Source organism: Cervus elaphus, chromosome 5, assembly GCF_910594005.1.
Source record: "Cervus elaphus chromosome 5, mCerEla1.1, whole genome shotgun sequence".
Lineage (NCBI taxonomy): Eukaryota > Metazoa > Chordata > Mammalia > Artiodactyla > Cervidae > Cervus > Cervus elaphus.
This window is the reverse complement of record NC_057819.1, coordinates 87769225-87838083: the sequence shown is the minus strand read 5'-3', so window position 1 is coordinate 87838083 and position 68859 is coordinate 87769225. Positions and strand designations below refer to the sequence as shown.

General features: G+C 50.9%; 4 protein-coding genes across 6 annotated transcripts in view; 2 read left to right on the top strand and 2 right to left on the bottom strand.

Moving 5' to 3' along the window:
- RAD51D (RAD51 paralog D) overlaps window positions 1-6964 on the bottom strand; it is a 14052-nt gene extending 7088 nt beyond the window's left edge. The window contains exons 1-6 of one of the 2 annotated variants that reach the window (XM_043903044.1): window positions 6675-6964; window positions 6345-6406; window positions 6038-6156; window positions 1428-1509; window positions 1037-1171; window positions 423-518 (exon numbers count right to left, since the gene is read on the bottom strand). In XM_043903044.1, coding sequence (XP_043758979.1) covers window positions 423-518; window positions 1037-1171; window positions 1428-1509; window positions 6038-6156; window positions 6345-6406; window positions 6675-6756 — 576 coding nt within the window. In that variant the 5' untranslated portion in view covers window positions 6757-6964. The remainder of the gene's footprint in view (window positions 1-422; window positions 519-1036; window positions 1172-1427; window positions 1510-6037; window positions 6157-6344; window positions 6407-6674) is intronic. The other variant, XM_043903043.1, reaches the window with a different exon arrangement.
- A 1484-nt stretch (window positions 6965-8448) lies between these two features.
- On the top strand, window positions 8449-20098 carry FNDC8 (fibronectin type III domain containing 8). The gene is made up of 4 exons (XM_043903045.1): window positions 8449-8719; window positions 16519-16885; window positions 18891-19127; window positions 19679-20098. The coding sequence occupies exons 1-4, from the start codon at window positions 8511-8513 to the stop codon at window positions 19829-19831; spliced, it is 966 nt and encodes a 321-aa protein (XP_043758980.1). The 5' UTR covers window positions 8449-8510; the 3' UTR covers window positions 19832-20098.
- A 1612-nt stretch (window positions 20099-21710) lies between these two features.
- Window positions 21711-30308, bottom strand: NLE1 (notchless homolog 1). Its single transcript, XM_043903036.1, has 13 exons — window positions 30230-30308; window positions 29956-30099; window positions 28262-28479; window positions 27579-27658; window positions 26663-26739; window positions 26392-26489; window positions 25882-26074; window positions 25187-25322; window positions 24974-25020; window positions 24067-24269; window positions 22431-22590; window positions 22248-22318; window positions 21711-22052 (listed from the first exon to the last, which is right to left on the bottom strand). The coding sequence occupies exons 1-13, from the start codon at window positions 30257-30259 to the stop codon at window positions 22040-22042; spliced, it is 1470 nt and encodes a 489-aa protein (XP_043758971.1). The 5' UTR covers window positions 30260-30308; the 3' UTR covers window positions 21711-22039.
- Window positions 30309-36810: 6502 nt separating this feature from the next.
- On the top strand, window positions 36811-68452 carry UNC45B (unc-45 myosin chaperone B). 2 transcript variants are annotated; one of them, XM_043903030.1, is made up of 20 exons: window positions 36811-36962; window positions 37643-37810; window positions 38509-38545; window positions 40608-40783; window positions 42211-42300; window positions 45987-46154; window positions 46984-47152; window positions 48965-49135; window positions 51599-51770; window positions 54696-54996; window positions 56247-56341; window positions 56494-56635; window positions 57357-57497; window positions 58970-59097; window positions 60151-60217; window positions 61036-61149; window positions 61483-61598; window positions 62708-62825; window positions 65837-65992; window positions 67650-68452. In XM_043903030.1, exons 2-20 carry the CDS (start codon window positions 37643-37645, stop codon window positions 67908-67910), a joined length of 2790 nt encoding a protein of 929 aa, XP_043758965.1. In that variant the 5' UTR covers window positions 36811-36962; the 3' UTR covers window positions 67911-68452. The 2 variants fall into 2 exon arrangements, with proteins under 2 accessions (XP_043758965.1, XP_043758966.1); XM_043903031.1 differs by having other exon boundaries at window positions 36875-36962; window positions 37567-37810.
- The last annotated feature ends 407 nt before the right edge of the window (window positions 68453-68859 follow it).

Below are 68859 nucleotides of genomic sequence, written 5' to 3'. Positions count from 1 at the left end.
GCTCGGAGCCATGGCAGCCACTCTGCAATCATGAGGGGAAAGAGCCAGAGAATCAGGCACACCAACCTAGAGCCCTGATTTTATGGGTGTACCAACCTCCAGACTCATGTGAGATAATTACATGTCTTCAAGGTTCAAGTGTCTGTCAGACAGACTCTATTATTTGCAGCTGAATGGACCCAGTTGGAATGCAGAGATGAACAGGACTGATCCTTGCACTCAAGAAAGGGGCTTACCCTTTAGTGGGGAAGATGGGCATGTGAACAAGGAGGCAGAGAATTGAGGAGGGAAAGGACTGAGCACCCAGAAATCCCATCCTGGGAATGGCAGGCACAGCTAGAGTCACCCGATTGCACACCTGCCCACACGCAGACAGCATGGGTGAGCTGCGGGGAGCAGGGAGGGCAGAAGATCAGGCTCACCTGCTGGGACACAGCGCCTCGCAGGTCCTGCAGCACGTCCAGCATCTGGAAGATGTCAAACGCACGCACCACCTGGATCCTCTGGAGAGCTCCTGCCTGAAGGGGCAGGAGAGAGAAGGGAGGGCCTTGGAGAAGAGGAGCCGGGGGTCACAAGAGAGGAAGAGGAATTCTGTGGTTGAGAGAGAAGAGGCACTTAAGACACAAGGACTCAGGTAGAGATGGCGATGGGCTTTGTCTGATGGGCCGGTTCTCAGCATGCTGGCTGCCTGGGTGCTAAGCTGCAAAGCCAAGTCAGAGCTCTGTGGGAAGGAGTGGCAGTGATCGGCGTGTCTGCCCTGGGCAAGATACGGGGGAGAAACACAGAGGCTGGATGTGTGTCTGCCCTGAATGAGGGGATGCCAGGGGCTGGGTTTCTAGGAAGGATCCTTGCGGGTAGCATCCAACTGGGATGATGTCATAAAGGGGAGGCTTTACAATACAGGAAGCATTGGCTGAACGGCAAGTTTCAAAACCAGAAATGACTAGTCACCCAAATGTTCCAAATTCTTGCCATGTTAGATAATGGAGTCTTATGGTGTCAGAACCTCAAAAGAACCCAACCTTCCTGCCTTTACCTGCTCCTCCTCATCCGGGGTCCTAGCCTGAAGCAGCTGGAGGATGCGGGAGGCTGTGAGCCCTCCATTGGAATCAATGTAGAGGACGTTCTGCTGCAGGCCATAGGCCACGTTTGCTGCCACACAAAGACATACCTGAGTAGAGACAGGCCATTGGGTGAACCTGAGCCCTCAAGAAGGGCCCAGAATGGGAACCCCCCCGCCACCAAATCTCATCCAGATCCCAGAGGCGTGAATGGGCCCCAAGACGCAAGTTCAAGTCCCGCTCCTCACCAACCAGCTTCTCTCTTCCAAGCTCTGAAATCACAGGATGCTGGCAGAAGCTTCCCCAGAGATCCAGGACTATGCATCCCCCTCCCCCAGCCCTCCTGGCTGCTGGCCGCAGGTGTACCTGAGTTTTGCCGCTACCCGGGGCGCCTACAATTTCAGTCACTTCTCCAGTGTAGAGACCAGCATCTAGCAGTTTGTCCAGGCTGATGGCAGAAGAGGAGGGCAGAGCATCAACCGAAGGGCTTGGAGGGGAGGGAGGAGAGGAGGGGAGGAGGAATAGCAAGACATTCCTTCCAAGCACTGTTCTGTCCAGAGACCTTCTGACATCTCTGGCCAGGAGGCTTCTCCTTGTGGAGTCTCCTTTGGGGAAAGCCGGCACGGCCGAGTGTTCCCCCTCTGGCCCCTCATCCTTTCACTCTCGCCTTAAAGACCACCTCTGGGTAATCACTCCTCTGCGGAGGTCTCTTCGCTGCCCCATTCAATGGTTCTCCTCTCAATCTCCATCACAGCCCCTGCTGGGTTTCCTCAATAGCACGGCCCATAATTTGTCATGTTTTAAAACTCTGAAATAATTATAGATTCACAGGAAGTTGCAAAAACAAACAACGTGTAGTGAGGTCCCGTGTACCCTTCAGCTGGTTTCCACTAAGGTAGCATCTTTTACGCTAAGATGTATTGTACTACATCTTAGTGCAACATCGAAAAACAACACCGGTGCGGTCCAGAGCTGCACCTGCTTTCCTTCCACGTGTCTTCACATGTACAGTTCTGTCGTTTCATCCCACATGTGGGTTTATGGAACCACTGCAATCAAGACAGAGCATTTCCATAGCCGCAGGGCTCCCTGGGCCACCCTTTTATAACCACACCCCCACCCATTCACCCCTAAATCCCTAGCCAGCCCCTGGCAACTGCTTAATCTGTTCTCCATTATTATCATGTTATTTCAAAAATGTTGACTTCCCTGGTGGTCTAGGGGTTAAGACTCTGCGCTCCCAATGCAGGGGGCACAGGTTCCGTACCTGGTCAGGGAACTAAGATCTCACATGGCGTGGCGGGAAAACAAAGAATTTCTAAAGAGACCCAAGCATGAATATTTCTTAAGCTTCCCAAATGATTCTAATGAGCAGCCTGGGCTAAACCACAGGTCTGGACTCTACAGTCAAGAATCAATCACATTCCTGGCCATGAGGATCTCCATAAGGAATTCCCAAATCCACCTTGACATGGATAGACCCCACCACCACCTGCCTTGTGGAACAGAAGTACAACTGAGCCTAACCTCCTGTTTTGAACACAAGTGCTGTCTGGAATTTATCCTTCACCTTCCCCCCCGACTGGCTTTCATTCATTCTTTCAGTCACTCACTCAAACATCGTCTGACTGTCTCACATTTCCTAAAGGCCTTTTTCTAAAACAAGGGGGAGGCAGAGATGAACAAGACACAGTTCTGGCCTTCAAGGAACCACCTATCTCCCCCAGTCAATACAGCTGCTTCCGAGGCTTGCTGCCTGCTCTCCCACTTGTAAGATGCCCCCAGCACTACAGGCAGTGAGAAGATCTACAGCAGAGGGACATCCCTGGCAGTCCAGGGGTTAAGACTCCTTGCTTCCAAGGCAGGAGGCTCAGGTTCAGCCCCTGGTTGGGGAACTAAGATCCCACATGATAAATGGCATGTCCAAAAAAAAAAAAAAGAAGCCCAATAAAAAAACAGAGAAACCTGCTTCATTTGGGTTAACCAGCATTTTGTGAGCTGTTGACTACAGAACTCCCCTCCCCTCCCATGTCAGAGTAATACCCATCAGGTGTCCAAAGACCACTGTGACAAAGGCTAGAAACCTAGAGGTCATCTTTGATTTGCCACTTTTGTATCCCCCCAGCAGGAAGGCTTACAGCGTTTCTTCAATATGCCTCCTGCTGTCACCTGCCCCAGATCTGCTCACAACACCCTCCCCTGCTGTATCCTCCTGGGCCTCTCCTGCCAGCCTCCCCTGCCCCATCCACCCCGCCCACCTCCACCGTGCCTGTAACTCTACTTTCATGACATAGCCTCCTGCCTGGAGGGAGCAACAGGGCAGATGCCTTAGAGCTGAGTTCTTAGGCTTAGCAGTGTGACAGGTGTGACCTCAAGGGCCTGGTCTGCCACTTACTCACTGCGGGATCTTTTTTTTTTCCCCTTTGGCTGTGCCACCGGGCTTGTGGGATCTTAGTTTCCAAAAAGTGAAGTCGTAAAGTGAAGTCGCTCAGTCGTGTCCGACTCTTGGCGACCCCATGGATTGTAGCCTACCAGGCTCCTCCGTCCATGGGATTTTCCAGGCAAGAGTACTGGAGTGGGTTGCCATTTCCTTCTCCAGGGGATCTTCCTGACCTAGGGATCAAACCCAGGTCTCCCGAATCATAGGCAGATGCTTTACCGTCTGAGCCACCAGGGAAGTCACCTTAGTTTCCGAACCAGGGATCAAACTGCAGTGGAAGCACAGGAGTCGTAACCACGGGACCACCTGGGAAATCCCTAGCTGGGGGATCTTGAGCAAGTCTCTTAACCTGAGTCCCAGTTTCCTTATCTACAGGATGATGGCTTTCATTTCTTTTTAAAGAATTTTTGATGTGAATGAGCCATTTTTAAAGCCTCTACTGAATTTGCTACAATATTGCTTCTGCTTTATGTTTTGGTTTCTTGGCCGCAAGGCATGTGGGGTCTTAGCTGCCCGACCAGGGATCAAACCTGCACCCCCTGCATTGGAAGGTGCAGTCTTAACCACTGGACCGCCAGCGAGGTCCCAGGGTGGTGATTTTCATAGGCACAGGCTCACTGTAGTTGTGAAAGTGTTAGTCGCTCAGTTGTGTCTGCCTCTTTGTGACCCCATGGACTGCAGCCCACCAGGCTCCGCTGTCCATGGGATTCTCCAGGCAAAAATACTGGAGTAGGTTGCCATTTTCTTCTCCAGGGGCTCTTCCTGACCCAGGGATCGAACCCTGCAAGAGACACTGTGTCTCTTGCACTGCAGGCAGATTCTTTATCCACCGAGCCATCGGGGAAGTAGATGTGAAGATAAATAATGTACCTAGAGTAACAGTGCCTGCTTCCTGATGAGCACTCCGAGAAGGCCCATCCATTCCTCACTGCACAGAGCGGTCCTGAACCTCTCTGATCTCCTCTGTAGTGACCCATGGTGGCTGCCATCCTGCCAGTTTACCACCTGACCGCTCTCTCTGTATTTTATAAACTCTGGTTTTATAAACTCCCAAAGGCCAAGCCTGCTTCCTTTTAATTACCCACTCCTTAGCTGCTTGCAGGCATGCTCACACCTCTCTCGTGTCCACCTGCTCTTCTCCACCCAGTGGACCCCAGCCTCCTTAAGGGCAGGGGCCTCACCCATACCCATACCATCTGCACATCTCTGGTACCCATGCTTAACACTGGCTAGTGCCTGATGAATGACAGACCTGAACCCTCAACCCAGGGAAAGCAAGCACTGTGTTATGTGAACCCTGCCAAGAGAACGTGTTATGGAAACAGCGAGGGCCAAACCGATCCAAAGACCTTTGTGGTGGCAGAGTTCTTTATCAAATTCCACACAAGCAGGCCAGGGAAGAGGTCAGACTCCCTTGGCCAGAAGCCGCCTGTTTTCTTCCAACTCTTTCTCTCTCCAAACATGGCAGAAGGAAACTACTCTCACCCCTTCCTGCTACAGTCTACGAGGAATGAACCAAGTTCAGGAATAAGTACCCCAGGGCTGGAGCCCCACCACTGCCCCTAGCTCCTCCTGTGCTAAACTCAAGTGGGGTTAATAATCACGAACTCACAGGGTCACGAAGAGATCATACAATCTATTGTATAGCCTTGTTGTTGTTGTTCGGTTGCCCAGTTGTGTCTGACTCTTTGCGGCCCAGTGGACTGCAGCATGCCAGGCCTTCCTGTCCTTCATTGTCTCCGGAAGTTTGCCCAAGTTCATGTTCATTGCATCAGTGATGTCATCTAACCATCTCATCCTCTGATGCCCTCTTTTCCTTCTGCCTTCAATCTTTCCCAGAATCAGGGGGTTTGCATCAGATGACCAAAATACTGGAATTTCAGCTTCAGCATCGGTCCTTCCAACAAATATTCAGGGTTGATTTCCCTTAAGATTGACTGGTTCGATCTCCTTGCTGTCCAAGGGACTCTCAGAAGTCTTCTCCAGCACCAGAGTTTGAAGGCAGCAATTCTTCACTGCTCCATTGTATAACCTACTACGCTGTCAATGGCTGGTACTTAACCTAGTCCTGCCACACTCTCTTGCCCCATCCATCCTTAAATGGATGGGGAGGTAGGGCCAGAGAAGAGCTGCCCTGATTTGCTGAATAATAATGAAATACTGACATCTTGTGTTTCAGTGGTTCTCAACCAGCTGCAATTTTGCCCCCAACCCACCCAGAGGTCACAGCTGGAAACATTTTTGACTATCAGACAAGGGGAGAAGGGAGGTGCTACTGGAACCTAGCAGGCAGAGGCCAGGGAAGCTGTCAAACAACCTACTCTACACGCAGGACAGGTCCCCCCCCCAATAATTCTGCATCCCCAAAAGTTAGGAGTTACGAGAAACCTTATAAGGTAAGAGCAGTCAGAAGTCCTGACTGTCCTCAGCACTGCCTGAAAGAGCCTGCTGGCTCCAGACTCCAGCATCCAAAGCCCAGCTAGAGGCAGTCAGGTCGCCCTGCCTCTGACCTGGTCCCGCACGTACACACACAAACCTTCCAACGCCGGTGGACAGGATGGCCGTGGAGGTCTTCAGTTCCTCGTAGAGATCAGCGCCATTGAAGGGGAAAGCCGAGAACTGAGCCAACAGCACCCGTCTCAGGGCGACCAGGGCCTGCGGAAGGGGCGGGGCGGCTCAGGATCCGGGCTGCAGCAGCCCAAAAGTATTCGGCAACGATACGTCAAAAGAGCGGGCCTCCCGGGGTCTCAGACCCCCGCAGCTATCAATCTTCAGGAACCCCTCTGCTCGGGGATGGGCATTTAGAGACACCCAGGTGTGGAGCGTGGAGACGGTCAGCTCACCTTGTAAGACAGGCCACATTTCTGGGCGACCTCCTCCAGGTCTGCAGAAACCAGGTCCACCACTGAAAACGAAACACGTGGGGCTGGTGGGCAGGGAGGGAGACCCGGGACGTCCCGCACTTGACTTTCCCGCGCCCGCGCGGACTGGCGGAGCCGTGGGACCCGGCGCGGGGCCGGGCACACTGTGGGGGGCGTTCTACCCTCCCAGGGGCGTGGCTCGCCCACGCCCACGTTTCCGGGCTCCCCGGGGGCGCAGGAGGGAGGGGAAGGGCCCCCCCGGGTGTGCCGGGGCCAGCCGTGTGGCCCGCACTGGCGCGCGCCCGCGGTCACCTGTCTTGATCCCGCGGCTCCGCAAGATCTGGACCATGTCCTGGGTGAGGCCCGGGCACAGTCCCGCCCGGAGCACGCCCATGTTCCCTGGGGGCCTGGGGCCGCTGGTCCTGGGGGCACCCGCGGAGCTCTCTCCAGTCGCCTCCCCGTCCCCCCGCCCCCCGGCGCCCCTTTCCGGACGGGCGAGGAATGCAGGAGGCAGCGACCGCGCGGAGAAGGCGGGCCCTTCGGGAGCTCGGACGCCCAGGGCCAGCCCGCCCCAGCCGCGCCGCCGCTTCCGGCTTCCAGGCGCCAGGACCCGGCCTGCGGCGCCACCTGCCGGCTGCAGCGCGGACGCGCGGGCCGGGAGGTCGTGGCGGAGACGGTGCGGGCGGCACGGAGCTGGGCTCCAAGCGCGGAGGTCACCGCGTCCGGCTCGGCGGCTCAGCGCCCGCGTGCGCCTCCGCCTTCTCCCGGGCCACGCCCCCCCAGTGCAGCTTTCGGTTCTGAACGCTGAGCCAGAACGTTCGATCGGATCGACCATCCCTACGCCCAGGGACCTACCTGTTAGCGAAGGAAGGCAGTAAAGAGCAAATCAAATAAATCAGATAATTACCGAGATTATGATGGCTGCTAAAAAGCAGCAGAGCACAAAGAGGGCATCTGCTTCTCTAGTTTGCAAATAAAAGAATTTTTACACATACGACGATAAAACCCCTGAGTGTATAGAACACACACACACGCGGATTTTAAGCGTCCTTGGCTGGACCTCATCCTCTGGAAGAAAGAAAACAACTTTACAAGGTTACCTCCGCACAGTCTAGTGAGGTGATGGTGGTGGTGGTTTGGTCGCTAAGTCGGGTCCGACTCTTGCGACCCCACGGACTTGCGAGCCCGCCAGGCTCTTCTGTCCATGGGATTCTCCAGGCCAGAACACTGGAGTGGGTTGCCATTTCCTTCTCCATCTAGTGAGGTAGGTGCTATGTTTATCCCTGTTTTACAGATGAGCGAACTGAGGCTCGGAGGTGAAATCATTTGCCAAAGGCTTCACAGCCTCTGAAGCTGTGGGCAGAGCTGGACTTAAGAGCTGACGAATCCCCACCCAGGTGCAAAGCCATCGCTCTTTTAACAGCTGCCGGCTTCCTCACCCCACAAAGCTGTGTGTGTGTTTTCCTCCCGGTGACATGGTTTCCTTGAGAACAGAAACAACCTCTGGCCCATTTCTGTATGCCTCTGCACCACCCACCATGTCTTCATACCTGAAGGCACTTGAAGTGGGGGTGGGACAGAATTTAGAATTCCAGCAGTAAAACCTGGGTATGTGGGTGCTCTGAACCCCATGAGCCATCCCAGCTTTCCCGGCTGTGCCCACACAGCTGGGCACGGGGTTTGCTGCCTCCCATGTCTGGATATGAAGTCTCAGAATTCCATCGGCGAGGTGTCCCACTCCCAGGGACCCAGTCCATCCAGTACTGCCTGCCTCCCTCCACGCCCAGGTACCACTGTTTCACCATCCACCTCCTCCTTCCCAGGGCAGATCGGAAGGGCACAGGTGGTGAGCATTTTGAGATCTTCAGAGAAAAGCAGGGCCGCTGTAACCACAGAGCTTTAGCCCAAGGGGCGTCGTCGACTATTCTGGGGCTCTGCGATCTCCTGGCGTTGGCCCTGGGCTGCAGCAGCCCCCAGTCAGGGGGGAGGGTAGCTCCTAATTGTTACACTCTGTGATAATTATGAAGTCAGCTCATCGCACCCCCATCCCACCGCAACTAAGGGTGTGTCTGCTGCCTGCAGTTTCTCTCTGCTTCCTGTCAGCTTGGTTGTCCTGCATGGTGCCGGCTGCGGTCCCAAACAAACTCGATGGCATCACAGACATTCTACAAAGTGGGAGATGGGGAGGAGGCCCTGCTGAAGAAGGAAACCCTCAATGTCTTGAATGCACTCAATCAAATGTCGAAGCCCTTTCCAAACCCCAAGTCAATGAACAGGACCGTCACGACCAAAGGCCTCCCGCTTTCCTCAAGGGGCAGTTTGGTGAACTTCTTAGAGGAGGATGCCATCAATCTACCGTAAGACCTGAGTCTGGTCCTTTTCTGTTTTCTAAGGCCAGAGCTGGGTGGGCGGAGGAGCGGGGGCAAGGAAGAGGGTGTTGAAGAGGCGCCACTTCCTTGACTTATCACAGTCGAGACTCCCAGGGAAAAGCACGTAAGCAGGTTGCCTATGGATTCCTGACCCCAAATCAATTCTTGGAGGCATGCCGGCCTCCAGCTCCGGGAGACCTTCTGGGATTAGCTGGAGATGGGTTGGCAGTGCTCGTCATCCTGTTTGGTCCTCACCATGAAGCCCCCTCTCCTCTCCCCATGATTCCTTTGCTCATCCTCCCTATTGTGCGTTTACCTGCCTGGTTATGTCCTCCCCCCAGCCCCCAGAAACCTGCCTGCCTTCAGACTGAGGTCTGTGTTCCTCCTCAGTGATCACAGGTTTCCTTCACTTCATTTCACAAAACTCTTTGGGCACCTACAAGGTACCTGGTCCAAGGTTAAGTTCTGGGAATGCAGAGCTGGAATGCAGTCTCTACCTTTAAGGGGTTCCCAGCCTGGGGTGTGTGTGTGTGTGTGTGTGGTGGTTGGGCATGGGGGGCTGTCAGACAAGAATTGAGACTGTTACAGCATGGTCTGGGCTATGACGGGACAACTGGAGGAAACAGAGGGAATTCAGTATAGTTTGGGAGGGGGTGAAGTTAAGGGAGGCTTCGTGGAGGAGGTGACTCTCAGAGGAAGGGAAGGAGTTAGCCAGTGGAGGGACAGAGGAGTGGGTTGACATGGGCTGAGGGAACTGTCTGTCGGGAAGTTTCACGGGTATGTGACCTGTGCAGTTAAACACAGCCCGACACTTGGAAGGACCCTGTTTAGTTTAATGCTTGGATGTTACTGTTTTGAAGGTCTTAATAATTTCTGAAGAAGGGACCCCACAAGTTATGTAGCTGGTCCTGATGACGTGAAAGGGGCTGCAGTGGTCACTCCCTTAGGTACCTGTCAGTAAGCAGGTATGGCTAAAGTGGCGGGGGCAGGTAGGAAACTTCCTGGTATGGGGAGAAAGTCTTAGACTGGGAACCAAGTTTCAATCCAGATTCTACCACTTAGATATATGACCATAGACAAGTTCATTAAGATCAGCGACCCTTGGTCCCCCATATGTAAAGCGAGACCAGCCCCATCCAGCAGGGCTGCCGTGAAGATCACGAGGAGTTGTTGTCCAGCATATAGCCCAGTGTCTGGCTGCCCCTTCAGCACTGGTGTTTCCAACAAGTAAATCTTCAATAGAGATTCCTTGGGGCTTCCCGGGTGTTCCAGCAGCTAAGACTCCATCCTCCCAATGCAGAGGGGCTCAGGTGTGATCCCTGGTTAGGAAACTAGATTCCCACATGCCACAATAAGAGTCTGCAAGGTGCAATTAAAGATCCCACGTGCTGCAACTAAGACCTGGTGCTGCCAAATAAATACTTTTTTAAAAAAAATAATAAAAAAGTAAAATAGAGATTCCTAAGGACAGTTTATGGACTTCCCAAGTGGCGCCAGGGGTAAAGGGCCCACTTGCTAATGCAGAAGACATAAAAGACTCGTGTTCAGTCTCTGGGTCGGGAAGATCCCCTGGAGAAGGACATGGCAACCCACTCCGGTATTCTTGACCAGAGAATCCTATGGAGAGAGGAGCCTGGCGGGCTACAGTCCTTAGAGTCACAAAGAGGCGGACACGAGTGAGGCAACTTAGCACATAATATAGGACAATCTATAGCGTAACTGACATCCATACCCAGACTCTTCGGCCTACAAAGGGCCTTGGAGGGAGAATCACCTATTCCAAGTGTCCACCAAGGGCTAGCATAGGAGGTTTGGGTTGATCAGAATTTCGCAGGAGGAGGTTGATGGGGCTGGGGCTCAGGGTGGAAAACTTTGGCCTCAATCAATCAACCTCGAAGCTGGAGGCTGGCCTGGTGTGAGGGGTCTAGGGGTATGTGTGGGTCACTGGATCTGGCTAGAGCAGCCGGGGGAGGTGGGGAAGGAAGCAGGGGAGGGGAGCCAGAAAACAGGGGCAGACAGGAGCTGTGTAACATGGGGCCCGGGAGATCCGGCTTCTGTTCCAGCTCTGCCATCTACTACCAAGGTGACCTCCGTCAAGGTGCTTGGTGTCCATAGGCCCTATGGCTGCTTTCTCTAGACAGGGCTCTTCCCACTGAGGGCTGTGACCGATGAATGTGTCAGGAACTCATCCTAGTTGATGGAGACTAGTATTATAAAAATGAACTAAATAGAATTTAAATTCCAGAGAACATCACACACAGAGTAAGTACTGGTTTGTGAAACCAGTTAGTACTGGATTGTGAAACATTTTAGTTATATGTGTGTGTGTGTGTGTGTATGCATATACTGGGGTTTCCCAGGTGGCGCTAGTGGTAAAGAACCCGCCTGCCAATGCAGAAGACATAAGAGACTCAGGTTCAATCTCTGGGTCAGGAAGATCCCCTGGAGGGGGCATGGTGATCCAATCCAGTATTCTTGCCTAGAGAATCCCATGGACAGAGGATCCTGGCAGGCTACAGTCCATGGGGTCACAGGCATGCGTGTACTAGCTTGTTAAGAAATATATATTTCTTACTTTCAGTTCAGTTCAGTTCTGTTGCTCAGTCGTGTCTGACTCTTTGCAACCCTGTGGACTGCAGCATGCCAGGCCTCCCTGTCCATCACCAACTCCTGGAGTTTCCTCAAACTCATGTCCATAGAGTCAGTGATGCCATTCAACCATCTCATCCTCTGTTGTCCCCTTCTCTTCCTACCCTCAATCTTTCCCAGCATCAGGGTCTTTTCAAATGAGTCAGCTCTTTGCATCAGGTGGCCAAAGTATTGGAGTTTTCAGCTTCAACATCAGTCCTTCCAGTGAACACTCAGGACTGATCTCCTTTAGGATGGACTGGTTGGATCTCCTTGCTGTCCAAGCGACTCTCAAGAGTCTTCTCCAACACCACAGTTCAAAAGCATCAATTCTTCAGTGCTCAGCTTTCTTTACAGTCCAACTCTCACATCCATACATGACCACTGGAAAAATCATAGCCTTGACTAGATGGACCTTTGTTGGCAAAGTAATGTCTCTGATTTTTAATATGCTGTCTAGGTTGGTCGTAACTTTCCTTCTAAGGAGTAAGTGTCTTTTAATTTCATGGCTGCAATCACCATCTGCAGTGATTTTGAAGCCCAAAAAATAGTCAGCCACTGTTTCCACTGTTTCCCCATCTATTTGCCATGAAGTGATGGGACCAAATGCCATAATCTTAGTTTTCTGAATGTTGAGCTTTAAGCAAAATTTTTCACTCTCCTCTTTCACTTTCATCAAGAGGCTTTTTAGTTCCTCTTCACTTTCTGCCATAAGGGTGGTGTCATCTGCATATCTGAGGTTATTGATATTTCTCCCAGCAATCTTGATTCCAGCTTGTGCTTCCTCCAGCCCAGCGTTTCTCATGATGTACTCTGCATAGAAGTTAAATAAGCAGGGTGACAATATACAGCCTTGACATACTCCTTTCCCTATTTGGAACCAGTCAGTTGTTCCATGTCCAGTTCTAACTGTTGCTTCCTGACCTGCGTACAGATTTCTCAAGAGGCAGGTCAGGTGGTCTGACATTTCCCATCTCTTGAAGAATTTTCCACAGTTTGTTGTGATCCACACAGTCAAAGGCTTTGGCATAGTCAATAAAACAGAAATAGATGTTTTTCTGGAACTCTACTGCTTTTTTGATGATTCAGTGGATGTTGGCAATTTGATCTCTGGTTCTTCTGCCTTTTCTAAAACCAGCTTGAACTTATGGAAGCTCACGGTTCACGTATTGCTGAAGCCTGGCTTGGAGAATTTTGAGGATTACTTTGCTAGCTTGTGAGATGAGTGAAATCGTGTGGTAGTCTGAGCATTGTTTGGCATTGCCTTTGTTTGGAATTGGAATGAAAACTAACCTTTTCCAGTCCCTGGGCCACTGCTGAGTTTTCCAAATTTGCTGGCATATTGAGTGCAGCACTTTCACGGCATCATCTTTCAGGATTTGAAATAGCTCAACTGGAATTCCATCACCTCCACTAGCTTTGTTCATAGTGATGCTTCCTAAGGCCCATTTGACTTAACGTTCCAGGATGTCTGGCTCTAGGTGAGTGATCACACCATCGTGATTATCTGGGTCATGAAGATCTTTTTTGTATAGTTCTTCTGTGTATTCTTGCCACCTCTTCTTAATATCTTCTGCTTCTGTTAGGTCCATACCATTTCCGTCCTTTATTGAGCCCATCTTTGCATGAAATGTTCCCTTGTATCTCTAATTTTCTTGAAGAGATCTCTAGTCTTTGCCATTCTATTGTTTTCCTCTATTTCTTTGCACTGATCACTGAGGAAGGCTTTCTCATCTCTCCTTGGTATTCTTTGGAACTCTGCATTCAAATGGGTATCTTTCCTTTTCTCCTTTGCCTTTCACTTGTCTTCTTTTCTTTTCTTTTTTTTTTTTTCACTTCTCTTCTTTTCATAGCTATTTGTAAGGCCTCTTCAGACAGCCATTTTGCTTTTTTGCATTTTTTTTTTCCTTGGGAATGGTCTTGTTCCCTGTCTCTTGTACAATGTCATGAACCTCCATCCATAATTCACCAGGCATTCTGTCTATCAGATCTAGTCCCTTAAAACTGTTTCTCACTTCCACTGTATAATCATAAGGGATTTGATTTAGGTCATATCTGAATAGTCTAGTGGTTTTCCCTACTTTCTTCAATTTAAGTCTGAATTTGGCAATAAGGAGTTCATGATCTGAGCCACAGTCAGCTCCCGGTCTTGTTTTTGCTGACTGTATAGAGCTTCTCCATCTTTGGCTGCAAAGAGTATAACCAGATGGTGTTGACCATCTGGTGATGTCCATGTGTAGAGTCTTCTCTTGTGTTGTTGGAAGAGTGTGTTTGCTATGACCAGTGCATTGTCTTGGCAGAACTCTATTAGCTTTTGCCCTGCTTCATTCTGTACTCCACGGCCAAATTTGCCTGTTACTCCAGGTGTTTCTTGACTTTCTACTTTTGCATTCCAGTCCCCTATGATGAAAAGGACATCTTTTTTGGGTGTTAGTTCTAGCAGGTCTTGTAGGTCTTCATAGAACCGTTCAACTTCAGCTTCTTCAGCATTACTGGTCAGCGGATAGACTTGGATTACCGTGATATTGAATGGTCTGCCTTGGAGACGAACAGAGATCATTCTGTCGTTTTTGAGATTGCATCCAAGTACTGCATTTCGGACTCTTTTGTTGACTATGATGGCCACTCCATTTCTTCTAAGGGGTTCCTGCCCACAGTAGTAGATATAATGGTCATCTGAGTTAAATTCACCCATTCCAGTCCATTTAGTTCGCTGTTTCCTAAAGTGTTGACGTTCACTCGCCATCTCCTGTTTGATCACTTCCAATTTGTCTTGATTCATGGACCTAACATTCCAGGTTCTTATGCAATATTGCTCTTTACAGCATCGGACTTTACTTCCATCACCTGTCACATCCACAGCTGGGTGTTGTTTTTGCTTTGGCTCCATCTCTTCATTCTTTCTGGAGTTGTTTCTCCACTGATCTGCAGTAGCATATTGGGCACATACTGACCTGGGGAGTTCATCTTTCAGTATCCTATCTTTTTGTCTTTTCATAGTGTTCATGGGGTTCTCAAGGCAGGAATACTGAAGTGGTTTGCCATTTCCTTCTCCAGTGGACCACATTTTGTCAGAACTCTCCACCATGACCCATCCATCTTGGGTGGCCCTACATGGCATGGCTCATAGTTTCATTGAGTTAGACAAGGCTGTGGTCTATGTGGTTAGATTGGTTTGTTTTCTGTGATAGTGGTTTTCAGTCTGTCTGCCCTCTGATGGAGAAGGATAAGAGGCTTATGAAAGCTTCCTGATGGGATAGACTGACTGAGGGGGATACTGGGTCTTGTTCCGATGGGCAGGGCCATGTTCAGTAAATCTTTAATCCAATTTTCTGTTGATGGGGGGAGCTGTGTTCCCTCCTTATTTTAGCTCAAGGTTAAAAAAAGAAAATTTGAAAGTTAAATTTTTTGGATCCTGTACTTCATCAGCAAAAAATTTAAAGAGTGGGAAAACATGGGCAAGGTTTTTCTTTGTAACAGCCAAGAATTGGTAATGATAACAAATATCTGTGTAACAGAACACCATACAACAGTTAAAATGACTGAACCAGAGCAGATTAATCTAAAAAATACAATGTTGTAAGTAAGAAAACAGCAAACTGCAAATGAATATGTACTGAATGATACTATTTATTTATATAAAGTTTAAATTATGCAAAATAGTAACATACATATCTAACAAACCTATAAAAACACATGGGGAGTAATAAACACAAAATTTTAAATTTACTGCTCCGGCTGCCTCTGAGGGAGAGCATCAGGAGAGCGGTAGGGGAGCAGAACACAAGGGGCTTTAGCGACACTGACACAGCTTTAGTTCTGAGTTGGATAGAAGCTAAATGGAAGCTTAATATAATACGATCATTTTTTCCAGTTTTATTGAGACACAATTGACATTTAACGTTGCATTAAAGTATGCAACATGATTTGATAATTGTATGTATTGTGAAATCATTACCCCAATAAGCTTAGTTAACATCCATCACCACACAGTTACAAATTTGTGTGTGTGAGATGAGAGCTTTTAAGACCTAATCTCTTAGGAACTTTCAAATATACAATATTGTTAATTATAGCTACCACTTTGTACATTGGTGTGGTGGTGGTTTAGTCACTACGTTCATGTCACTTTGTACATTACCTCCCCATGAACATATTATCCTTGATATCTTGAATGAGTCTGAAATATTTCACAATTAAAAAAAAACATTAGAGGACTTCCCTGGTGGCTTAGTGGTAAAGAATCCGCCTCCCACTGCAGGAGACATGGGTTCAGTCCCTGGCCCTGGAAGATCCCACATGGCATGGAGCAGCTAGGCCCGGGCATCACAGTTAATGAGCCTGTGCTCCAGAGCCTAGGAGCTGCAACTACTGAAGCCCGCACGCCCTAGAGCCCATGCTCCACAACAAGAGAAGCCGCCGCAGTGAGGAGCCGAGCACCGCAACTAGAGAGTAGCCCTGCTCCCTGCAGCCACAGAAAGCCCGTGCGGCAATGAAGACCCAACACAGCCAAAAACACATAAATAAACAAATAGTTTTTAAAAATAAAAAAATTAGAATGGAAGAAAAGTTTTGAGCATTCACCCCAATAAATGTATATTTATCTGTGCCGTTAATCTTACATGCTGTGTATTAAGACATATTGGTAACTGTCATAAAAATTAAGTAAATAAATGTAGTAATTACATATTAAACAACAGTAAATAAATATTTAGTAAAACTTATTATTTTTCTTTTAGATACTTTTAGATATTTTTCCATATCCCAGTAGATCGTTATGGTCATTCCCTGGGGTGTTTGCACCCTACCTTGGAGGAAGGACTTGGAGCTTTAGTGGTGTTTCTAAAAATGTTGGTTCTCAGAACACTTGCATCAGAATCATCTGAGGATGTTATGAGAGATGCTTTAGCAGCTTCCCCAGTGCCATCCCAGCTGGGGACCAGGGACCAGGAGTGTGCATTTTCCACTTACTAGTGTCCCGGTGAGTCCACTAGTAAGTGCATTTTCCACTGCTGCAGAGCAAGAATGTTCTGAGTGGCTCAAAAGCAGTTGAGGGCGTTGGTAAGTCCTGCCCAAGGCCTGCCTGCCCCTGGGAGCTTCCAGGCGGCAGGGGCTGGGGCAGCTGCCTCCATCTGTCTCCCCCTCCCCTCTCCCTCCAGGAAGCACATGCCAGTGGAGGATTCCGAATGCAGCTCCGATGACACCAGCATCTCCCCCATGTCATCTACCTTGTTGAATCCCATCAAGCTGGCCGTGACCCAGCCCAACAGCAGCTTCTTTGCGGGCATGCTGGAGGGCGAGCTGAACAAACTCAGCCTCTCCTCGATAGCCAAGGGCACAGAGAAGGGGCACCTGGCCCTCTGCCCCCAGTCTAAGTCCAAGATGGCCCCTGGGGGCCTGCTGGACCTCGACAACCCTGAGGTGGACACAGACACGTCCTCGACGCCCTCAGAGTCCTCTGTGGTCTTGGATGTGCCGGAGGCGCCCTTCATCTGTGAACACACGGTCAGCGACTCCACAGCTGTGGTGCGTTCCCCCCATGTGCATCTGGCAAACGCTTGATGCCCCCACCCCCACCCCCACATGCCCGGCATGGAGCTGAGCTCACTGGGGAGCGTGTGGATACCTACTGCCTGCATCCTGACCTCTAGTGCATGGGTTAGGAGAGAGGGCGTGCCTGCAAAGAACTCCAGCGCAAGCTAGAGAAGGTTCAATGCTGTAGGAAAAGTTCAGACCAAGTGCCGCTGGGGATTCCGAGGGAAAGAAACGTTACTTCCAGCTGCAGGAGTAAGCTTTGGTGGTGGTCAGTGACATTTGAGCTGGGACACAGAGGTCGGACTTAGACATCTAGAGATGAGGAAAGGCATTCTGTGTGGGGCTGACACTAACTAGCAAAGGCTCGCATGTGGGAGGAAACATCCACGTCCTCATTCAGGGTTGCTCACACTTTCCATCACCTGCAGATCTGATCCTCATGTTACCAACAAGATTCCTCGTTCCTCGAGGTTCTGACTCAGTAGGTCTGGGGTGGGGCCTGAGACTGCATTGCTAACACATTCCCAGGTGGTGCTGATGGCCCACAGACCACATGCTGAGTAGCATTGTTCTGGATACAGGAAAGGAACAGCAGGAGGGGGTCATTTTCCAGAGGTCCTGTAATGTTAGGCTACTGTATGGAATTTTTCAGTAAGCAAAGAGGACCAGCTCTATGCAACATTTTGTATCAGGTGAGAGATGCAATATCAGTTACATATTGGAAAATACCATCTGGTGGCTCAGACAGTAGAGCGATGCAGGAGGCCTGGGTTCGATCCCTGAGTTGGGAAGATCCCCTGGAGAAGGAAATGGCAACCCACTCCAGTACTCTTGCCTGGAAAATCCCATGGATGGAGGAGCCTGGTAGGCTACAGTCCATGGGGTCACCAAGAGTCGGACACGACTGAGTGACTTCACTTACTTTGGAAGATAAATCTGGAAGGACCATTGTTGGATAGGCCAGCGCAGTGTTTCTCAAAGTGTAGTCCTCAGACCACCAGTAGCATCTGCATCATATGGCAACTTGTTAGAAATTTTAATCCTTGCTTTCCCCACCTTCCTGATTGGGCCTGCTGAATCAGAAGCTGGGTGCAGGGGCCAGCAGTCCTTGTTTTAACAAGTCCTCTGGGGTATTCTGATGCATACCAAAGTTTGAGAACCACTGGCCTAGATGGAGGAGAAACTGGAAATGGGAGACAAGGCAAGTGACAGCAGGGCCAGGAATCTGCAGTGTTAGAAAAACCCTCTGCAATCCTTAGTCTGGCTTGGCAACCAGGGCTGCAGTACAAAGTGCATGGACTCAGGAGCAATTGGTCTGAACCTTGACTCTGGCACTTAATTGTTGTGTGGCCATGGGCCGGACCAGAGAAGGCAATGGTACCCCACTCCAGTACTCTTGCCTGGAAAATCCCATGGACTGAGGAGCCTCGTAGGCTGCAGTCCATGGGGTCTCGAAGAATCGGACACGACTGAGCGACTTCACTTTCACTTTTCACTTTCATGAATTGGAGAAGGAAATGGCAACCCACTCCAGTGTTCTTGCCTGGAGAATCCCAGGGACAGAGGAGCCTGGTGGGCTGCCGTCTATGGGGTCGCACAGAGTCGGACACGACTGAAGTGTCTTAGCAGCAGCAGCAGCAGCATGGGCCAGACACCTGCTCTCTCTGAACTTGTAACCCCATCTGCAATGAGTGAGGTGGATGAGATGATTGCTAAGGTCCCTTTCAACGGACACACAGTCTATAGAATATGGAGTTGAGGGTATACACTGAGGTGGGTGCGGCTGCCCAGGGAGAATGTATCAAGCTTTGGGCTGGTGGGGCCCCATCTAACGTGGGGTGTGCCTACCACCCTCGGACACACCTGCCTCCGCTCCAGCAGGAGCAGGGAAGGGAATGGGATCTTCTGACCCACATTGCAGAGGGACTGGTGGGGTGGTAAGGGGAGGCCAGGCCAGACCAGGTCTGAGGAAGCCTTGGGGGTTCTCTCCCCCTAGATTTCCTGGACCTACGCCCCTGGCAAGCAGCAGGTCAGTTTCTACCAGGTCCTGTTACAGGAGGTGGTCAGGAAAAACAGCGGTGAGATGCCCAAGGCAAAGAACCGCCCCTGGATCTTCAATAAAATCCTGGGCACCACCGTCAAGCTGATGGAGCTGAAGCCGAACACAAGTTACTGCCTCACCGTCCGCGCAGCCAACACCGCGGGGGTGGGGACGTGGTGCAAACCCTACAAAGTGAGCCCTGCGAGGATAGGGGCCCGAGGGTCGGGGGGAGGGGTCTGGACAGAGTCCTAGAGGTTGGGAACACCCCTGTACCCCAGGACCTCTCCTCCTGCTGGCTTTCCCTCTCCCTGGGCAGAGAAGCCTCAATTCTAGGCTGCTCTCCCTGGGGGAGGGTTAAGGAGTAAGTCACTTTGGGGCCCCCTGGAAACTGACCTGTTCATTCATCCCTAATGTGTGTCTCTCAAAGCCAGTGGCTTCTGGGTTCTTCAACTTAGTTATCAATGGTTGTGAGTGGGTTGGGAAGTCAAGAGCACTGAGGGAAAAAGAGAGGGAAGAGGCTAACGGGCGACAAAGCAGGAAAGAGCCTGGGGGTGGCAGGGCAGGCCCGAGGAGACCCTGCTGAGCTTGGAAACAGCACACAACCAGGGAGAAACATGTCAGTGAATACGCTGGTAGGGCCCTCGGAGACCCCACTTCACAGACAGACGAGGGGGGGCCATGTTGGAGCGGTGAGGTCAAGGTCAGCTCTGCCAATGAGTTCTGAGGACTTTTGTTTCTTTCAGTTTGCAACCGTGGCCACTGACGTGAACAGCTTCCCCGAGAACAACCCCATCCAGATTACCGTGCAGCGCAAGGAGCCCCAGCGGAAGACCGTGTCCCTCGGGCTGGAGGACATGCGCAGGCTCGAAGATCTGGAACACCTCTTTCCTTACTAAGGGGGAGGGTCCCAGGAAGCCCCTCACCCACCTTCAGCTTCGGCCCAGGGCCCTCAGCAGTCAGAACCACGAGATGCTCCACCAGCCGAGTCAGGGAACCAAAGACCACCCTGCTGGTCCCGGGCCTGGGGCCGAGGTTAGAGGGGAGCTCCGCTCACCCAGAGCCTCTGCAGGCCAGGCCAGATCAGCCTCCACTGCCCGTAGCTGCTAGGCCTCCTCCCCCAGATCTGGGCTGGTCCAGGTCCCTCATTAAAACCTGCAGGTCACCCGGCACCCTGAGATTCTGCTTCATGCCACTGATGGCCTCAGCTGGGCCACAGACAACCCACCCTCCTGGCTTCTGCCGGGACCGAGTCCAGGTGGGTCGGGGGGACACGGGGCCATAAGATGCCATCGCCCTTTCCCAGTGGGAGAAAGAAATGGTCCCCAAAGACTACAGCACTCACCAGGAAAAAGTGATGCTGGACAGAGGTAGTGACAGCCTGCACACTGCCAGCCCAACTCAAGCTCAGGGGGACATGGGGCAAAGTGCCCGAGCTCTGAGCGAAGGGTTTAATCCCTTCTGTTTCACGTCGGCTCTTCCTGGATGTGACGGCTCAGACAAACCATTTACGCTGCTGGGACTCAACTTCCTCATCAAAAATACGGGGATGTGGGACTTCCCTGGCGGTCCAGCGGTTGAGACACCGCACTTCCAATGCAAGGTGTGAGGGTTCAATCCCTGGTCGGGGAAACTAGATCCCACATGCTGTGTGCCGTGGCCAAAAAAAAGGTGGGGGGGGGAGGGGGCCCGGGGCGGCGATAGCACAGCAACCTGCTTTATTTGGCTCTAGCCAGCATTTCCCAAGCTGTTGATGATAGAATTCCCCTCCTCTCCTGTGTGAATTACATCCATCAAGTGTCCAAAGAATACTGAGGAAGGCTAGAAACCTATTTGGTTCTTTGATTCTTCACATCTGTATCCCCCCTGGGGGCATGGCATGGCCCTTCCAGGCATGGCTGCAGGGTCGCTGGGAGGCTCAAGGGAGAGCTCAGCAGCAGAGAGCCTGGCACAGAGCGGGCCCTCAGAGCCCGTCGCCTCTCTTCACCCCTCACACAGTCTCACTGCAGAGACCAGGCAGGCAGAAGCCGAGAACCAGAGCCAAGCAAGGTGCAAAATCGTAGCACAGATGTGGGTGGGGGAGGGTGAGGAGGGCCAAGAAGTCAAAAAAGGCTGTGGCCCCGAGTGCTCCGTACAAGGATGGCTGGAATTCAACCCGGGTAGAGGCACCTGGCCCTGGAAGAGGAGTGACCAAGACCTTGGTCCAAGGTCTGAGCACGTCCTGGTGGGGGTTCCCTTCACTCTGTGAGTCTTTGGGGGGCAGAGAGCCACCCTCCCCATCACACCATCCATCCCCACTTCTGCCCGAGCCTGCACCACCGCACGGCCCATTAGGGGGAGCCCTCGGGGACTGCCTCTCTGTACCCTGAGAGCCCAGTGACACTGGATGAGGTCAGCGAAAGCACCCCAGAGCAGCAGGGCTGGCACAAGTCCCTGTGATGGTCAAAGCGTCCCCTCTGTGCGCTGTCCAGACCAGGAAGTAGCCTTGAGCTAGTGTGACAAGTGCATTTCTAACTGGGCTGAATTCTAGTTCATGCAAACAGCTACACGCGGCTGGTGCCACCAGAAGGGACAACACAGCCTTGACAGCCTCCTCTGGCTACTAAGAGACGGGCCTCAGCGGGTCGCCCCAGCCTCTCCCTCGTAGGCACGGTGGCGAGAAAGGAAGGGCCGCTTCCTGCTCAGCATGGTACTGGTGTAGCCCAGAGGGAGGGGCTGCATGAACTGACCCAGCATAGACCCCTGGGCATCGAGGACAGGAATCGTAACCCAAACACACAAAATATAAGTTATTTATTTGGTCACAGAATCCAGGGCCTGACCCTGAAGAGACGGCATTTAGAAAAGGCAGCAGCTGGTCATCGCCCAGCCTCCCGCCACCCCTGCTCACACCAGCGAGGTACTGAGGATGGCCAAGGACTGGGTTCAGTGATGACCTCCTGCAACCTTCGACCTTCTGTTCTGCGGAGGGACCCCTGTGGGGTCTGAGCGAGGACAGCAGGCCACGCTCGTTCTCAAGGTCATCGCCCAGCCTGAGGCCTCCCGTCAAAGCAGGCAGCAGGTGGAGGCTGAGTCCAGGTGGGGATCCCGGAGACCTGGGGGGCTTCTCATCTCCTCCATCTGTGAACAAGGGCAGGGAATGGGATGGGGACCCCAGCTCGGCAAAGGGAGGCACCACACAGTCCCAGGAGCCCCCGATGGGGGAGAGCCTGGGCAGGTGGAGAGCCCGTGGAACTCTCCACCACGGGGGACGACCACGAGGGCGGGACAGCCGAGCACACCGGCCGCCACTGCACCCCCCACCCCCAAACTCACATCCGGAGGCACTTGTCCTTCCCACCACTGGCCACTCTCTGGCCATCGGGACTCCAATCGACAGCATATACCTAAACAGGGGAGGGGCACAGTGGTGCAGTGAGCAGGGTTGGGGGGCGGGGGGCAGGCTTCAGTCCACCCCCCCACCCGGCTCAGCCAACTGCCCACGAGGGTTGGCCGTACCTCATCTGCGTGGCCCGGCAGGTCCGTGGACAGCTTCTGGGCCTTCACGTCCCACACTTTCAGCGTGCTGTCACTGCTGCCGCTGACCAGGAGCCGGCTGTCGGCCGACCACGCGATCTGGTACACGGCAGCCACATGGCCACGCAGGGAGGCCAGGTACCTGGGCCGGGGGGAGGGCAATTAGGATGGACGTGAGATCTCGGAACACGTCTGAAGGGTCCTCGAGGCCCCCAGCAGTCGTTCTCAACTGTGGCTGCATGTCAGGGTTACCTGGGAACCTGTACAAAATCTCACTGCCTGGCCCCCGCCCTACAGTAATTTAATCTCTGCTGGTCATTGCGATTTTGTAGAACTGCTTCTAGGATGCTTCTTGCTGGGCCTCCACACTTGCTCAACTTTGCAAGCCTTGGACTCCAATGCCCCCATCTGCTTGGCCCGTCTGCACGACACCCCCCACTCTGCCCACCCCAGCAGGTGCCTGCTGACAGGTGACATGGAGGAACAGTGGGCCGGGCCACTGGGACCTGGTCGGGACAGACTGACTGTGTCTGCTGGTGCAAGTCGTTGGGCCTGAGACTGTTTCCTTGTCTTAGAAAGGAGCTGGGGACGTCCTTGGGGATCCAGTGGTTGAGAATCCGCCTTCTAATGCAGGTGACTCGGGTTTGATCCCTGGTGGGGGAACTAAGATCCCACATGCCACGGGGCAACTGAAGCCCACGTCTGCAACTAGAGAAGGCTGCATTCTGAAATGAAGACCCCCTCATGCTGCAACTAAGACCCAACCCAGCCAAGTAAATGAATTTAAAAAAGAAGGGAGCCGAACAGCCTATTTCACAGGGCTTTGGCGTGGAGATGCACAGAGACGGACGCGTGAGTCCCCCTTCGGCCTCAGGAGTGTTTCCCTGCTCCTTTCCCCACTCGCGCCTCAACTTCTCCTCCTATCGACCGCGAGGGCACTGTGCCTTGTCACACCACTGCTTCTCGGACCTGAAAGGTGACCTTAAGTGGCAGGTTCTGATCCCCAAGCTCTGGGCTGGGGCCCAGGGCTCTGCAATTCCATCAAGCTCCCAGGTAACGCACTGTCTGGTCTGTAGACTCCACTGCAAGGGCCAAATAACGACTAGACCACAAACCTACATTTTCCGCTGCATCCCTGGCCCTTGGCCAGCTTTCAGACCATTTTTCTCCCTAGGTGTACAATGAACTAGCCATTTTCAGTGCCCGCTTACTGAGGGTGCTGAACATACCACCTCACTTAATCCTTGTGATAAGGCTGAGAGGTAAGGGGTCTGCACACTCAGAAGAGGAAACAGAGGCTCAGAAAATCCAGGGACTCCCCTGCCTGCCAACGCAGGGGATGGGTTGTTGCTCCACAACAAGAGAAGCCACTGCAATGAGAAGCCCGCACGCCACAGTTAGAGAGTGGCCCCTGCTCACTGCAACTAGAGAAAGTCCGTGAGCAGAAACGAAGATCCAGCAGAGCCAAAAATAAAAACAAAATAAATAAAAAATTTTTAAAAAGAAAAGAAAAAAAAAATCCAACTGCTTGACAGAGCCACACAGCTAGAAAGCAGCAGAGCCGAGCTCCTTCCGGAGGGGGAGTGCCCCTCCTCCCGGGCCCACGCCCCCCACTCACTTGCCCGTCCTGCCGTCCCACAGCTTGATGGACTTGTCGAAGGAGGCGCTGGCGATGATTCGGGAGTCTGGGGAGTAGACCACCTGGTTGATGAGGGCCTGGTGCCCCGTCATCCGTGCCAGGGGCTTCTTGTCCTCTGCTGGGGACCACAGAAACAGGGTGAAGTCGTCTGAACCAGACACCAGCCTCTCTGGGCCCCGGCCCTGCGGAGACAGGAAAGCGCATATGGTCTCAGGGAGGAGACCCGACCTCAGAGGCAAACATACCACTGTCTGCTCAATCGTGGACTCTTAACACCAGAACTGCCAGGGAAGTCCCCACAGTGGCATCTTAAAAGGGGGAAGGATTTTATACGTGGGCTTATATATGTGTGCAGAGTGTACATACACATGTATGTGAAGTCTCAGAAAGGAGACACAAGACACTGGTAGCACTAGATGCTTCCAGGAGCCACAGAGATGAAAGGCTTTCCACCATCTACTTTTTTTGTGTTCTTTGAACCCTAGACTATCTGAATGTGTTACTGAAACTAAATGAAATTTAAAAAGAGAGAGGGACTTCTCTGGTGTCCAGTGATTAAGACTGCATGTTCCCAATGCAGGGAACATGGGTTCTATCCCTGGTTGGGGAACTACGAGCCTCAATTCTGAGGCCAAAATAAATCAATAAACAGAGGTACCTTAGAATTAGAAATAAAAAGATAAGCAAAAAAAAGAAAAAAAAAGAAAAGTGAAATAAAATGATCCCCAGCACACTAGAATTTTAGAATTGTAAAAGAAGAACTTTGGGGGAACAGTACATTCTGTACTGGGGCTAGAAGGGAGAGGGGCCTGAGCCTGTGCAGGGTTTGGGGTTTGGGGGACGAGGAGAAACAGCACATGGAGCTGGGGGTGCTGGGGACGCTCACCCGCACGAGGTTGTAGCGGCTCAGAGCCTTCTCCTTCAACTCCTGCACTGTGTCCAGGCACCAAAGGAAAGAAGGAACAAGGCTGATGAGAAAATTCAGCACAGACAGAAAGCACCCCGCACACCCGGCTGAGCTCGGCCCCTCGCACGTGAAGCCGGAGAGTCGGCTCCATCTCAACCAGCCCTTCCTCCCTGCCTCCTTCCGCTCACTCACAGGACCCTTGGAGGTCTTGGGCGTTCACTGAGGCCTCGGCGGGCTCAAAGGCCCCTGTGCGCAGGGCGTAGTCAGTGCTGAGGGCCATGGTGTTCACCCAGTGGCCGTGGCCTTGCAGAGTCCGGCACAGCACGCCCTAGGGTGGACGGAGACAGGTCAGACGCTCACAGAGCCCTCTGCGCCCCTGGGAATGCGAATGTCCAGGTCAGCCCCAGGAGACGGGGGGTGGCCCACAGGACTCAGAAGCAGGGCCCTCGTTTACTGTGATCCGAATCAAATCAAATCACTGTGATCTGAATCAAATCACCCATCAGCTCCTCATCGTGATCTGAATCAAATCTCAAACCCTCTAGGTTCAAGTCTCTCATTTGTGAAATGAAGGCATGGGCCTGGATCAATGTTTCTGAAAATAGGTTTCACAGAAGGGAAATGTCAAGAAAAAAGGGCTCTAGTCCAGTAAGATTGCGCTATAGCAGGTCTGATAAACCTAAATAGGCTTCCGACAGCAGGAAATTCCAGAGCCTGACCACGCTCAGGGGCCCTGGACCCTCCGCTATAACGCGGCACCGACCCCAGGACCCACTGTTCAAAAGCACCTCCCTGACCAGTTCCCGGAACAAGTTCAGGAAACACTGGTCCGACATCCCTGACCCGCGATTTGCCCAGGCTGGTTGCGGACCCCTCCTAGCTCTTACATCGTGAGCCCTCCAGACTTTGATAGTGCGGTCCTGGGAGGCCGAGTAGAGAAGCCCATCCCCTCCCCAGCGGAGACAGGTGACTGACTGCGTGTGTCCGGTGAGGATGCGCTCGCAGCGGCCCGCGGTCGTGTCCCAGACCCGCACGCTGCCGTCCTTGGAGCTGCTGGCCACGTAGCGGCACTCGGGGTTGCTGGGGAGGAAAAGCCGGGTCCTCACTTCTGACCGGGCAGTGCCTGTCTTCCCACGCTCCCTCCCGATGCCCAGCTCGAAGGCCGGGGATAACGTCTCGACGGCTTCCTGACCCCACCATCCGGGGACGCGTCAAGGTGGCTCTCAGGACCCGGGATGAGCGCCCTCCACCCCCACCCACGGGTGCAGGCGACCTTCCACGCTGTCACTGCCCCTCAGAGCCCCCACCGTCCCCTAAGGCTCCTCTGCACCGAGCAGGGGCGGGGTACAGCTCTGAACCCCGGCTCCTCATTCACCCCCGTTTTCAGTGTCACTTACGCGTGGAGCGGCTCCCAGCTCAGGGCTGTGACCCACTTGCTGTGGCCAGTGAGCGCCCGGCCGACTTGCTTCCCTGTGCTTGGGTCCCACAGGAGAATCTGCGGGACAGAAGCTCAGCAAATAACACTCCCCAACCTTCCGCTGGCCCCACCCAGGGCCCCCGCCCATCGCCCCCAGCCACACCTCCCCGAAGACCCCAGTACCTCATTCTGACCCATCTCCCAGGAAGGGACTCCAGGGTCCCCACCTAAATACTCCAACCATCATCTACCTGGCCATTCTTACAGCCTGAAGCCAGCTTCTTGCCGTCTGGGGACCAGGATATGCTAAGGACCCAATGTCTGTGTCCTAGAAAAGCAGGGAGGGGAGAAAGGGGGACCACACCTGTCTTTATCCCAAATGCTCAGCAATGCCTGGCACACTGCAGAAGGTGCTATTTGGCACATAGCTAGCTGCCAAATAAATGAACAATCAAACACCAATCGAAGGGAGGAGACTCCCGAGGCAAATGGCAAACCCTCCCCAAGTGCGAGAGCCATGCGCCTGCTGCACAGATTACACTGCCACTTTCTAATAGTTCCTCACATGCCACGTGAGATAAAATTCCTGCACGTGTCAGGCCTTACAATTCTCATGATAGCTCTAGAGTATGGAACAAAGCCAGAAGTACCACTCCCATTTTCCAGATGAGAAAACTGAAGCGTAGAAAGGAAGCAAGGCCCACACACAAGGTCACCTCGCTAGTGTGAGGATCCCAGGCCAGCAGCATCAGTACCACCCAGAACTTGAAATGCAAATTATCAGGCCACATCCCAAACAGGAGGAGACCAAAATTCTGGGGGTGGGACCCAGAAATCTGTATTAACAAGCCCTCTAGGTAATCCTGATGTATGTTCAAGTGTGAGGACTCCTGTGGCAGAGACTGGACTTAAGCCCAGTTGTCCTTGCTACCAGCCAGCCAGTCCCTGCCCACATCCTCACGCTGACTTTTGGGTCCAGTCTCTGCTTGTTTGTAAGTGGCTGGTGGGGCTCAAGGGTAAGGTCTCCACCTAGGAACTGACAACCACTAACTGGATGTGAAAAGGCTGGAATGTGCTCTGGGCCTCCCAGGAACTAAAGAGCTGAACGAATCACCTGCCTGCCACTGTATCAACACCTGCCCTGGGGGTAACTGCGTGCATACCGACCCTGGCATGTGAAGTGTGGCGTCTCAGTGCTGAGATCCCAGAAGCGAACTGTCGTGTCTCCGGAGCCACTGGCCAGGTACCTGGGGAAGAAGAGGGGCAGCCTGACCTCTGCACTGGGGACAAGGGGTTGGGCCCCACCCAAAACACTGTACATGTCCATTCCCGTGGCCTATTCAATTGTCTTCTGGAAACAGAATCAGGGAGTGGAAATTTCTCTCTCTTCTGAAAAGGAGAACCATAACACCCAGGCCATCTGGGAGAAGACTCTAGGAGGTAATTTCTCTCCTTGTCCTTCCTGAAAGGAATGGCCACAGCCATAACCAGTTAAAGCTTCTTATTATCCTCAGAGGATTGTGAGAAGCAAATAAACCCTGTTTCTCAGATGAACAACTGACTCAGAGAGGTTAAGTGACTTGCCCAGGTCACACAGCTAGGAAGGGGCAGAGGTGAGCTTGCAGCTCAGCTCTCCTGAGAGCAAGTCCAGGAAGGGCCCCTCCAAGGCAGGTATCCTTGGCCTTTGGGGACAAAATTCCACTGGACAAGTCCCTTACTTACACCCTGAGCCCAGAGCTTGGGTCAAGGAAAGGGAGCCAGAGGACCCACTAAGCATAACTTGGGGGTCCCCTCAGCCCAGCCAACAGCTGCACCCACACTCCCCTCCATGACTCTGCAGCTGTCCTTACTTTCCTGTGGGGCTGAAGGCCACGGAAATGACCGCCTCACTGTGACCCTCCAAGGAGCTGGTGCAGCGGGTCACAGCGCGAACCCTGAAGATAGCCTGTGGCTGGTAAATGATGTCCAAGACCTTCTCTGTCTCCACTGCCTGTGACTCCAGTGTCCTCCCCAGTGAGGAGACGATCTCGGCATCATGGACATAGAAAGCCAGTGGCAGGGGATCCTCCTGGAGGACAACAGCAAAGGGAAGCCCCCCATGAAATGACAGGCAGAGCAGCCTCCACTGGGGGACCCTCCCCTCCCCACCCTCTGCAAGCTGTGTGCAGGCAAAGCCTTCTTTTCAGCCACCCTGCTTGGGACACCCCCATTATTCCCCATTGAGCAAGACCTTTTGAGTCCTTCAAGAGCAACTCCAGAATATTTACAAATCACTTTAGAATCCTTTATCTTCATCTCACAACTACCCTGACAGATAGGCATTCATGCTGAAAAAACAGAGCAACTAAGTGCTTAGCCCAATGTCCTATGGCTAATGACTAATTCAGGTTCTTCAGACAGAAGTCCAGGGTTAGAACTAGTATATAGCATTTAAGGCATGTTCTAAACCACCACACCAGGCTCTATAATGTGTAAGAAGCATCCAAAAAGCCGACTGAAAATGCAGACTCTCTGCTTCACCCCTGGGTCTGGTGTAGTAGTGTAGGGTGGGGCCCAGGCATTTTTAGTATATGTGCTGCCGAAGCGAGCACTAGGTACTGCATTTTTAAGCAACTTCCCCCACCTCCAATGTTGTTGTTCAGTTGCTAAGTCCTGTCTGACTCTTTGGGCCCCCATGGACTGTAGCCCACCAGGCTCCTCTGTCCATGGAATTCTCCAAGCAAGAATACTGGAGTGAGTTGCCACCTCCTTTGCCAGGGGATCTTCCTGACCCAGGGATCGAACCCGTGTCTCCTGCATTGCAAGCCGATTCTTTACTTCTGAGCCACCAGAGAAGCCCACCTCCCATAGAGGGCAGCATTTTGATAAACACTAGCAGCTTAGAGGAAATCAGTCCTGAATATTCATTGGAAGGACTGACGTTGAAGCTGAAACTCCAACACTTTGGCCACCTGATGCGAATAACTGACTCATTTGAGAAGACCCTGATGCTGGCAAAGATTGAAAGCGGGAGGAGAAGGGGACGACAGAGCATTAGATGGTTGGATGGCATCACCGACTCAAAGGACATGAGTGTGAGTAAACTCCGGGAGTCGGTGATGGACAGGGAGGCCTGGCGTGCTGCGGTCCATGGGGTCGCAAAGAGTCGGACACGACTGAGCTGACTGAGCAGCCTAGGAGAGCAGAAGTTTTGAGTCTGACGTTTGAGTTCCAACTCCAAATCTACCACCTACGGCGCGGCATCTTACACACAATCGAATGATCGTAGGCAACAATGTAAAATGGGGAAGTTAATGACAACGGGGAGACAATGACGGGCTGCGACAAGGAATCACTGTGATGATGCGCCCAATGCGTTCAAAACGCGCCTTCTCTCCGCAGGTGGGCCCTGAAGGTGGGCGTGTAAATTGCTCCCTCTTCTCACATGTTCCGACCCTCCCCAAGGGTAGACCGCACGGCCGGGCTGCAGCACTGCGGAGGAGCGGTGGGGGCCCTGGTACCCAAGACCTCCGGCCTCCCGATCCCCCGCGTGCCCAACGCTCACCTGGGCCAGCAGAGCGTTGCACACGAGCTGCAGCTTGTCCGGGGTGATGTCCACGGGCACGTCGAACGGCGAGCCCAGCAGCTGCCCGCCCTCATCCTGGAACTGCACGAGCAGCCGCTGCACGTCGCGCGTCGCCGCCTCGTCCTGTGCGGACAAGCGCGGTAGGCGTCACTCCCGCGGCTCGGTTACCCGAGGGCCCCCACTCCCGACTCCCTCCGGCCTCGGGAAAGCAGGCGCGAGACCCCGGCCGCGGGCCCCTCCCGCACTCACGCACACCCGCCGCTGCCGCCGCGGCCGCCGCCATCCTGCGTCCCCACGTGGAGGAGGTAACTCCGGCGTGATGGAGCGCCGCTGCCGTGGTTCAGCGGCGCCGCAGCTCGCCGCATCGCCCCCTGGTGTCGCGGCGGGGAAGTGCCGTGCCCCGCCAGGCCTCCGGCATTGGGCGTGGGCTCACCTGGTACTCGCCTCCACACCCTACCCTTGGACTGGTGGCTGCCTCCGCGTTCTGGTCTCTCCCAGAGCCTTGCAGGATCAGTTCAGTTCAGTCACTCAGTCGTGTCCAACTCTGCGACCCCATGGACTGCAGCACGCCAGGCCTCCCTGTCCATCACCAACTCCCGGAATTTACCCAAACTCATGTCCATTGAGTCAGTGATTCCACCCAACCATCTCAAGCTCTTTCGTCCCCTTCTCCTCCTGCCCTCAATCTTTCCCAGCGTCAGGGTCTTTTCAAATGAGTCAGCTCTTCGTATCAGGTGGCCAAAGTATTGGAGTTTCAGCTTCAACATCAGTCCTTCCAAAGAACACCCAGGACTGATCTCCTTTAGGATGGACTGGTTGGATCTCCCTGCTGTCCAAGGGACTCTCAAGAGTCTTCTCCAACACCACAGTTCAAAAGCATCAATTCTGCGCTCAGCTTTCTTTACAGTCCAACTCTCACATCCATACATGACCACTGGAAAAACCATAGCTTTGACTAGATGGACCTTTGTTGGCAAAGTAATGTCTCTGATTTTTAATATGCTGTCTAGGTTGATCATAACTTTCCTTCCAAGGAGTAAGTGTCTTTTAATTTCATGGCTGCAATCACTATATGCAGTGATTTTGGAGCCCAAAAAATAAAGTCAGCCACTGTTCCCACTGTTTGCCAATCTATTTGCATGAAGTGATGGGACCAGATGCCATGATCTTTTCTGATTTTTTTCTGAGTTTTCTGAACGTTAAGCTTTAAGCAAAATTTTTCACTCTCCTCTTTCACTTTCATCAAGAGGCTTTTTAGTTCTTCTTCACTTTCTGCCATAAGGGTGGTGTCATCTGCATATCTGAGGTTATTGATATTTCTCCCAGCAATCTTGATTTCAGTTTGTGCTTCTTCCAGTTCAGTGTTTCTCATGATGTACTCTGCATAGAAGTTAAATAAGCAGGGTGACACTATACAGCCTTGACGTACTCCTTTTCCTATTTGGAACCAGTCTGTTGTTCCATGTCCAGTTCTAACTGTTGCTTCCTGACCTGCATACAGATTTCTCAAGAGGCAGGTCAGGTGGTCTGACATTCCCATCTCTTGAAGAATTTTCCACAGTTTGTTGTGATCCACACAATCAAAGGCTTTGGCATAGTCAATAAAACAGAAATAGATGTTTTTCTGGAACTCTATTGCTTTTTTGATGATTCAGTGGATGTTGGCAATTTGATCTCTGGTTCTTCTGCCTTTTCTAAAACCAGCTTGAACATCTGGAAGTTCACGGTTCATGTATTGCTGAAACCTGGCTTGGAGAATTTTGAGCATTACTTTGCTAGCTTGTGAGATGAGTGCAGTTGTGTGGTAGTTTGAGCATTGTTTGGCATTGCCTTTGTTTGGGATTGGAATGAAAACTGACCTTTTCCAGTCCCGTGGCCATTGCTGAGTTTTCCGAATTTGCTGGCATCTTGAGTGCAGCACTTTCACAGCATCATTTTTTAGGATTTGAAATAGCTCAGCTGGAATTCCATCACCTCCCCTAGCTTTGTTCATAGTGATGCTTCCTAAGGCCCATTTGACTTCACATTCCAGGATGTCTGGCTCTAGGTGAGTGATCACACCATCATGATTATCTGGGTCGTGAAGATCTTTTTTGTATAGTTCTTCTGTGTATTCTTGCCACCTCTTCTTAATATCTTCTGCTTCTGTTAGGTCCATACCATTTCCGTCCTTTATTGAGCCCATCTTTGTATGAAATGTTCCCTTGGTATCTCTAATTTTCTTGAAGAGATCTCTAGTCTTTGCCATTCTATTGTTTTCCTCTATTTCTTTGCACTGATCACTGAGGAAGGCTTTCTCATCTCTCCTTGGTATTCTTTGGAACTCTGCATTCAAATGGGTATCTTTCCTTTTCTCCTTTGCCTTTCACTTCTCTTCCTTTCATAGCTATTTGTAAGGCCTCTTCAGACAGCCATTTTGCTTTTTTGCATTTTTTTTTTCTTGGGGATGATCTTGCTCCCTGTCTCCTGTACAATGTCATGAACCTCCATCCATAATTCATCAGGCACTCTGTATATCAGATCTAGTCCCTTAAAACTATTTCTCACTTCCACTGTATAATCATAAGGGATTTGATTTAGGTCATATCCGAATGGTCTAGTGGTTTTCCCTACTTTCTTCAATTTAAGTCTGAATTTGGCAATAAGGAGTTCATGATCTGAGCCACAGTCAACTCCCGGTCTTGTTTTTGTTGACTGTATAGAGCTTCTCCATCTTTGGCTACAAGGAATATAATCAATCTGATTTTGGTGTTGGCCATCTGGTGATTGCAGATCACTTGCCGGATACTGACAACCTTTTGTCTTTTCCGAACAGAGATTCTTAGCCCCAGTTTTACCGATGCATAATTGAAGGCTCTCGCCGGTTGATTTCCCCTGAGATCACAGAGATAGGCAATGGGAGTGCCTTATAAATCCAGAGCCCATGGGATTGAAGGCGGAAATTAGAATTCTTTTTAAGTTTAAAATAATTAATTAATTTTTCCTTTTGGCTGCTCTGGGTCATCGGCGCTGCACACAGGCTTTCTCTGGTTACGGCCAGCGAGGGCTGCTCTCTATTACCCTATGCGGACGTCTCTTTGAGGTGGCTTTTCTGGTTGTCGCTCATGGGTTCTGGAGCGCAGGCTCAGTAGTTGTGGCGCTTAGACTTAGTAGCTCCAAGTCATGTGCAATCGCCCCAGATCAGGGATCAAACCCATGTCTCCTGAATTGGCAGGTGTATTCTTGACCACTGGGCCACCAGGGAAGTCTAGTATTCTTTTTCAAATGGCTCAAATCATTTAATAATACTTGAAGATAGAAGCAAAAAATTCTTGCAGTCTTCAACAGTGTGAAAGTGAAGTCGCTCAGTCGTGTCCGACTCTTTGCGGCCCTGTGGACTGTAGCCCGCCAGGCTCCTCTGTCCATGGGATTCTCCAGGCAAGAATACTGGAGTGGGTTGCCATTTCCTTCTATAATAATAACAATATGTATTGTTGTTTACGATAATAACAACAATAACAACAATAGCAATGTGTCAGGCATTGTTCTAAGTGCTTTACATATGTAACTCATTTAATCGTCATGACTCTTTTCATCCCATATTACAGATGAGGCCCTAAAGCAGAGACGGACCAGAAGAACTCTTACTGGAAACCTAGGATCTTTGGTCAGCTTCTCTCTCTGTCTCCCTCCTTCCCCCTTCCCTCCCTCTCTTTCTCCCTCCCCTGTATCCAGGGCATCTCAAGCTCCGCCAGGGCTGCCTTATTACCCTGTCTAGAATCTGTTCCCTCCATCTCCATTGCCACACTGATGCCATGCAGGGCCCTTTGGGGCTCCCAGGCACAGAGGCCTTTTTGTCCCTCATTTCACGGAGGCAACACTCCACCTTCCACAATCTTCTCTGAGCTCCAAAGAGTAGATTCAAGCAGTTGCTAATCAAGGGAGGAGCAACCAGGAAACCACCTGAGTCAAGATTAAAGGGACCAGAGAAGCTCTTCAAGGTCAGGAGACCACCTTAGACCCTGCACACACCCTAATCTTGTCAGCAACCCACCCTTTTGAAACTTTGCAGAGGAAAGAAGGAAAGACTGTTACTGGACTTCCCTGGTGGTCCAGTGGTTAAGAATCTGCCTGCCAATGCAGGGGATATGGGTTCGATCCCTGGTCTGTAAAGATCCCACATGCCGTGGAGCAGCTAAGCCCGTGCGCCACAATGACTGTAGCCCATTCTATAGAACCTGTGCTCTGCGGCAAAGAGTAGCCCCCGCTCGCCACAAGTAGAGGAAGCCCACTCGCAGCAATGAAGACCCGTCACAGCTTGAAAAGAAAAAGAAAGATGGTTATTGCCTTGATCCTTATCACATTCTCCTGCCTGACTATGTAACCTCTCCCTACTCACCAGAATCCGCCTGCAATGCAGGAGACCCCGGTTCGATTCCTAGTTTGGGATGATCCCCTGGAGAAGGGAAAGGCTACCCATTCTGGCCTGGAGAATTCCATGAACTGTATAGTCCATGCAGTCCCGAAGAGTCGGACATGACTGAGCGACTTTCACTTTCACTTTTCAGGGCAGGGGGGCACAGCACTTGAGATGCCAGCGTACTGTGTTCCCCCTTTGTCTGACAAATTAATAGAGTCACTCTTTCTTCTCCACAATTCTGTCTGCATATTGCTCTTCCGTATCAGTGCACAGAGAGCCTAGATTTTGGCTGCGATACTGGTTCCTACAGTCTCTACATTTGCCTACCTGTCTTTACCCTGCCTCCTCCTCTTCACCTGACAACCAGGGTGATGTTTCAAACCAAAAATCTGGTCAGTTACTTTCTGTCTTTGTTACCCTACAAAGCCTCCCATTACAGGCAGGAAAAATCAGAAATCACAGATTCATGGAATTCTTTCATGCATTCATTCAACAAATATTTCTGAGCACCTACTACATACCACTCCAGTACTCTGGCCTAGGAAACCCCATGGACAGAGGAGCCTGGTGGGCTACAGTCCCTGGGGTTGCAAAAGAGTCAGACATGACTTAGCGACTAAAACAATAGCCGCTACATGCTACACACTGTTGCAGACACTTGGAATATGTGAGGGACAAAATAGACACAGATCCTTACCCCAGGAGTGTTTTCTGCTTCCATAATCATTCACAGTTCCTGGCAGATAGTAGTGGTTTAGTCGCTAAGTCGTGTCCGACTCTTGCGACCCCATGGACTGTAGCCTGCCATGCTCCTCTGTCCAGGGGTTTCTCCAGGCAAGAACACTGGAGTGGGTTCCCATTTCCTTCTCCAGGGGATCTTCCTGACCCAGGAATTGAACCCGGGTCTCCTGCATTGTACCAACTTTACCAGCTGAGCCTCGAGGGAATCCTGGCACATATCAAATGCTTAAGAGATGCTTGTGGAATGAATTACTGAATCAGAATTTGAATCCGGGTCCCCTGGACTTGAACATTTATCAGGGCTGGACTTTGCGTCCAGTAGGACAGTAGAACTTGTCCAAGGTCACAGAGCTGTGTTTTCAAGGTCACAGAGCTAAGAGCAGAATCTGGTGTGAGTGATCCCACCTACACTTTTTTCCTTCAGTGTCTTTTCTTAGCCCTGGTCAGTCAGTCTGAAGCAATGTGGGAGAGGGGGGCAGAATGGTAGCAATGTGAAGCAAAGCGTCAGCACGAAAAACTCATTCATTCATTCATTTAAGAACGTGCATTGGACACTGAGTCTTCCAGGCTCTGTGCCAGGGAAACTCAAACTGCATGAGACGCTGTACTTGTCCTCTGGGAGAGCACTCACTGCCCAGTCTCAGAGACACAGAAAGCTGGGAGAATTCTATATCCAAGTGGGGGACAACCTCATAAATTTGTCTTAGGAACCCTCAGTTGAAAAAGGAAAAACAATTCCTGTCCCAGGGGAGACCCTCTCTGGTGGCAAGTACATAGTGTGTTTTTTTTTAATTAAGAATTTTTAATTTAATTAAAATTTTAACATCACAGTAGAGTTGATTTACAATATTGTATAAGTGTCGGGTGTGCAACACAGTGATTCACAATTTTTAGTGAATATACAGTTCTCGTCCAAGGAAGACCCCACCCCCCCCACCCCCCTGCCTTCTCTGATGAGGGGTCAGGTAGGGGGGCACAGTTCTGGGTCGCAGGGAATTCCCAGGCTGCCTGGGATTCTGCAGGAGAAGATTCAGTCCGGTGGGGGACATACAGAGCCCATCCTCAGGGGGCTCCTAGCCTGGGGGCGGGGAGGGATGCCAAATACAGACCCTCCATACAGACAGGGAAGAGCCGCAGAAGATGCGCAGAGTGGAACAAACCACCCACTTCCACTCAAGTGAGACAAAAGGTCCATGGATCTTTCTGAAAAACAAGGCCGTTTTCAATGGGTGGAAGTGGCAGGGGAGTTGTGGACAAGGGGGAGAGGGGAAGGAAACTTCCTCCCTCCCTCCTCTTCCCTCCTCCCTCCAGAAGGGCGCTTCTGGAAGTCTCCAGCTGGCCTGGGACCTGGGCAGCTGCTCTGCGCGTGTCGAAGCCTGCCAGCCCCTCAGCTGTCACTCTGCTCCCAAAATAGCAGGGGTGGGGGGAGGGGAGAGGAGGTTGTTTATCTGGGAGGGAGGTGGAGAAGGGGCATCCGAGCTGTGCCTAGGGAGCGGGGGTCTGCTGGGGGTGCTCCCGTTCCTCTGGATCTATCATTCTTTGGGGGGTTAGGAGCACCTGTGCCCCCAGGACTGGCCCTGAGTGGGATGCGGGGGCAGAGGTTCCTTGGAACCTCCACGTGGTAATGACCGTCCAGTCTGGGGAGGGGGAGGTCCCGGAGTATCTCTGACAGACGCCAGGGGCACCTGCCCCTGTGGCCAAATATGGTCCGGAGCCACTGGCTGGGGTGATAAAGTCTCCTGGGTGGGGGCTGGGAGGGGCAGACTGACGCTGGCCGGCTGGGGGTTCACACACAGAGGAGCCGCACCCCAGGAGGACGGACTGAGAACATTGTCCTTGAGAGAAAGTGAGCTGGCCCGGAGTGTTCCTGGGACTGGGGAGGGGGAAGGCGGAACCCAGGCATTTTAAGGCCTGCAATGAGAATTCAGGCCCTTGGTGTGGTGGCTTTGCCCATCCTGCTGGGAGGGAGATAGAGGGAGGAACAGGGACTCTTCTTTAAAAAAAAAAAGTCAGAGTATAGTTAACAATTTTGCGTTAACTTCAGGTGTACCAAGTGATTCAGTTATACATATATCTATTCTTTTTTTAAAAAAAATTATGTATTTTTATTTATTTAATTATTTAGCCACACCAGGTCTTAGTTGCAACAAGTGGGATCTAGCTGCCTGACCAGGGGTGGAACCCAGGCCCCCTGCATTGGAAGCATGGAATCTTAGCCACTAGACTGCCAGGGAAACCCCTTCTTTTTCAAATTCTTTTCCCGTTTAGGTTGTTACATAATACTGAGCAGAGTTCCCTAGGAACAGAGATGCTGAGACCCCTCTCAACTTGGGCCCCACTCTTAGCAGACGCTGTGATGTCCTCCTGGGCAGTGGATTGGCGGGGGTTGAGGGGTGGGTCCCTCTGGTTCCCTCCCTCCCAGGTAGCATCCTCCCCATCCATCCTGGTAGGTGGGGACCCCGGAGCTCCAGACCTCAGACCAGGAGCCCAGCCCCGGGTCTGGAGGGAGCTCTCCTGTCCCGACAGATGGCCGAGGCAGAAGCGATGCAGCTGAAGGAGGAAGGGAACCAGCATTTCCAGCTCCAGGACTACAAGGCCGCCACCAAGAGCTACAGCCAGGCCCTGAAGCTGACCAAGGATAAGGCCCTGCTGGCCACGCTCTATCGGAACCGGGCGGCCTGTGGCCTGAAAACGGTCTGGGATGGAGAGGGGTGGGAACTGAGGGCTGAACTGGGATGCAGGTGAGGGGCAGTTCCCTCCTCCCGACAGTCACACCCTCTCCTGGAACCCTCAGATTGGAGCAGGGCGCCTCCCCCTGCTTTCTGGTACCCATCGCCTGACCCACTCCTCTGGCAAACGGGGAAGTCATCCACGGAGACAGTTCTTATCCCATGGGAAGCAGCCTCGTGGAAACTGGCATCAGGACAGGGGCTTTTCAGAGCTTATTTCATGGCATCTTAACCACAGACCACGAGGTTGCCACTACTCTTGTACCCATATTGCAGATAGGAAGCTCAAGACTCAAGAGGAGGGCTCAATAACTTCCCCAAGAGCTCTAGGTAGTTAGCAGCAGTGTGTACATGCTAAATCACTTGAGTCGTGTGTGACTCTTTGCGACCCCACGGACGATAGCCCTCCAGGCTCCTCTGTCCATGGGATTCTACAGGCAAGAACCTTGGAGTGGGTAGCCACGCCCTCCTCAGTCAGCAGCAGAGCCAGGTTCAAGCATGAATGTGCCTGAATCTTGTCCACTTTCCCATGCTCAGCAAGGAGCTTCTGGCCTCTGACAGTGACAGCGGCCAGCAAGCCCTGTCTCCTCACCTCAGGACCCTCTCTGGCTGTCTCTGTGTTGGGTCCGCATTAACCAAGTTTTCTCCTTCCCCATTCCTCAGGAGAGCTATGTTCAGGCGGCTTCTGATGCCTCGAGAGGTGAGCCCCCCCTTGCTCTGACCTTGCCCTCCACGACCCCCCTTGGCATCCCTGTTTAGTCTAAGAGGCTCTTGACACTCACAGATTGTATAAATGCCATCCTGGATGTTGTAGGCAGAGCTTCAGATGGACCATCCTTGTGTGAATGGAATGCTCCAGGAAAGCCATCCCTAAGTCACATTTTTACACGTTAGATATGCTGGGGTGGCTTCTTTTCTTAGAAGAATGCTCCTGGAAATCCTTTTGTCACAGCGAGGACATAGGCACTTTGTTGGAGGCTAGGATGTGTTCATGGGTTTATTCCACGGACACTAGGAGAAAGAAACACAAATCAGCACTGGTTTCGGAGTGCCTCAAGGTCTGAGAGAGCTTATGTAAGAGCATGATCAAAATGGGACGATTTCCGGCTGCATTTTTAGGGTTATAATATGCAGAATGAAGGGGGTTCTCTGCATAGGTCTGTCTTGGCTTTTTTTTTTTCATTTATTTTTATTAGTTGGAGGCTAATTACTTTACAATATTGTAGTGGGTTTTGTCATACATTGACATGAATCAGCCAGGGATTTACATGTATTCCCCATCCCGATCCCCCCTCCCACCTCCCTCTCCACCCGATCCCTCCAGGTCTTCCCAGTGTACCAGGCCCGAGCACTTGTCTCATGCATCCAACCTGGGCTGGTGATCTGTTTCACCATAGATAATATACATGTTTCGATGCTGTTCTCTCGGAACATCCCACCCTCGCCTTCTCCCACAGAGTTCAAAAGTCTGTTCTGTACATCTGTGTCTCTTTTTCTGTTTTGCATATAGGGTTATCATTACCATCTTTCTAAATTCCATATATATGTGTTAGTATGCTGTAATGTTCTTTATCTTTCTGGCTTACTTCACTCTGTATAATGGGCTCCAGTTTCATCCATCTCATTAGAACTGATTCAAATGAATTCTTTTTAATGGCTGAGTAATATTCCATGGTGTATATGTACCACAGCTTCCTTATCCATTCATCTGCTGATGGGCATCTAGGTTGCTTCCATGTCCTGGCTATTATAAACAGTGCTGCGATGAACATTGGGGTGCACGTGTCTCTTTCAGATCTGGTTTCCTCGGTGTGTATGCCCAGGAGTGGGATTGCTGGGTCATACGGCAGTTCTATTTCCAGTTTTTTGAGAAATCTCCACACTGTTCTCCATAGTGGCTGTACTAGTTTGCATTCCCACCAACAGTGTAAGAGGGTTCCTTTTTCTCCACACCCTCTCCAGCATTTATTGCTTGTAGCAAGTCACTAATTTTTAAGGAGAGACAGAGATAGTCTGGAGTGAGTTTAGAAGGGAAGGACTTAGCTGGAGAAGGAACTGGAAACACAACCTATGAAAAGCAGAAAAGTGGCAATATTTAGCTCAGAGAAGGAACTCCCAGGTGGGATGGGGAGCTGCTTTCAAATTCCTGAAAGGCTGGTCACAAGGAAGAAGTATTGGATTTCATCTCACAGTTTCCAGGACTGGACTTAAGACAAAAGGGCAAAGTTACAGGGAGATAGATTTCAAGTTGGAGGAGGGAAGGGCTTTCTGAAGGAGCTGTCTGCCTTGAGATGGAAGGTGCTCCCCACAGCTGGAGGTATGTAAGCACCAACTGGATTAGTACTTGGCCGGGATCAAGGAGCCGAGACTGGTGAGTCAGGAATTGGACAAGATGAGCCTTAAGCTCCCTTCCGACCTTGAGACAGTGATTCTTACCACCTCCCTAACTAAGGGGAGCCTAGGACCAGATGGTCTACCACAGGGCTTCCCAATCTCTGGGATCTAATGCCTGATGATCTGAGGTGGAACTGATGTCCTAATAATAGAAATAAAGTGCACAACAGATGTAATGCACTTGAATCATCCCCAAACCACACTCCACTTACAGTCCGTGGAAAAATTGCCTTCCACAAAGCTGGTCTATAAGGATGCACACTCTCCAAGGGAGAGTTGGAAGCCCTGGAGTTGGGGGCAGTGGTGGGGGAGGAGGGAAGGTGGTCTGCTGCCCGGCGCCCTGAGACTCTGCCTACGTCCCTCACTAGCCATTGATATCAACTCCTCGGACATCAAGGCTCTGTACCGGCGATGCCAGGCATTGGAGCACCTGGGCAAGCTGGACCAGGCCTTCAAGGACGTGCAGCGCTGTGCCACCCTGGAGCCACAGAACCAGAGCTTCCAGGAGACACTGAGGAGACTCAACACCAGCATCCAGGAGAAGGTGGGCTGGACCCGGAAGGAGGCCTTCCCGCAAGCCTCGGCCACCTCTCCCCATTCCTAGTAGGGACCCGTTAGGGCGGCGGGACACCAGGGCTGGCCTACCGCCACTCCCTTGGATGGAGTGGTCACGTGGCACAGAACAGCCGGGCAGATGCACCTATCTGTGATCAGAGTGATCAGAGATGCCGTGATGCTTGTTCAAGGGTACAAGCCAGACAGGACTAGCATACCAGTCTTTTCAATTCCAGATGGAGGCTTAAAAAAAAATCACAACTTAGTACGTCTTCACTATGATCTTCCTCTCTTTCTAGGAGGACCAAGGCAGCATGAGAAACCTGGGAACTGGGGGGAGGATGTTGCTGGGGGGATGCAGGAGAGCCAGGAACCAGCAGGAACAGGGAATCTTTTCTAGGAAAATGGAGCGGGCTCAGGGAACTGGGACCAGAGATGAGGAGTCCTGCGCCCTCTGTCCTCACTTAGCTACCAGTTTTCTGAGGGACGCACTGGGGTGTCAGTTCCCCACTGTGAGAGCAGAAGGGTAACTTGATCACGCATCTCCTTGCTCCAGGTCACAGGGACTTCTGGATGCCTGGGGCAGCCCCATGGAGGGACCACAGTGTACTGTCCAGAGTGCAGACTCAAGGGCTGTCAAAATACAGACCAACCAGTGACCAGAGAAGGGGTGGTGAATGAGCGACTTCCTGAAAGGAAATGACCTCAGGATGGAAATAGGTGGCACTGTAGCCCAGCAGAACAAAGCTTCAGAGCAGTGGGGTTGGGACTGGGATTGGGAGAGTGAGGGATGAGACATTCCAAAATAATCATTTAGGGACTTCGCTGGTGGTCCAATGGCTAAGACTCTGTGGTCCCAATCCAGGGGGCCTGGGTTCGATCCCAGGTCAGGGACCTGGATCGCACATGCTGCAACTAAAGATCTTGTGTGCTGCTGCTACGACGACCTGGGCACAACCAAGTGAATGAATGAATGAATATTTAAAAAGGAATAAAGAAGGAAAAAATGGTTTATATTTATTTCAAGAGGTACTTGAAAGCTGCTTCATGTTTCTGACCCTGGAGATACATTCCTGTTTTAGCCCATATTTAAACGTCTAACAGCGAGGCTGCAAAATTGGGGTGATGATCTTTTCGTCTTCCAAGACTTGCCTTGTTAAGACTAAATGGGACCTCGAATGTAAAGTGTAAGCTTTATGGAGCAAGGATTTGATTTTGTCCTCCCGTTCTATCCCTAGCATCTGCCAGCATCTGACCCGCAGTAGTAGTTCAGTAGATGTTTGTTGGATGAGCGAGTGATGGAGGCAGGCAGAAAGAGTATACCCTAGTGTTAACTGAGATGACCTTTAAGTGGAGCTGTCTGAAATGATGGGGATGTCCGCCTGCCTTCTTCTCCACTCCCTCCTCTCTCCTCAGCTCCGGGTGCAGTTCTCCACTGACTCGAGGGTTCAGACGATGTTTGAGATTCTCCTGGACAGGAACAGTGAAGCGGATAAACTGGAGAAGGTAAGTGCTGGGCAAGCAGCGAACCAGAAGAGGGCGCTCTAGGGGCGCGCAGATAACTGCTTCTTCTGCGGCTCCGCCCCTGTGTCCGGACGGTAACGCCCCCGTCTCGTGCCGGTGGGCGGCTCCTGGGAGAAAGGAGACAAAGATGGGCCAAACGTTAAGCTCTTTAGGAAACAGCGTGAACTTTAAGAAGGGCCAGGATTAGGGTGAGAACCACGAGGAGAGTCATGCTCAACACAAGGGGTGCTCATGTTGAGTCATGCTCAACAATGAGAACAATGAGGGTTGAATCCTGTCTTTACATTTCTGGCATTTTGTTCTTCATGTATTGTTTTTTGCAGTGCATAGATTTTGATATTTTAAAACATTGCATTCAATACCATTTATCTTGATTACAGAAGTTTTTTTGTACCCCGTAAAATCTGCACCCAAGGCGAGTGTCTTACTTGCCTCACTCTGGTTTTGGGCCTGAGAAACAGTGACACGTCAAAATAATGCTTTATTCCATTTCAAAATATTGCAGCATCATTCTGAATTGTGAAGATGTTTATTCCTAATACCATCTTCTTAACCAAATTTGCTGCATTTTTAAATGTTTCTTTTTTCCTCCTTCAGAGGGAAAAAAAATGAATATCTGAATATAAGAATTTAACAGAAGATGCATGGGGAATTTTTATTAGTTTTATGATCAGTAATCATATAATATGCAAATATTGGGGCTTCCTTAGTGATCCAGTGGTTAAGACTCCGCCTTCCAATGCAGGCAATTTGGGGTTGATTCCTGGTTAAGGAACTAAGATCCCACATGTGGCGGATGCGGTAAAAAAAATTTTTTTAAATATGCAAGTATCTTTTATAACAAACTCTTATAAGGACTTGATGAGTTGTTATATATATAAAAGCAGTACTTTGTACTCTGAAGAGTACTCTGAAGAGTACAAAGCCCTTGACTGATAGAGCGATGATGGTTCTGCTCATGCTTGCCTGGAATTCTTTAATCAGCCTCCTCCCCAGCCTCTTGGGGGGTTCCCTGGTGGCTCAGAAGGTAAAGCATCTGCCAGCAATGCAGGAGAAGGGGGTTCAGTCTCTGGGTCAGGAAGATCCCTGGAGAAGGGAGTGGTTACCCCACTCCAGTGTACTTGCCTGGAAAATCCCGTGAACAGAGGAGCCTGGCCGGCACAGTCCATGGGGTAGCAGAGTCAGACACAACTAAGCTTGCGCACCAACCTCTTACTCTCCACCTGTTTGCCCACCTCCTCCTTTTCTTGCTTCATGAATTCTTTTTCCAATCTCAGGGTCTCAGGTCCTGCTCAAGCCCTTCTCTCCAGATCTGGGGCCTTTTAAGGGATTTCAACACACAGTTGGTTGCCTGCAGTTAGGAGGGTCAACTGTACTACGTCATTTGATGTAAGGGACTTGAGCATCCGTGGATTTTGTTATCCACCAGGGTCCTGGAAAAAATCGCCTGTGGATACTGAGGGATGACTATGAATGCATCCTCAAGGTGGAAGGCTTTATATCCTTTTATATCCTCAGTTCAGTTCAGTTCAGTCACTCAGTCGTGTCCAACTCTTTACCACCCCCATGGACTGCAGCACACCAGGCCTCCCTGACCATCACCAACTCCCGGAGCTTACACAAACTCATGTCCATTGAGTTGGTGATGCCATCCAACCATCTCATCCTCTGTCATCTCCTTTTCCTCCTGCCTTCAATCTTTCCCAGCATCGGGGTCTTTTCCAGGGAGTCAATTCTTCGCATCAGGTGGCCAGAGTATTGGAGCTTCAGCTTCAGTTATCAGTCCTTCCAATGAATATTCAGGATATCCTTTATATACATATACATATACATATATATATATATATATATAGAGAGAGAGAGAGAGACCCTGAGGACTCACTCACACACACACACACACACACACATATACAGAATATCTTATATCTATATCCTATATATATGTATATGTATATCTGTCCCCAGGGTGGGAAGAGACTTGAAAATGCAGCTCAACTGTCTATCTTTACAGACAGGGATCTGAGACCCAGAGAATGCTATTCCTTGCCCAAGGTCATGTGGCTAGCATGTGGCAGAACCATCACCCAGGGCTTTCAAATCCCATCTAGCGTTCTCTGTCCATCACAACCTTCAATCTTCCTGAGAACCTCCTGCAACTTCAGATTTTCTTGAACAATAAAGATGCCAAAACCATATTCAAGGAACATGTTTAATGGAAAAGAATCCCCAATGTAAAAACCAATTCTGTTACAAGATAAACTAAGACATATTAAAAACTCTAAGAGTTTGAGCAAAATTTGTTTGAACTGGGTAGCGTAAACCAGAAGTGGTCGAGAGTATTCCACCAGCAAGAGCTAGGGAAAAGGCTTTTATCGAAAAGAGGTGTGTGACTTCCCTGGTGGTTCCGTGGTTAAGAATCCTCTTGCCAATGCAGGGGATGTCAGTATGATCCCTGGTCGGGAACTAAGATCCCACATGTTGTGGGGCAACTAAGGCCGAGTGCAGCAACTCCTGAGTCCACGTGCTGCAAATATATAAACAAAACAAAACAAACAAAACCAGAAAAGAGGTGGAAGCAAAGCAAGGGAATTATTTTATTGGCTGTAGCTTAAAAGTGTGCATGCCTAGTCGTGTCGAACTCTTTGCAACCCCCTGGACTGCAGTCTGCCAGACTCCTCTGTCCATGGAATTCTCCAGGCAAGAATACTTGGAGTGGGTTACCATTTCCTTCTCCAGGGCATCTTCCTGACCCAGGGATCGAACTGACATCTCTTGTGTCTCCTGCTTTAACAGGCGGATTCTTTACCCCTAGGGCCACCTGGGAAGCCCAGGCTATAGCTTGAGCAGTTGGCATTATTTGGGAAAGGCTCGTTAGCTATTTGTGATTGGTTGTCCTTCTTAACCTTGAGACAATATAGGGTTTGGGTTTTTTCATTGTAGTTGTTTTGTTTTTAAATTGAAGTATAGTTGATTTACAAGGTTGTGTTAATTTCTGTTGGACAGCAAAGTGTGGTTTGGGTTTTCTTACTTAGTTGCTTAGGCACTGAAGCCACCTCAGACTAATGGCCTCCTTGATGAATTAATTTAACATTTCCCTACTCTTCTCTAAAAACATTTTTATATGGTTGTGTTGGGTCTTTGTTGCGGCCTGTGGGACCTTTTGTTGTGGTTCACAGGCTCAGTTGTTCCTCGGCATGCGCAATCTTAGTTCCCCAACCAGGGTTAGGGGTACTGTGGGATCTTAGTTCCCCTCCCAAGGATTGGAAAGTGGAGTCATCACCACTGGACCACCCTTTCCTACCTTTTAAAAGTCCTTATCCACAAGCAAATACGCACAGTTTTGTTTTACCATAAGTGCCATCAGAGTGAACCTGTAATTCTGTTTCTGCAAACCCATGCTTTTTCCAAGTTGCCTCTGAGTCGTTTCATTTATGTCTTTAATGGCTGCAATGTATTTTCATCCAGCTGGTCTTTATTGCAAGTTACTTTGTTTCTTGTTCTGAATTATGTTCTTGGGCTACATTCCCAGGAGCAGGGCTATAGGGCAAAAGAATATAAAGAAGTTTTGAAGACTCGTTCCTTGCCCCAGCCCCTGCACTTGGCTCACAGTCAAGGCCTCAGGAGCCAGACTTCACCCCTGACCTTCGTTGCTACCTTTGCTCCTTCAGGCCGCCAACAACCTCATTGTCCTCGGCCGTGAGGAAGCGGGGGCGGAGAGGATCTTCCAGAACAACGGCGTGGCCCTGCTGATGCAGCTTTTGGACACGAAGAGGCCTGAGCTGATGCTGGCTGCAGTGCGGACACTGTCGGGCATGTGCAGTAGCCACCGAGCTAGGGTGAGGGCAGGGGCGGGGTTCGTGGAGCAAAGGGCTGCCAGTCTGAGGACAGGGCGTTGACTTGTGGGCTGGGCATGGCTGGCGTGGATAGACCCTGATATGACCCTGATATGACATCTAAAGCGGCCCCCCTCAACCTTGGTTGTGTGGTCCCAGATTCAACGGAGACTGATTCTCTGGTTTGTTTCTTTGAGCTGAGAATGGGTCTTACTAAACAAAGAATAAGGGCTTCCCTGGTGGCTCAGATGGTAAGGAATCTGCCTGCAATGCAGGCAACCCAAGCTCGATCCCCAAGTTGGGAAGATCCCCTGGAAAACAGAATGGCTACCCACTCCAGTATTCTTGCCTGGAGAATTCCATAGACAGAGGGGCCTGGTGGGCTATACAGTCCATGGGGTCGCAGAGTCGGACATGACTGAGTGACTAACATTTTCACACTCAAACAAAGATAAGTTTATTGAAAGTGGTTTCTGAGGAAAAGCTGAATGCAATGGCTGTGACAGTTCATGGTTTTTCATACTAAGTCTTGAAAACCCAGTGTGTGTTTTACACACACAGCCCATCTCAGTGTGAATTTGCTGTGTTACACACGTTCAGAGCCTCCCCTGGGGCGAGAGGCCACCGTACTGGAGGGCGCAGCTCTAGCCCTCTGGAAAGGGGCATGGCTTGAGTCCGGGGCTTGCCCGGGGCCACAGGCCCCATGAGACAGCGGCTGCCTGGGCTTCTGTCCCGACTGCATGGGGCAGCCCTCACCCGCTCCCTAACCTGCACGACAGTTGGAAGGGAGGGGCAGCCAGCTGACCATGTGCTTCTCACTGGGGGTGTCTAGGCCACAGCAATCCTCCACGCAGTCCGGATAGACCGAATCTGCAGCCTCATGGCCGTTGAGAACGAGGAGATGTCTCTGGCCGTCTGCAACCTGCTCCAGGCCATCATCGACGCTCTGTCTGGGGAGGACAAACAGGAGCCTCGGGGGAAGGAAGAGGCCCTGGTTCTGGGTAGGAGATGGTTTTCAACTTTGGTTTGGGGGGGTGGGGGCAAGGAAGTGCAAGTTACTACCTCAGACTGAGCATTCGCGTACATGGAGGTGGCCCGGTTATATTTTTCCGTTTATTTTTTGACTATAAAAATAACAGAGGCACAGTCACATTTACGAGAGCAAAAATGTTGGAAGCAACTCAAGTGCCCATCTATGGATGAATGGAGAAATAAAACGTGGTGTCTGTCTCTACAATGGAATATTGTTCAGCCTTAAAAAGGCAGGAAATTCTGACACAGGCTACAACATGGATGAACCTTGAGGACCTTATGTTAAGTGAATAACCCAGTCACAAAAACACGAATACTGTATATGCCACATATATGAGGCTTCTTCGTTCTCCTTTCAGCTCCAGACCTTAGTTTCCTGACTAGGAATCAAACCCGTGCCCCCTGCAGTGGACGCATAGAGTCCTACCCAGTGGACCACCAAGGAATTCCTTGTGTTTTCTAAAACAGTCAAGCTCATAGAAACAGAAAGGTGCAAGGTGGTTGCCAGGATCGGGGGGAGGAGGAAATGAGTTGTTTAACGGGAATTTCAGTTTTGCAAGATGAAAAAAGTTTTAAAAAGTAACTGGTGGTTCAGTGGTAAAGATCCCACCTGCCAGTGCAGGAGACATGGGTTTGATCCCTGATCCAGGAAGATCCCACACGCCTCGGAGCAACTATTGAGCCTGTGCTTTAGAGCCGGGGCGCCGCATCAGCTGAAGCCTCTACACCCTAGAGGCTGAGCTCTGCAACAAGAGAAGCCACTGCAAAGAAAAGCCTGCACCTGGCAGCTATAGAGTAGCCCCCATCCACCGCAACTAGAGAAAAGCTCACGCAGCAACGAACACCTAGCCCAGCCAAAAATAAATAAATAAAATAGTTTTTAAAAAAGTAACAGAGGCTTATTAGAGAAACTTGGAAAATTTTAGAAATACGTAAAGATGAAACAAAAGCCCCAACGACCTGAAAATATCCCTCCAGATAACGACTATGATCACTGCCATGGGAAAGTTTCCAGTCTTTTTTCTTTTTCTGAAAACTCATTTTTTCACACTAACTAATTACTTAATTTTATTTTTGGTTGCACTGGATCTTCACTGCTGTGCATGGGCTTTCTCTAGGTGTGGTGCATGGGGCTGCTCTTCGTTGTGGTGTAGTGGCTTCCCTTGTTGCACAGGCTCTAGGAGGGGGGGGCTCTAGACTGGGGGGGCAATAACTGTGGTGCACGGGCTTAGTTGCTCTCAGCATGTGGGATCTTCCCAGACCTTCCCAGTAAGATGTCTGGATCGAACCTGTGTCCCCTGCATTGGCAGGCAGATTCCCACCCACTGTACCACCTGGGAAGTCCTTTTCCAGTCTTTTTCCCCCCCTATCCATTCATATAAATATCTATTTAATGACATTGGAATTCAACTTGGATGTTGCTGTTATTCAGCCACTAAGTCATGTCTGACTCTTTGTGACCCCATGGACTGCAGCACGCCAGGCTTCCCTGTCCTTCACTATCTCCTGGAGTTTGCTCAGATTCATGTCCATTGAGTTGGTGATGCCATTCAACCACCTCATCCTCTGCCGCCCCCTTTCTGATCACCCTTGGGGGTGTTGTCTAGAAGTCTCCCTCCCTTCTTTGAATGAGACAGGATGCTCTCCTGGGAAATTCCAAGATCTGGGAAGCAGTGGATTAGATATTTCCAGAGTCCTTCCAGAAGTCCCAGCCATCCTGGGTCCTGTATACCTCAGACACCGTAGTCCTCTCCATTCACCCCTGTCCTCTTCTTCCTCAGACTCCAAGAAGGACCTGAAGCAGATCACCAACCACCTGCTTGACATGCTGGTCAGTAAGAAGGTGTCGGGCCAGGGCAGGGATCAGGCCCTGAACCTGCTCAACAAGAACGTCCCCAGGAAGGATCTCGCCATTCACGATAACTCCCGCACCATCTATGTGGTTGATAACGGTGAGGAGGTGGGAGGGTCCGGGGCTCACGCCAGCCTTTCCAGTGGGCACCATGGTACCAGGCAACAAGCAGAAGGCAGAAGGAGTGTGGCTCTTGTCTGGGAGAGGTCTTCATTCCCAACTGAAAAGCCAGGAAAAGACATTAGCATGTTAGGACCCTCCAGTGGACTGGTGAAGGTGTAGGTCCAGGCTCTGAATTCAGAGTCTGAACGCACACAACACAGTCAAAAACATCTGGGCGGAGTTTGCTGACAAGTGAGGCAAACCAAAAAATCCAAACAAAACTCCACCAATGGGAGTAACATTGCTGAAGTCTCACACTGGTAAAATGCAGGCCTTCCAGAAGGGAGCAATGACTTCAGTGTACTTTGTACAAAGACCAGTAACAGTGCTCCAGAAAACATCCATTAAATTTGTCAGCTCCAGGGCGTCACCCCTGGAGATGCCCTAAGTCACTTTCAATTGTTCAGGAATCATACTTACGGCTTTATGATCTGTTGTGATAAATTCTCCCACAGGTATCATGACATTTAGACCATACCTTTTCTAAAATGTTCAGGCCAGCTTTTATCAGCTTGACCTTTATTCTGTTTTGATACAGCACTTCTCTTGTTTGGTTTTCGCAGATCTCAGCAAAGTTCATGTGCAGGTGCTTAGACTTGAACATATTCCTCTAGTGCTTAAGCCTCCTCCACTCAACACTCCCCTCCCTCCCCGCCCTAGTTCTGGACTTCTTTGCGTATATCACAAAGGCTGGGCATTGACAATAGACTTCTCTCTGCACTAGGATCTAGGCCGAACAACACGGTTTATGGGATAGAGTGGGTGAGGAACAGTATCTGTTATTCTAGGCACCGAAATGAATAGCATTTAGGTAAAAATGGCATAGACTTTAAAATCTAGGTGTCTGGTGAAAAGCTGCAATGTGGAAGTTGTTTGTTGTGAAAACTGGGCTGGGGGACTTGGGTAGGGGGAGTCATCAGGATGTCAAGGCTGAATTGAGTTTCTGGGCTCAGGGAGGGGCAGACATGGACAAAGGGGAGGTCCAGGGTGTTCCAGCAGAAGAGAAATGAGATGCTCAAGATGAGGGCAGAGTGAAGGGAAAGCTAAGAGATGAGGCTGGGTAGGTGGATCAGGTGCATATGATGAAGGCTTTGGAGAGCCAGGCTGGGAGGTGGGGTTGGTTCATCAGGCACCTTCCAATGACTCTTCAGTCTTGCCAGTGCTTTTGTGTTGGTGTGCTAAAATACACAGCACAAAATTTACTGCCAGGCACTTTTAATCGCCCCCGGCCCTGATCCAGAGTATCATGCCTCGCAACGTTTACCTGGAATGTCCCCCCTCCCTCTTAACCTGTGCCACCCTAGGTCTGATCAGCTCCTAGCCACCACTACAACTTGGCTCTGAAATCAAGCTATTGTCCCCGAGGCAGTGTAGCCTCACAGTTAACATCATGGTCTTTGAAATCAGACAGGGAGGGTCCCTGCTATGTCACTTGCCAGCCTTGTGATCTTGAGCAAGTTACTTGACTTCTCCATGTCTTGGTTTTCTGCTTTGAACAATGGCAATAGTAATTTCTACTCACCAGTAGGGTCAGTGTTAGGATTAAATGAGATAGCGTGTAGAAAGCTCTTGGCACACAGTAAGATTACCTTATTGTAATCTTTATACATCTGTCTTCTCTATTGTATTGTGAGCTTTTTGGCATCAGGGTTGTCCTTTATTTTGGTAGTTAGCACCCCGTTTACTCATTCATTCTTTTATTCAACAAATATGTAATGGCTGAATTAGCCAGGTGGGTAGTAGGAAGCCCTTGGAGATTCTTCAACAGGAGAAGGGATAATAACCATAATGGTGAATATCCTATTTGCTGAATAATTAATAAATATTTAGTGTCATGATGTGTCTAGATCAGCACTAGGCTAATGTTTCCGTGCTTTATCTTGGTGAATCCTCAAACTTTATGAGGTAGGTAGTATCATTTCCATTTTACAAAAAAAAAAAAAGAAACTGAATCCTGGGGAAAAGAGACTATAAAACAGTATTTGAGGAAGATTATGCATCAACCTACAGAACGTTAGCACTGGTCAGGCAGTTCAGTCTCTCAATCGTGTCCGACTCTGTGACCCGGTGGACTGCAGCACGCCAGACTTCCGGTCCATCACCAACTCCCGGAGCTTGCTCAAACTCATGTCCATCGAGTCGGTGATGCCTTGTAGAGTCCTCTGAGCTCAACTAGTCTTGACTGTGTAAATGTGAGAATGAGGCCCACGACGGAAGCGAATGGCTCAGCTAGGGGCAGAGGCAGGTGTGAGTCTGGGTTTCTAGGCTGCATCCCAGTGCCCTTCATGCTGGCTGAGCCGCGTGCTGCCTAAAGGCGGGCTGCAGAGAGCTGGGCGAGGAGGGGCATTTGTAAGGGCGGGGCCTGGCCGGCATCTTAGACTTGCTGCCGGCCGTCCTGCAGGCCTAAGGAAGATCCTGAAGGTGGTGGGGCAGGTCCCAGATCTGCCGTCCTGCCTGCCCCTGACCGACAACACCCGCATGCTGGCCTCGATCCTCATCAACAAGCTCTACGACGACCTGCGCTGTGACCCCGAGCGCGATCACTTCCGCAAGATCTGCGAGGAGTATATCACGTGAGTTTCCCGGAGGCTCGTGTAACCGAGTGGGGGGTCTGGCTGCTTGCCTCTCGAAAGCCAATAAAGAGGCAAGGCTGGTGGAAAGGAAAGCTTGCTTTATTTCAGAGGCCGGCAACCCGGGGGTGGAGGGGAGGGCGGACTCCTGTCCAAAGGCTGACCCCTCCCCCGGCCCCCACCCTGCAGACAATCAGTGGGCAAGAATTTTTATAGATGGAGGGAGGGGCGCTACACACAGAAACGGCACAGTCAGCTCTTGACAGTCGCCTTGAAATTGGTCATCAGTGGTCTGACCAGCATCGTCTTGATTGTTTTCAGTCCAGTTAGTCTTTAGTTCCAGGGTCGGTTTATTCCCATTTCTTTGAGGCGAGTTCTGAGAACTGTGGCACCATATATCATGGCCACAGTCCAGTCATCACATAATTGACTTCTTCCACCTGGCGAGGGTTTCAGTATCTATAAGACAGCTCACAGGATATGGCTCAGAATTTTATCTATGGCCCTTGAGGAGAAACTAAAGGCCCTTGACTTTAGCTTAATGACTAAACTATTATTATTTGGTCTCATTTCACTGTTTTCCTTTGTTTCTGCATTTTCCCATTTCTCTGATTAAATTTGTTGTTTGGCTAAAGTTTCTCCACAAACCAAAGGCAGGCTGAGGACATGGTGGGAAAGGACCATAGGGTCCTGCGCCATTTCAGTTGGGTTCTATATTAGTCAAGTTTAGCAGCTTAAAACAGAAGCATCATTTATTATCTCACAATAGGACAGCAATTTGGCAGAGGTTCGGCTGGGTGTTTCTGGCTTTAGGGTTTACAAGTTAGTCACATGTTGGCCTGGGCTACTGTCATCCGAAAGCTGGACCAGGGCTGGAAGACCTACCAAGATGCTGCGCTCATGTGGCCGGCACCTTGGTGCTCACCCTTGGGTGGAGCCATGGTTCTTCCCTGTGTGGATCTCTCCTCGTGGTAGCTGGCTTCTCTTTTCCTTTACTCCAGTAATCCTCAAGCTTGGAAATTATTTGGATTTCTGGGACTCAGTAGTCTGGGTTGTGGCTCTGGAAGCTGCATGTTTTAAAAGCACTAGGTGAGTCTTGGGAGGGTGGAAACCCTGCCTTCACTGTGCTTTCCTTTCTCTATTCCAGGGGTTGACAGACTTTTCCTATAAAGGGCCAGAGAGTATGTTTAGGTTTTATGAAACACGTAGGTCTCTAACACAATGAAAAAAAAAAACTAATTTAAAATGTAAAAAACATTCTCAGCTTCCTTTATTTGGGTCCCAGCGAAGTTGGCTCAATCCCATAGTTTCTCCTGATCCCGACTTAGAGTCACTTTTAAGGCTCCTCAGGGCTTCTCAATGGTCTTTTTCTATCTCAGCTTCAGTGTTTTCAGCTAACTTGAGTCTTTCATGAAGGCCCAAACCGAGTTCCAGTAACTATCTTCCAGCCAGTTAAGTTTGGATAGAGGTTTGCCTGTGAATGCCGCCTCTGTGGTCACCTGGCCCTGAGTCGGGGGGCCACCACCTTCAACAAGTGGAGCCTGAGGCTGCCACCTCCCACCCCTGGGGGGTGCTTTGCCGGGGGCCAGGGGTTGGGTGGAGGTTCAGATACCACCTGGCATTGGTTTAAAGGGCAGACCTCAATTCATCATTATTTTTTTTTAAATTTATTTGTTTATGGCTTCGCTGGTTCTTCACTGCTGCATGCGGGCTGTCTCTAGTTTTGGCAGGCGTGGGCTACTCTCTAGCTGTGATGCCTGGGCTTCTCGTTGCGGAGCACAGGCTCTAGGCCCTAGGGCTTCAGTAGTTGCAGCTCTCAGGCTCTAGAGCACCAGCTCAGTAGTTGTGGCCCAGGGGCCACAGTCAGGAAAGGCTCTGGGTTCCCCAGCACTGAGAAGGGAGGTGAAGCACAGGGCACAGATTGTCTGGGCTGGAGGGGCTCTCGGAGCTCCCAAAGCCAGCCCCTCTCCCCCAGATGGACCCACCCACTCACCCAGCCAGAGGCAGATGTGGGACCAGAGCCCAGGCCTCAGACTCTTGCGCCATGCTCTCTTTCACTTGTACTCCTCTGCGTTCGCACTGTGTAGGTCTGCCCTGATCCCCCACAACGAACAAACCTGGGCAGATCTCGGATCAGGTGTCCTCAGATAGAGATCTTTCTGTAGAGTCGATGATAGTGGATTTTGAAAGCAAGACAGAACCTGCCAGCTTTTCTGGTCCATCCCCTCCCCCTAACTCAACGGGGGAAAGGCTAGGACCAGACAGGGGAGCGACTGGGCCAGGCTGCATTGTGATTCAGCCACATCGGGGAGTCAGCTGGTGTGCCAGGTACCATGGTAGCCCTGTTGTGCTGGGGTGGCGGCTGTCCTGTCCCACCAGACACCCCAGCTTCTGGGAAGCCTGTTGGCTGACAGCTCTCACCTGTCACCTTTCTTTGGGGGCTTGGTTCAGCAAGGGATAGCTATTCACCTTCCCAGGGCAACCAGCATCCCGTGGTTCATCCCTCACTCCAACTTGAAACAAGTTTGAATGGTTTCTCAGCTCTGGAACTCTTTGCAAGCTGAGGCTCTGTCATGACTGCATCACAGTCTAGCGCCTCCTTCCATCCTGTCCTGATTTCTTCCCTTTTCCAACAGGTGTTGAGCCCAAGATCGCTCCCTAACAAACGTCCTGAGTGTCAGTCCTCATCTGGGTGGGATTCTTGAGGAACACAATGCCTGGCACATCCACTATGTCATCTATCCTCATCATAACTCTGAGAAGTAGTAGTGCTGTCCTCAGTCTCCAAATCAAAAAGCTGAGGCTCAGAGAGGTTCAGTGACTTGCCTTAGGCCACACAGCATATGAGTTGTGGATCTAGGATGCACAACCAAACCTGTCTGCCCCCAAATCTCCCACTCCTCTGACCACACTGGCCTTCTGTTTTAGGGGCACGTTTGACCCCCAGGACATGGACAAGAATGTGATTGCCATCCAGACAGTGTCGGGGATCCTGCAGGGCCCCTTTGACCTGGGCAATCAGCTGCTGGGACTGAAAGGTGTGATGGAGATGATGGTGGCGCTGTGCGGCTCAGAGCGTGAGACGGACCAGCTGGTGGCCGTGGAGGCCCTCATCCACGCCTCCACCAAGCTCAGCCGTGCCACCTTCATCATCACCAATGGTGTGTCGCTGCTCAAAGAGATCTACAAGACCACCAAAAACGAGAAGATCAAGATCCGTGCGCTGGTGGTGAGTGGGCTGGGTACCAGACACCGCACCAGGTACCAGGGATGCCGGAATGAATGGGATTTGGCCCCTGTCTTTGAGGAAACCAAGCTGTAGGCACCCAGACCCACCCACAGGCCTCTGCAGAGCAGAGTGATAAGCAGAAGACTGTGAGAATGTGGATTCAGGATGGGAGACCATGCTATATAATGACTGTCTCCTTTTTTTTTTTTTTACCACGGGGTATGCAGGATCTTAGTTCCCCCAACAGGGATCAAATGCCCCCTGTATTGGGAGCAGAGTCTTAACCATTGGATCACCAACAAGTCCCTGCTCGATGCCTTTGAACGACTCAAATGCTGATGAGCTTTTGTCCAGCAAGTACTTTCAGTGCAGATTCCAAAAACGCAGTTAGTTTCCTTACTTGGTTTCTATATAGCACAGTTAAACCTACTGCATTTTCCCCCATTTTCATTATATAGAAATCACTTTCATTGACCTTTTTCTTGTCAACAATTACAGTGAAGATTTGAGCCATTGATCTGTTTTTCTTTTTTAGTTTATATCAGTTTTTTTAAAAACGGATTTTAGCTTCTACTATTGTGAGTTTTCTCTTATGGAAGACAGACTTTTTTTTTCCCCCCAGCAAGAGTCCAATTTTTCCTGGGTAAAAATGTGCACGTCTGAATCTTCCCCCCCCAAAGTGATTTCGTGGTCAGCTTTTGTGCCATAAGTTTTATCACTGAGGTTTCAGTTGTGTTAGTATTTGGGCTTCCCTAGTGGTTCAGATGGTAAAGAATCTACCTGCAAGGCAGGAGACCCAGGTTAGATCCCTGGGTCAGGAATATCTCCTGGAGTAGGGAATGGCTACCCACTCCAGTATTCTTGCCTGGAGAATTCCATGAACAGAGGAGCCTGGTGGGCTACAGTTCATGGAGTTGCAGAGTCAGACACAACTGAGCGACTAACACTAATATTATCCTAGCTGATTTTTCAAAACGACATGACACGAAGCACCTATGGGGACAAAATAGTGGGCAGGGGACAAGGGGTAGAGTAAAAGCCTCCAGGTTTGTGGGCATCCACCCTAACCTGGAAGCCTCAGGGAAGGCATCTTGGGAGAGGTGACACCTGACCAGAATTCTGTAGGATGCAGAGAGGTATATCCAGAAAAAGCAAGTGGGTAGAGTGTTCCAGCCTCAGGGACGTGTTTGAGGAGGGCCTGGTCCCCAAGCCTGGTGTCTCTGATCCTACAAACCTCTCCTCCTCCTCAGGGACTCTGTAAACTCGGCTCGGCGGGCGGCACAGATTACGCTCTCAGGCAGTTTGCTGAAGGCTCGACAGAGAAGCTGGCCAAACAGTGTCGCAAGTAAGGTTTTTCCCCAAGCCCACCATCTCCTCTCCGGGATGTGCCCTAGCAGACGCCAGATCCTGAAAGGCCGCCCACCTGCCTGCTCCCCTGGATCGCCTCGCTCTTGCCCGGAGCCCCGGGACCCTTCCCCAGTGCCTCCCCTCCCCCAGGTGGCTGTGCAATGCATCCATAGACACCCGGACCCGGAAATGGGCGGTGGAGGGCCTGGCCTACCTCACGCTGGACGCCGACGTGAAGGACGACTTTGTTCAGGACATCCCTGCCCTGCAGGCCATGTTCGAGCTGGCCAAGGCAAGTGTGGCCCTGAACTCTGGCCCTGGGATCTGCTGGATTCAGGCCCGCGGGCTGTCCGCTGAGCCTGGGAAATTGGACATCCACCCATCCTCATCCTGACTCCACCCCCTTCTCATCACGTAAACCTGGGTTGGTCATTTCCCTGTCTGGTCCTCATCTTTCCTGACTGTGAAATGGACTCACAACTCCTTATGCCTTCCAGGCAGTGGGAGGATGAACAAGATGATGGTAGTTTTTTCCTGGAACCCCCTCCGGGAGTGAGGTCTTAAGGGACCAAGAGGTCCTTTTTTGGGCCCCTTCCCTCCTTCCCAGCCCCTCCCAGATGCCTTTCTTCCTCTGTTGGGCCACCACCGGGCCCCCCCACCCCACCAATGGCTCTTTCTCACCACAAAAGGCAGAAGTGTGGGAGGGCGTTTCCATCAGAGGGTGTCCAGGTCCCGCCCCATCCCGCTGGGCTTTTGAAAGGAGCACAAAGCAATGGGAACACTCAGAGGACTTCCGTGCATGCTCTGGGTGCTGTTGAGGGGGCAGGAGAAATTCCTGACGCCCCCTGTGAGCGGAGCCAGTTCCTCTGCTTTGGTGCTTCACTGGCCACACTCCTCCCAGAGCAGCCTGCTTGCGAGGGAGCCTCTGGGAAGCAGTGGTTTGTTCTCAGGTTTCCTTTCTTCCTGTCTCCACCCGCCCACTCCTACCACCATCCACCACCTCCTGTCTCCAGACTCCCGACAAGACCATTCTGTACTCTGTGGCCACCACCCTGGTGAACTGCACCAACAGCTACGATGTCAAGGAGGTCATCCCCGAGCTGGTGCAGCTGGCCAAGTTCTCCAAGCAGCATGTTCCCGAGGAGCACCCCAAGGTGGGGATGAGGACGGCCGAGAGGGGAGGGGGCTGTCCACCACTGGACCACCAGAGAGGTGGGACGGAAAGTTAGTGATATTCGGGTGGTGTGTGTGTGTGTGTGTGTGTGCGCACGCATGTGAGGATTTGACAGAAGATGCAGATAAAGTGCAGGTTTGCTGGCTCTGATGGTAAAGAACCTGCAATACAAGAGACCTGGGTTTGATCCCCAGGTCTTAAAGATCCCCTGGAGAATGAAATGACAACCCACTCCAGTATTCTTGCCTGGAGAATTCCATGGACAGGGGGACCTGGCGGGTTACAGCCCAAAGGGTTGCAAAGAGTCGGACACAGACTGAAGTAAAGTAGCACGCATGCACGCAGATAAATTGAAGAGAATCACAGTCAATTTCCCCCACTAGGTGGCACTTGTGTTTTTTCTTAGTTTAAATGTTCCATTGAGGTGGAGGGGGAAACAATTTATAGTCTGAGAAACCAAATGGAGTCACCATGAATGTTTTGCAACTTATGTGGTTGATTTCATGGACACAAGATAGTTCGTTATAGTTCATGTTTTCAACATTCATACAAATTTTATTTTCTGGGATATCTGGATTTTGGTGTGCTGCATTAACTACCTAAGGCTTTTTACTCTGTGTTTTTTAAAAAAAAAAGTTATAATCAGAACGTATCTTTCATCTTGTATCCAGTTTGGGGGAAATACTTCAGGTCTTTAGGCATGCAGGATCTTAGTTTCCTCAGCAGGGATCGAACCCAAACCCCCCTGCAGCGGAAGCTTGGAGTCTTAACCACCAAAAGTCCCACTGAATCATTTTTTAAAAATTAATTAATATTTATTTTTGGCTGCACTGGGTCTTTGTTGCTGTGCAAGGCTTTCTCTAGCTGTGTCGAACGGGGGGCTACTCTTCATCGTGGTGCACAGATTTCTCACTGCTGTGGCTTTTCTTGTGGAGCACAGGCTCTAGGCCAATCGGCTTCGGTAGTTGTGCCTCAGGGGTTTAGCTGCCTTTCAGCATATGGGATCTTCCTGGACCAGGGATCGAACTCTTGCCCCCTGCATTGGCAGGCAGACTCTTAGCCACTGGACCACTAGGGAAGTCCCTGAATAATTTTTTAAAGCTGCATAGGATTTCTTGCAAGCAAGGGCATATAGCTAGCATGTTCTGCCACTGTGAAGTTCAAATGTGGCTGCCAGAGACTGTCCACAGCTGTCAGCAGCCTCTTCTCAGACACTCTTTGGATTATCTATAGAGACTATTCAACCCTGAGGCTGACTCTGGGTTTCCTGCAAAATCCAATCCATTGTTTTGTGGGTTTTATCTGCTCTCTCTCCCCTCTCACTCTGCCCCCAGGCGTAGCCTAATGGAAAGCCAGCCTTTTGCAAGAAAAGGAACACACAGGTCATCTAGAGTTTGGGATGATCTTCCTTATTCCAGGATTGATCTCCTTGCCACCTTTTCATCTCCCCAGGACAAGAAGGACTTTGTGGACATGAGAGTGAAGCGGCTTCTGAAGGCCGGCGTCACCTCGGCGCTGGTCTGCATGGTGAAAGCAGACAATGCCATCCTCACCGACCAGACCAAAGAGCTGCTGGCCAGGTGCGACTGCAGTGGCCCGGAGCTGGGGTCTGAGGGGCCTGCAGGCAGGAGGCTGGGTGGGGACATAGAGATGGCCGGGGGAGTAAATGAGGGAGTGAGCCACTGGGGCCTGGAGAGGAGGCTGAAGGGGATCAACACGGAAGAGCGACATGTCGGGGTGGGCCATCCCGGGTGCAAGTTTGCACTGGGAGGAAGGAGGTCACTGTCAGTTCTGGTGACCTGGTTCCCAGACCCTGACATGACAGAGGGGAAAGGCACAGTTTCCATACAGCCTGATGGGGAGGCAGACAGGCTCACAGTCACAACGCGGTGGGTGCCGTGATGGGGGACGAACAGCACAAGCAGTGGCAGCCCACTGGCCAGAGGGGAGGGCATGTAGGTGGGCAGCCAGGAAGGCCTCCTGGAAGATGTGACAACTCAAGGGAACCCTGGAGGAAAGAAGCTGCTCACATGCAGCGGAGGGAAGGGGTCCAGGCAGAGCGAACAGCACATGCAAAGACCCTGAGGATGGAGGGAGAAGGAATGAATGAGGTCACGGTCCTCCAGGAGGGTGTCTGGAGCATGGAGTGCACAGGAGAGAGCGGTGCTAGATAAGACCAGAGAGGAAGGCAAGGGCCAGATCATGGAGGTCCGGGGTCCCTCCAGGTGAAAGAATTTCTCCTGGGTGGTGGACTGTAGCTTGCTGGGTTCCTTCATCCATGGGATTTTCCAGGCAAAAATACTGGAGTGGGTTGCCATTTCATTTTTCAGGGGATCTTCCCTGGGATCGAACCTGGGTCTCCTGCATTGTAGGCAGACTCTTTACCATCTGAGCCACCAGGGAAGCCTAGTGAGTCATTTGGTATCCCCCTAAGCAGGGATGGGGCCACTTTTTGCAGCTGCCTTTGGCCTCTCTTCCTCCCCAGCCACTCAGGTCCATGGCGGTATCTTCCCAAGGTTGGTTCTGGGGCAGGTGCACACTGGGAGTGCTTCCCAGGGTTTTACTGGGTCTCACGGGTTGGCCTGCTGATGCCCGGGAAGGGCGTGCTCACGTCCTGCATCCTTGCCCCACAGGGTATTCCTGGCACTGTGCGACAACCCAAAGGACCGAGGTACCATTGTGGCTCAAGGTGGTGGTAAGGTAATTGGGAGAAGGTTCTTGCTGTTCAAGAAGGTGCTCCCCTGGGGAGGAGCTCTCTCACGTGTGTGCATGTGTCTCCGTGTGTGTGTGTGTGTGTGTGATGCATGTGTGTATCTGTGGGTATGTGTGTGTGCATGCTCTTTGCCTAGCCCAAGAATAATGCACTCCTTGCCCCAGCCCGACCTCTTGGAATACGGTTATTCAGGAACCTCTGTTGTCTGTGCCTGAGTCTCTGATGTGTCATGGGATCTCCTGTGGAATCCCATTTATCCTCCTTGCTATTGGAAGGAAGCAGTGCAGATAGAGACCATGGGCTTTGCCCTGGGAGGCTTGTCATCGAGTCCTTGCTTGTCCCTTTTCAGCTGCACAGCTTTGGGCAAATTACTTATCTCTCTGAGTCCTAGTTTCCTCTCTGTAAAACAAGGGAAAAAACATCACACAGTCAGACTGTAGAATGTCACAGGATTAGAGAAAATACACTTAAAGTGTTGGCTCATGGGGGTGCTCAGTCAATGACTGCTGTTACGATTAGCTTTGACTTAGGCAGAAATGAAAACATTAGCATCTTGATTTTTCCAAAAGCCAAACGAATGTATATGGGTTGGGGAGAGTGCCTGCAGAGACCCCCATGTGCGCTGGGGACCAGGGGAGGTGAATCAGTGGTTAAGAATTTAACTGTTTTCTGTGATGCTCAGGAGTTGACTCCGTTGCTGAGTCTTCCTGAACTTCTGATGGAACAGACAGCGGCTGGACAGGGAGGCTGGGAAGAGAGGCTTCTGTATCTGTGACCGAGGACTGCCTCTGCCCTTTTCTTGCAGGCCCTGATTCCCCTGGCATTGGAGGGCACAGACGTGGGCAAGGTGAAGGCAGCCCATGCTCTCGCGAAGATCGCTGCGGTCTCCAACCCAGACATTGCCTTCCCCGGGGAGCGGGTGGGTGGCCAGAGGTGGAAGGCAGGGAGGTGATGGGAGGTGTCTGCTCCGAGGGGCCTTTCTCCTTGTCACCCTCCCCCTGGCTTGGGAGGGGGCATGGTGCCATCACAAAGAGGGCGATGAGTTGGAGGGGCATGGATTCCACCCCTGGCTCTGACAAACAAGGCTGTTTTATCTGCAAAATCAAGGAAATAACCCCACCCCTCGGGATCATTGTGGAGGTGGAATCAGACAATGGGTGGGCAAGTGCATTGGAAATTCTAGAGCCGGGCACCTGTAAATGACTGGCGGAGGTGGTCTCCATCTGATGACTCCTCGACCCCTTCCTCATAGGTGTACGAGGTGGTGCGGCCCCTCGTGAGTCTCCTGAACACACAGCGGGATGGCCTCCAGAACTACGAGGCTCTCCTAGGCCTCACCAACCTGTCTGGGCGGAGTGACAAGCTCCGGTGAGTGGGTGGAGGGAACGGGTGGGGAGCGGTGTCACGTGAAGTGTCGGTGGAAATGTCCCAGGAACTGTGTGCGCTCCTCCGAGGACAGGCTGGAAGGCCGTGGGTAGAAATGGCGGTGGGGGGGACATGAGTTAGCACTTGGAAAAACTACAGTGAAGGTGCAAAGTCAAAGGAGACTGGAAAGACACGTCCTTTGGAAGTAGTAAAAGAGATATCAGGTGGTTGAGGGGTGGGATAAAGTGTATTCCTCCTTGGAAGCAAGGGGATGGTGGAATTGGGCTGAAATTCTTTAAGTGGCAGAAAACTCAACTCCAGTTGGTCTCAGCATAATGGGGAATTTAATGATTCAGGATATTGGGAGTCATAGTTAATGACTCATCTAGGATAATCCAGAATCAGGGGCGGCTCGATGCAGGGGTTGCAAAGCTGTCCCAGAATCCACTTCTCTCCTGCTGTCCTGTCTGTGTTGTCTTAATTCTCAGACAGGCTTTTCCCCTTTCTCATGATCACACGAGGGTTACTCCAGACCTCACATCATGGTTTCATCTCCAGCAGGAGAGAGAAAGACTTTCTCCAGCGATAATACAGGAGGATCACCAGCTGGGTGACATGTTCATCCGAGATCCCACTGCTATGGCCAGGATGCTGTGCTGTGTCGCTGGGGGCCCCTCCTGGGGGTGGGATTGTTGTTGGTATTGTTTTAGTCACCAAGTTGTGTCCAACTCTTTTGAGACCTCATGGACTATAACCTGCCAGGCTCCTCTGTTCACGAGCTTTCCTAGGCAAGAATATTGGAATGGGTTGCCGTTTCCTTCTCCAGGGGCTCTTCCTGATCCTGCGTCTCCTGCACTGGCAGGCAGATTCTTCACCACTGAGCCACCAGGGAAGTCCCGGGGGTGAGATTATTGTCATCTAAACGATGCTGGGGTCACTCTTGCTGGGGTCACAAAGAGTGTCACAAAGAGTTGGACACAAAGAGTTCAGAGCGACTGAACTGAACTGAAACTGTGCTGACTGAGGATGTTGGAATGGCCCCTAGGTGGCTCAGACCCCCAGTGGTCTTTACAGAGGACTCAGCAGACTCTCCTCCACCCCTCACACCCTAGGAAGAAGATCGTTAAGGAGAAGGCCTTGCCGGACATTGAGAACTACATGTTTGAGAACCATGATCAACTGCGGCAGGCGGCCACGGAGTGCATGTGCAACATGGTGGTGAACACGGAGGTGAGGGGCTCAGGATGGGCGTGATCAAGGTGTGGAAAGTGGGGCCTAGACGACAGCTCCCCTCCCCAAGGGACCCCAAGGCGAGTGTAATGCCCAAAGGAGACAAAGGAAAATATGCACAGTGATGTTATCCCTAGCTGAAGCTTTGATCCCAAAGCTTGGGCAGGATTGGGGGCGGGGCGAGTCCCGTTTCCCCAAGTTATTTACTAAATAATCTCATATCAAAAGACGAGGCCAGGTTCTCTTGGAAGTCAAGAGAGGTTAGACCATTTGCAGCTGTTGAAGTGCCACACACATAAAAAAAAGGAGAAATGCAAAAACAGCTACAAGCAATTTTAGATTATGTCAAATGGTAACATTTCATGACAGATCGCTGTTTCCATAGAAACCACAATGCACTGTAACAGTGTTCGTCACAGATTAATTATAGTATTTGTAAAAATAAAATGAATTCAGAAGGCATCAATGGCTGCACAGTCCAGTAGTAGGAGAAATCATCACCACGTGATGAACGAATGTCTCTTCTTTTCCATCCTGGCAGAGCACTGCTGTGCTAGTAGGTTGAACCTCATCAGAGGTAACAACAGGGTTGAAATCTGAGGCCCTTTGTGAACGTGACAGCCAGACCAAGTGGCACTCCTGGATCCAAGTGTAGGGCCACGTATGAGGCCCACTTCGTTCCCCCTTAATTTTTTTTAACTTTTTTGGCTGTGTCCCATGGCATGTGGGATCTTAGTTCCCCAAACAGGGATGGAACCCACACCCCCTGCATTGGAAGTGCAGAGTCTTAGCCACTGGACTGCCAGGGAAGTCCCACCCCTCAATTCTTAATTCAAGTCTTAGATGTTCTCACAGTTAAAGGAGGAAAACTTGATCCATGAAAGCCTTTTAAAGTCAAAAGAAAGCTACCACGGTCTGTCAGGGAGCTGGTCTGAGGCTGGGCTGGAGGCCTGGCAGCCACATGGGAGAAGAGAGTGTGTCCAAAGACGGCAGAGGGGACAGTGATGGGAGGGGGAGCAGCTTCCCTCGGGGAGGACCAGCTGTCACAACAAACAACCAAATGAACACTTGTCCCAACAGGACAGAGGTTCATTTCTCAGTTCAGTTCAGTTCAGCCGCGTAGTCATGTCCGACTCTTTGCAACCCCACAGACTGCAGCACCGCCAGGCCTCCCTGTCCATCACCAACTCCTGGAGTTTACTCAAACTTATGTCCATCGAGTCGGTGATGCCATCCAACCGTCTCATCCTCTGTTGTCCCCTTCTCTTCCTGCCTTCAATCTTTCCCAGCATCAAGGTCTTTTCCAATGAGTCAGTTCTTTGCATCAGGTGACCAAAGTATTGGAGTTTCAGCTTTGGCATCAGTCCTTCCAATGAATATTCAGGACTGATTTCCTTTAGGGTGGACTGGTTGGATCTTCTTGCAGTCCAAGGGACTCTCAAGAGCCTTCTCCAACACCACAGTTCAAAAGCATCAATTCTTCAGTGCTCAGCTTTCTTTATAGTCCAACTCTCACATCCATACATGACTACTGGAAAAAACCATAGCTTTGACTATAGAAAACCATAGATGGACCTTTGTTGGCAAAGTAATGTCTCTGCTTTTTAATATGCTATCTAGGTTGGTCATAAATTTTCTTCCAAGGAGCAAGCGTCTTTTAATTTCATGGCTGCAGTCACCATCTGCAGTGATTTTGGAGCCCAAGAAAATAAAGTCTCTCACTGTTTCCATTGTTTCCCCATCTATTTGCCATGAAGTGATCGGACCAGATGCCATGATCTTAGTTTTCTGAATGTTGAGTTTTAAGCCAACTTTTTCACTCTCCTCTTTCACTTTCACCAAGAGACTCTTTAGTTCTTCTTCGCTTTCTACCATAGGGGTGGTGTCATCTGCATATCTGAGGTTATTGCTATTTCTCCCAGCAATTTCGATTCATTTCTCACTCACATCATTTCTTGCTCACGTTGCAATCAGGTGGCTCACTTCCAAGCAATGACTTGGGGGTGCAGGTTTCAATCATCACCCTGCCCCCATCCAAAATAGAAAGGACTGTCTCCCCCTCTGCCCCTTGGGAGTGGTCTCCATTCAGATGGGGATGGGCAGACAGACCAGGGGAGAGACCCCCCCTAGCACTCTGCCGCGGTGGCCTAGAAGTGACACATCACTTCCCTTCATGTTCTATGACGAGAGCAAGGTCATGGCCACAATTAGTGCAAGAGGTGAGCGTGTAGTTCTTCCAGGGCAGCTGCTTCCCTGTCACACCTGTCCCTGTGAGGGGACTGTACTGAGCATCACTGCACTCTACCTCTGAGGACCACTGCTCCAGCTTCAGGGAGATGCAGATAGAGGTTTAAAACCTGAGCAGCTGTGACCTTTGACTCCTTTTAGCATTTCACTACTAGGACACGTCACCTAGCAAAAATGCCCTTAAACTTAACCAACCAGGGTTTCCTGCAGAGCAGAGGGGCAGGAAGCTCCTCTCCTGGCTCTGGGGGCCTTGGGAAGCCTCACCCCCCACCTGGTAAATGGTACAGCAGCTCTTGACTACCATGTAAACTACCCAACTACCCAGAGATGCTCTTGCCAAGCCTTTGTGCCTTCAGGGACCACAAAGGCATTTTATGGCAGACCCTGAAGGCCCATCTGTTGTGGGAGAAACATTCCAGTCTTCTCCAAAGGGAAGAGATGGGGCTTTACAGGCAACATCCACCCTGCAGAAGTCTGTACCTGCCCTTTCCCCAAGGGTGGAGAGCTGAATGCAAACAGAGGTGACAGCGAATGCTATGTAAGGAATTCCTTATTCTCTATAACCTGTAAACTGGAGGAATCTGTAGTCTTTTCATCTAGGTAGTCAGAGAAGACTTCCTGGAGGAGGTGTCAATGAGTGTGCTGCTCGAAGCAAAGCTCTGAGTGATCTTGGGTCAGAGAACATGGCTCCAGATGCGTCCTTCCCTCTCCAGGCTGGGCAGGTGGGGGCCTTTTCCTCTGAGCCGTGTACTTGCCCCCTATAGGTACAGGAGAGGTTCCTGGCCGATGGCAACGACCGGCTGAAGCTGGTGGTGCTGCTTTGTGGCGAGGATGATGACAAGGTGCAGAATGCGGCTGCGGGGGCCCTGGCCATGCTGACAGCAGCGCATAAGAAACTGTGCTTCAAGATGACTGAAGTGGTGAGAGCAGGCCCTGGGAACCCCGCAGCCCCCGACCACACTGCCCTGGATGATCCTCTGCGGGGGAGGCCAGCCCCCGTGGTAACCCTTCCCCGCCCCCTGGGTATCTGTTCCTACCCACAGAAGAGGGGAAGGTATATGCTGCAACCTCTGCACTCCTTATGTGGACACCCTAAATGCGCGAACTCACTTTGGTGGTGCTCATAACTCATTATGCAAGAATTATAACAATAATAACAGCACTAACTACGGCCATGGGGTCCCTAAGCTCCTCAAGAGAAGTGGGGATGTGGATGGGGTACCATAGGAGCTCACAGTTTGGCAAAGAGGCTCTTAGATGATGGCCAGGCCCTTTGTGGGACTGTGGCTGTTTCAGCAGGTGTAATGAGAGCGATATGGACATAGCCACAAACATAGGGGTGCAAAATGAAACTTTCCTTATTTCACCAAACTGAACTTAAGTTTGTGGACCTCATAGTCACTGATGGTGAAAAAATGTGAACATCTCAATTCAAATGTATTAAAGCAAGTCTGCTTTACACAAATCCCCCCGGGAGAAGAACCTCAGCAGAGTGGGAAGCACACAGAACTTATGGAGGTGCTGGGGATTGAACCCAGGGCCTCGTGCATGCTAAGCAGGAAGTCTGCTTTAAAGGCAGGCTCCTCGGTGCTCTGTGGCAACCTAGAGGGGTGGGATGGGGGGAGGAGGTGGGAGGGGGATTAAACAGGGACAGGACGTATGAATACCTACGACCAATTCATGTTGCTGTGTGTCAAAAACCATCACAATATTGTTAAGTAATTATCCTCTAATTTTAAATATATATATAAATATATATATATAAAAAGAACAAAAGGCAAGCTCTTAGATAGCCAGCTCAAGGTGGGGGTGTGTATGTGTGTGTGTGTTTTCTAAGTTCCGTGGAGACTCATACTGTCCTGGCACCAGGGGAGGGTCTCCTTCCTGAATATAGCTCATCCTGCTTCGTCCCTGGCCTTCAGCCCTTTCCGTAAGGCAAGCTTCTCAAAACTGTAACGTGTGTAAGAGTCACCTGGAGGGCTGGTTAAAAACTTTCCCCAGAATAATTCTGACTGAGTAGGTCAGAGGTGGGGTGCTTCCAGCCTGGGGACCACAGGCTGCTGCCCTAAAGCAGCGTTTCCCAGGGCACATGGGTTGGCAGAAGCAGGCATTGTGCATGTGCCCAGAGTTAGAATCCTCCTTTCTGAACACCCTCCATCCCCATTCCACTCAGGCATGCAGCAGGCCTGTCCCTCTGCTTCTCATGATGCTTAAAAATTAAGCGGATGGGTAGATGTTTATTCTGTACTATTCCAGATGTGTGACCGTAGCTAAGTTACTTCCTCTCCCTCAACCTCAATCCCTCCACTTACAAAATGAAAAGGACTGGATTATTTCAAGTCTCTTCTAATTCTCCAACTCCTGCCCTGGTAAGCAGATAGGCATCATCCAGCTAGTTCCAAGAGGCTCAGCTGGGCATATGCTGAGTCCATAGGGATAATCAGATGTGCACTTGCCCTTTCAGAGCTCAGAATCTGGGCTTGGCCAATGCCTTCTGTTTATCTTGTCCAGAATCTCCCTTCTCCGTCCCCTCCACTGATTCCTCCAATCTGTCTTTATCCTCCTCCCTGCCTCCAGACAACTCAGTGGTTGGAGATTCTACAGCGGCTTTGCTTGCATGACCGGCTGTCCGTTCAACACCGGGGCCTGGTCATTGCCTACAACCTGCTGGCGGCTGATGCTGAGTTGGCCAAGAAGCTGGTGGAGAGTGAGCTGCTGGAGATCCTGACCGTGGTGGGCAAGCAAGAGCCGGACGAGAAGCGGGCAGCAGTGGTTCAGACAGCTCGGGAATGTCTCGTCAAATGCATGGATTATGGCTTCATTAAACCAGTGTCTTAGACAGGGGCCCAGAGGGAGGCTGGGGCTGCTCCTGTAACTGTGCAGAGTTCTGAGCTGAGAGCTCTTGGGGTGTCAGTTCCGTTAGGGATCATTGCAGCCACAGTGAGGTGTCCATGAAAAAGAAGGACTGTGGATTGTCCCCTGAGTTGCGCATCTTCCCTTTTGTTCTAGGAAAGTTTGCCTATTTCATTAGCTCTCTTGCTCCTTAACATCTGTCAAGTTCCAGAAATTCCTAGAGGAATTTTCATCTGTGATTAGGAAGACAGGTTGGATAATTCTTTCTGTACCCATTCCAAAGGCCGGGATAATGGGCTGGAGTTCTCTACATTTTGGAAAATGGATTGTGTGGTCCTACTTTAAATATGTAAAGTAGTGTGACTGTAAAGGTAGCTGGTTCACCTGGATGGTGATCTGGTTTTTATATCCTGTCTCCCCTGCTGTTTGAATATGGCTGCCTAGAACTGCATGTTTCAGCGGCACTGCCCGTCCCAGACCCATGCGCATTCCTGTGATGGAAATACAGCTGATGTTCAATAGTCTGACATGACTTTTGCAATTTGCTTGGGGAAATCGTCTAAGCAAGATGGATGTGATGAATATAAATAAGATCAACTCAAAGTACTTCAAGTGAAAAAGAATTTCATTGGTTCATATATTTTGTCAAGGCAGGGAAAGATCTGACATTGTTAGAACTAGGGTTCAAATATTGTCATCTGTATTCTTTTTTTTCTGTGTGAGGGTGTCTTTCTGTCTCTCATCCCCCACATCATGATTTTTATTTCCTCTGGGTTGGGCTTAATCTCTGGCAAGCTCTTTCCATGTGGTGAGATGTTCCCCAGAAGCTCTAGATTTCCATAGTTTTTTTTTTCCCCGTGACTTGTGGGGTCTTAGTTCCTTGACCAGGGTTTGAACCTAGGTCCTTGGCAGAGTTCTAACCACTGGATCACCA

Excerpts from the sequence above, each read along its gene's own strand:
- NLE1 (XM_043903036.1), bottom strand. The coding sequence starts at position 30,259 with ATGGCGGCGGCCGCGGCGGCAGCGGCGGGT. Across the intron at positions 28,480-29,955 it reads GCAACGCTCTGCTGGCCCAG|GAGGATCCCCTGCCACTGGC; the intron begins GTGAGCGTTGGG and ends GTTGTCCTCCAG. Across the intron at positions 22,319-22,430 it reads TGCCGGGCCACGCAGATGAG|GTATATGCTGTCGATTGGAG; the intron begins GTACGGCCAACC and ends TCCCCTGTTTAG.
- UNC45B (XM_043903030.1), top strand. The coding sequence starts at position 37,643 with ATGGCCGAGGCAGAAGCGATGCAGCTGAAGGAGGAAGGGAACCAGCAT. Across the intron at positions 54,997-56,246 it reads TCAAGATCCGTGCGCTGGTG|GGACTCTGTAAACTCGGCTC; the intron begins GTGAGTGGGCTG and ends CCTCCTCCTCAG. Across the intron at positions 57,498-58,969 it reads TTCCCGAGGAGCACCCCAAG|GACAAGAAGGACTTTGTGGA; the intron begins GTGGGGATGAGG and ends TCATCTCCCCAG.
- FNDC8 (XM_043903045.1), top strand. The coding sequence starts at position 8,511 with ATGGCATCACAGACATTCTACAAAGTGGGAGATGGGGAGGAGGCCCTG. Across the intron at positions 16,886-18,890 it reads TCAGCGACTCCACAGCTGTG|ATTTCCTGGACCTACGCCCC; the intron begins GTGCGTTCCCCC and ends CTCTCCCCCTAG. Across the intron at positions 19,128-19,678 it reads CGTGGTGCAAACCCTACAAA|TTTGCAACCGTGGCCACTGA; the intron begins GTGAGCCCTGCG and ends TGTTTCTTTCAG.